Below are 55798 nucleotides of genomic sequence, written 5' to 3'. Positions count from 1 at the left end.
CAGTTCTTAGTATAGGATTAAAAAAAAAAAATCACAATCCTTTTGAGTTTTCTCCTGAGCTTTGAAAAAAAAAAAAAAGGCTTTCTACCTTGCTAAAGATCATCACAAATTCAGCCTGATAATCCAACTTACTACTGCATAACTTTAGCTCAGAAACTGTACGTCAAATTAGAGCTGAAACTCAATTTATCTTGCTCTGACTCACAGAGGAAGGAACCTGATCAAGAGTTTATTGGGAAGAGAAAAGATAAGCTTGATGAATTTCCTTTGTAGATTTTTCTGATCCTCTCCCAATCTTCAAAAAGGTCTATACCTAACACTTCACACTATTTGTTCATCACACAGAAATCTCTTTCAGTGAGGAAGAAATTAAAGAATCCTCTTCTTTCCCCCCACCCCAAGTTGCTAACATGGGATCTATTGGGAGCTCTGTGATCTCTGACAACAGCCTGTATGCAGGCAAAAAGTAGGGTAATGTCCCTGAGTAACAAACAACACAAAACACCACACCCAAAACGCCCAAAACCTAAATCCAAACTCGAAACACTCGACACACTCGACTTTCCAGGAAAAAAAGGATTCGTCGCATACCCTTCAGATGGAAGAACCTAGTAGACCCCAACCGCCTGGATAATTTGGCGTTTAAGAATGTGGAACTCTTAAGTTCTTCTTGCTAACTCGGAAGGAAAATCCCTTAAGCTATCTTCCCCCCTTTCACCCCCCCCAACAGATTCCTACACTACAATATTCTGAGATTGTGATGACACTGCCTGCCAATATTCCCCTTTTTGCTGATGTGTACTTTCATTTTGTGATGAAAAAAAAGTATAGCACTTAAATGTTTATATATAAAAAAGAATAAAAACTCCATTAAAAGTATTTAATATTCTGATTTTCTATGAGTTATTTAGCTATGCTCAATTAGAATTGCAGGCAAATAACAGGCCACTGACTAGGTTTTGGCATGAGATTCAGTTAACTGAACAAGATGTGGAAAACTACTGGACATGACATAAAAATATATCACTAGAAGTTACAAATAACACTATGAGATGGTGACAAAAGTTACAGATAATGCTGTGAGGGTGGCCAGGTCCCACAGGTGCTTAAGGGGGGCTTAGAGGAGAAATTGCCAGACATCAGAGATAATTGGAAGGGACTACTAGTCCCTAAAAGATCCCTAAAGTCGTGCAAGGCCAACAGCACCTAGGTAACCATCTCAGTAATACCATATAAGGCTGAGATTACCTAAGCAACAGTATCTAAGTAACCCAAATCTGAGTACGAATGTAGCAAAACTGGGACCAATGGTGCATAAGTAATTAGGGGCAGGTTGTTTATTTAGGAGGAGACTGGGATGGAAAAACAGAGGTGCAAGGACAACAAAAAGGGGGGGCCAAGAAAGGGCAAAAGGAATACAGTATGCAACTCATATTACTGGTGCTGCACAGAGGTACTTGTCAGGCAGCCCTGGGTTTCATCACCACAGCTGGGGCAGGGCAATAAGCCAAACCTGTTGTTCTGAACACACCATAAAACTCAAGCCTGCTTCCCTGGTCAGGAGAATTGGGGTAGGGGCAGGCAGGGTGCTTTTCCTGACCAGCAAGGGAACAGCTGGCTAGCACAAAAATCCTGGGGTTTGTGCCTTCTACACACCTGCCAGCACAGGCAGCTGCCTACTTCAAAACAGTTATTAAGTCTTAAAATTCTCTACAAGTTTCAGGTTCTTTGCTCTTTACTGGCTTGCTTGTTTTCTGTAGTTGAAGAGTTCTAGGAATCAGACAGAGAGTGAGCACAATACACAACCTGCTTTATCTGAAAGTTGATACCAAAAAGGTTCAAAGCAATGGTCATGTAGGCTCTGTAATTTTTTTAAAGTGTAACTGCATACCTCTTCAGGAGTATTTAAACAGAACACTTTTTAAAATTTGATTCTGTAGTACTAGATTTAAGCAGGAGTCAGCAATGCCTGCTCATATTTTCATGTTAAGACCATGTTAAACACAAAATAACTTGATAAAAATACCCCCCCTTCCTTCAAGTTTATGTCTTTTGCAGTAACGTGAACTGATCTTTCTGGTTCTCCAGTGATAAATGTAATCAATGCTTATTTGATTTCTAAGGAAGCATTATAAAATGCTCAATCTTAAAAAAAAAAAAATTTAATTGTTTCATATAAAGAATGCAAAAAGATCCAAAACAAGAACTGAATTTAAATTATCCCTTTTAGTGCCTGTGTAAGGCCAAGACAGTATTTCAAAGAGCTGAGAACTGTGCAGTCCATTTCAAAAAACAAACAAGCAAAACTTCACATAGCAACTGCTTTTCATCACATTGTGTGATAACAACAACATTAGAAACTAAACAAATAAGCTCATATCTGGAGGAGGAGGAAAATAATGAAAAAAGGAAAAAGACACACAAAGAAAACAAAGACATTGCACAAGTGTTAACAAGAAAGTGGGGGAGGACACAACATCTCAGCTGCGTGCCTATCACGTTCTGTCAATACAACTCACAAGTTGATGGTAAAAGCAGTATGCAGGAAGAGGAAACTTTACCTTGCAATTCATCTGCATTTTAGTTTAATAAAATGTAATCATTCAAGCTTGTGATTCTCTAGCTCCGCTTCAAAATAACATGTAAAGTTTCATCCCAGAGGAGTTTTCTTATATATTGTGTGGTTTGGTTCTATAAGACATAAAACAGGCCTGTATTAAGAGGGATGTTTTGGCAAGGGAGAAGAAAGCATACAAACATTGCTTCTAAACTGCCTCCTTAGCTTGGGCTCAAGCTGATATACCAAGTTCACCTACCATTCCTACTATCCATCGATCTGCTGGTTCTCTTTCTGGCTTGAGTTGCAAACAAAGCCGCTCAGCTCACAGAACAGGAAAGTCTGGGCTGAATCATATTTTTGGTGAACTTCATCCCTACAGGCATAGATATGAATGGCACCCTACTGGTTTGAGCTAGGTTACCTTCTCAGATCTTTAGATATTTTTTTTAAATACAAAGACATATGCAAATCCTAGTTTAAATACTGTTTATATCAATCCTTCTAATTCTGCTTAGCTCCTAAAATTATAAGCCTGACTTGTAGGGCAAAAAAGTGCTCTTCCACACACTCCTAATTTTTTCTTCCTACCTGACTGCCCACTAAGAAAAAAATCCTGCATGACAAAAAAAAAAATCTCCTCTAGAAACATATCAATCCGTAAGTAAGCACAATTCAAAACAGTCAAGCCATGTGTGCATGACAGACAGCTCTTAGAGCAGCTGAATTCAACCTTGCCAAAATAAAAGATGAAGCCAAGTAGTGCAGAACACAGGTAAAGCAAGTTGTGAAGCCTTATTGGCTTTAGCCATGCAGTTACCAAAGGCTGTACACACAGCCTCCAAAAATACCAGAAACATACCTCTCCTCATGAAGTTTTTTTTTAACTATCTTTCTGTACATCTCTCAACCAGACTAATAACTACAGTCCATGGGACTGTCTTCCCAATAGCTGTTCTTTGCCCTGCCACTGTTTTTCTCCCTCCAAAACTAGTCTCCATTTTCCTTTGAAGATCTTGACTGCTGCCACACCTGCAATACCAGAGGCAGATATTACCATCATCTACTGAATCAGATTATGCCAGACTGAATAAACACAACAATGGAATTTAGGGCTCCATAAACACAAGCTTAAGAAGGAGCAGAGAAGCCACCAGGAGAGTGCATTTCCCAATACAGCCATTGCAACCACAAGCTACTTCAAGGAACTAAAGATTTAGAGTCCCCCTACATAGAATGACAGAAGCCTTTAAGCACTCAGATCTGTGCTCCTCAGGCAAGGGGCCTATTTAAATTTTCTGCCCTGCAAATCTATGAATTGCTTTGAAGTACCTTTTCTGCACTCTCTCTTACATGCTAGATCATGAATCTGTTCCCAGCAGACTCTCCTCAGGGAGCCCCCTCTCCCATACAGCCTTAGGCTTACCTACAGAGAGGCCAAAAAATTATTTTTTTTTGTTTTCTGCCCTCACAGAGACCCCCTCCACCATCTTCTTCAGCCAGGCACCTGCCACAGCTTTTAGCACCTTCTGCAGCCCCTGCCTAATGAGGGGCTACTGACCAAGAGATCACACCTGAAGAAAGGCTGGGTAGCTGCTCTCCTGGCCAGACTGTAAGAGACAAGCCTCTAATTAAATACAACTGGGCTTTTTATTTGCCTGCTGAAAGTAGCGTCTAGCTGAGGCCTTCAGGCCTCTGCACCTCTCAAATATACTTTGCTCCTGAGTCGCTTTCAGCATAGCATAGCAACTAGTGCTTTTTTTAAGATCCCAGAAGTGGAGCAAAACACAGAAATAGAGCAGATGGGTACCAATGGTATTAATAACTACTGAAGCCTTAGCAATACAGCCCTGAAAAAAAATACATTGGTGCTTGAGGTTAGACAGCAGGTTGGTGCATGGGTGCCCTTTGGCCATAAACTTCAGTGACGTACTTCAGGAGCGAGGAGCAATCGCACCAGGCGGAGGGCGCCGGGGAAGCACGCACATAGGTCCTGGAATTTCAGGCTTTGAAATGACGAGGGAGAGCTGAGGATACTGGTTTCATCTGCAGTGCTCCTCTCTCTGCCGGGTCGCTGGTTCAAACCTTAGGAGGGCAGCCGGCCACTGCCCGCTGGGGGCAAAGAGCCGCCCGCCTCCGCGCCGCCCGCCCACTTCCCCCCCTTCCCTCACAGCCTCTTCCCGCCTCCCGGCCGCGGCGGTTGCGAACGGCGGCTCGAGCCCCCGGCCCCCCCACACTAGCGCCCCCTGCCGCGCTACGCTGGAACTGGGTCAGGCGCCCGAAGTGGGCCGAGGGGGCGGGGCTGCACCGCCGAAGGGTGAAGGGGGCGGGCGGGCTCCTCCCGCGTCGCGGCGTGGTGACGTAGGGTGGTGTGCGCGTGACGTTGCGGCGGCTTTCGTCCTGCTCCCGGTCTCGTCCTCGCCGCCCCTCGACCCGTTCCGGCCTGCGCCCGCCACCCGCTGCCGCTATGGCGAACGTGGCCGACACGAAGCTCTACGACATTCTGGGGGTGCCTCCCGGGGCCTCCGACAACGAGCTCAAAAAGGTGCGGGGGAGGGGCGGCGGCGGCCGGTGAGACCGGGCGGCAGCGCTGTCGGGGAGGGGGCGGGCTCGCTCGCCACCGGGCAGGGCCCTGCGGGGCGGCTGAGATGGGCGGCGGGCTGTCCCGGGGCCGGCGAGAGGCGAGGGGAGGGGAGGAGAGGGGAGGGGAGGAAAGGCGAGGGAAGGCCCCGGGCGCGGGGAGTACGGCCTGAAGGCGGCGGCGGCCTGCCTAGCCGCGCGCCTGGGGCCTGCGGGGGGGGAGGGTGCGGCGCCGGGTGAAGGCGCCCGGTGCCGCCTCAGCCCGCCGAGATAGGCCGCGCCCCGGTGCCGCTGGGGCCTGGCTCGCCGGCAGGCGCCGGCGGAGCGGGGTAGGCCGCGGGCAGGGCCCGGAGACGAGGGGGGAGGGGGGCCGGCGGGAGGAGGGAGCAGCGGGCCCGGCCGTGCTCCCCGTGTGCCTAGCCCAGCGCTGCCGGGCCCCGCGTCGGCTCCGGGCGCCGCCGGGACTCAGCTCGTCTCGCCCCCGCAGCGCCGTCCCTCCGGCGCGGCAGAGCGGTATTCGCAGCCAGTGAAGGGCTTTTTGGGTGTAAAAAGCCTCGCGGAGGACCGACAGATTCTAGCTGGTGCCATTGTCTCCCCCACGTGTAGGCCTCGGTGAGGTTTCGGTTTGCTCATATATTTTGATCCCTTTCAGGCCGAAAGTGCTAAGGCAAGGTAAACAAAGAAGCGAGGTGAAAGCTTGGAGCCAGGTCATCAGTACAACAATTCACAACGTCCATTTCGTTCTATAGTGTACAAACCACTTTTTTTTTTAAAAGGACTTAATGGTCATTTACACGTGAGGGAGGATAATTAAGTAGACAGTTTACTAGCAGTGACCTGCTTCCGCTGATGGGTGGTGCTGGTATTAACAACTATGTGTTACCCAGCATGCATGTGGTAGCCTAATTTGTGCAGGAATAGGCAACTGCAGTGTTGACATAGTGTTGGAGATGGAAGGCATGCTTTGAGAAGATAGTGCTGTATACTGAACACAGTCAAGTAGAATTTTGTTTTTCTTACTGAATTCTCTTAAAGGTATCTGTGTGAATGAAAAAGTGACAGCAGTTTCACTCGGATAACCTGTGCTGCTCAATATTAATTGCTATAGATTAGATTTGTTGTGGAGCATAAAGTTTCTAACTGCCTACAACAGTAAGAAATTCCTCTATATCTTATTGTAACTGAGAGGTCACATGGATGCTTTATTAATCTGATATTTTAACCTATATAACAGTATAGGAAAGTGAAAACAAATAGGTAATAGCTTAGTCGGAAGGGGCTGAGAGAACAGCCTTTAAGACTGATTAGTTAAATTAACTTTTATTGACATTATAATATGATGGCTGTGTAGACCTTGATTCTGGATCTGTTTCTGATTAAATCAATAGTGGTAGCTTGCTTTTGGGCCACGGGTAGTCTTAACGAATTGCTGTAAACTGGAATGCTGTTATCAGCAAAGACATGTGTTCTCTTTTTAAAGATCACCATGCAAGCTTCTTTTTTCCTGATTAGATAATGTTATGTAGGTTTTTAGTTTAGTGTTCTCTTTTTGTTTTATTAATTTGACTCCTTAAAAGATGTGGGGAAAATCCACTTTTATTACAGAATATGTAGATTTATGGAAGATCATGCTTTGTTACTGATGGGTAATTTGTCCTATAAGGCCTATGATTTTTGTTCTTTATGCCTACTGTGGTTTAGAATATTTGGCTTGTAATATCAGTGTTTTATTTGTTTCATTATTTCCTCTTCAAAATTTATTTCTTGATTGCATGCAGAAGTACAGAGTATTTCAAGATAATCAGTAAAGAGAAGTAACTGTGCAGATACAAAAAAGCAATCTTACTTGTTCCAGTACAAAATGGAAAGTGGTGATCTCTGTAAAGCCTTGTGTGTAAAGCTCTGAATGTTGTAGTTCTAAAGAGCTAGGTTAGATGCTCAGTTCTACAGAAGTAGAACTCTTGAAAAATCCACTTTTAAGAACCAGGTTTCAGTTGTTTGTAGTTGCATCACTGTAGCTTTTTTTTAATATGTATAACTAAAGATAAATGATTGTATACCATGTAATTTATTAATATCTGTCCCCTGATTGTTACTGGGGGATGTTGAGGAAGAGTGGGGAAAGAGTTGAGATCTTTACTGTAAAAAAAAAAAAAACAAACCCAAAAAACCCCACAACTCAATTTGTAGGAAAAGTCTCTGCCTGTCCTGTTCTTTGCTTTGATCCTCTAAAGTATAAGCAAAACAGATGAAGTACTGCTGTAGAAAAAGTGATGGTCCTGACAGTCAAAGTACTGGTCAGGGGAAAAAAAAGGCATTCTGAAAAATCTCTTGTGGAGATTTGGCTGTACTTCTTCCTTGTACTGTTTTAGAACAATGCAATTAAATAAAAGCAATGATTTGTATGTTTCTACACATGTAACTCATACACTTGGTTCAAAGTGAGATGAAATTTTCCATTATTGATAGGTAAAAAAGAATAAAATGATTGGTGTGAGGATTGACTGGTAGGGTTGAATGAGAAGCTGAGGCAGCCATTTTGTTGTTAATGTATTGCTGTGACTGAGGGGAAAGACAAATGGGTTCAAACTTAAATTGTCATATTGTAGGTTCTGAGGGTAAGTAATCTTACAGAAAGTCCAATGTAATTCTTCTTGTAAGTTAAGCAGGGAAACTAGTTCTAGCCGTTGTGTGCTTTAGTTGTGTTTAAATCCAGGTGTAGTTAATTTATGCATATAGCAATGTTAGAAATTTTTATGTGTCATTTCAATGTGTATGTGATTTCAAAACACTCATTTTCTCACTTTGCTTTATTAGGATTTTCTTTCTTCCTGAAGACAGTACTTGAGTTTATCAGAAAATAAGATTAATAAAAATTGAAACTAATTTTGTACCTCTTTCAACTAGGCATACAGAAAGCTGGCTAAGGAATACCATCCTGATAAGAATCCAAATGCAGGGGACAAAGTAAGACTCTTTTTTTTAAACTCCTGAGGTTTGCTATTACAATAACATCTAAGGGACCAAATGCAGGTGTTGGGGGCTTGCTGTTACAAGTTGTTCAAAAATAACAACTGTGAGAGGGAACTCTATCGTGTCTGCTTCCTCCCAATCTCAAAATCTACCAGTGTACCTCATGACAAAATGCAGCAGTTGGCTGAGCCAAGTTAGTTGAGAAGGTAATGCTGAGGGAAAAACTGCCTCTCCATCTGCCAAGATGATGTCAGCTGGCATTGCCATCTACATAGGTATTCGAAAAAGATAGAGAGTCAGTTTTCCAAGTTTTTCCAATGTGGAAAAATGTATGCATGGAGGTTCTTGAAACTGCTGCAGCATAAAACAAATTATGTCTGTGGGAAGGTTGAATTAGATTTGTTATGCTAATAGCAATTAAAAAAAGTCAATTAAGTTGACTCCACTGATTCTCTTTAACAGAACCAAAGTTCTAATGGTTGCTTAGAGGTGAGCAGAGTTGACTGTGAAAAGACATTAATCTGTTTTGAGGGCAAACATGTTAACGTACATTTTTAGTAAGTTGCTCAATTGTTAGCATATTTTAAGTGCCTGATGTGTCTTGAAGGTTTTAACATTAGTATGTAACTGGGTTTTTTGCCTATTGGCTACTGCAGTATTGCATACTTGGGGGCTTTCTTCTTTGGTTGGATTTTTTTGTTTGTTTGTAAGAAAACTGTCATGCTAGGCACAGTAAAGAATGAAGCTAACGAAGTTTTGCAATAAAATAGCATATTTTATGATAAAATAAGAGGTAACACAACTAAGCCCAAATCTGACTTAAGTCTTACATACTAGAATGAGGGTGGAAAATTGTTCTGTTCTGCACCTTCTTAATTGGGTGTTCATGCCGTGCAAAAAACAGTAGTAAAATGCTCCCTTAAGTTCTAATTTATCATGCACTGTTTTGACTCTGTTCCTCTTCTAGTTCAAAGAAATAAGCTTTGCCTATGAAGTATTGTCAAATCCAGAGAAACGTGAGTTATATGATAGATATGGAGAACAGGGTCTTCGAGAAGGTAGCGGTGGAAGCAGTGGAATGGACGATATTTTCTCCCATATTTTTGGTGGTGGATTGTTCAATTTCATGGGTGGTCAGAGTAGAAGTCGTAATGGTAGAAGAAGAGGAGAAGATATGATGCATCCACTCAAGTGAGTATCTTGATACTGCAATTTCTGCTTTCAAGCTTTCCTGATCAGTACCTGACTCTACTAGTTTTATGGTCTTGATATGCTTCTCAGTTGAGATATTTTGCAGTCTACACCTACTTTTAAGACCTGCATGTTGTGTGTAGCCCAGAAGGCAGTCGTCTTGAGTTAGTTTTCATGATTGGTTAATCTTATAGACTACCTAATGCTTTTGTTTTGCCAGGTTATTAGCCTGTATATACTTTGTTAGCATTATATTCCTTGGTTTTGCTCCTTAATTAGGTTTGGAAGTTCTAATCTGAAAAAGCATTCAACATCCAAGTATTACTTACTAGCTGGATGAGGAAGTGAAGCAGAGGTACTAAGGCTCTGGAAAGACTTAAGTTGATTTGCATTCATAGCATAACACTGACTGGAACTAAAGTTGAACTGCATAATTAATGGCAAAGTGTGTGTGGTGGATTTTTTTGGTTTTTTGTGATATTCAAACATATTTTTAAAAAGAAAAATCTAATTGGGTTTTTTAGATATCCGTTTGCAGTCACGACTGGCTTTTTGCCTGCTGAGCAGGTCCTTTCGAACTTCTTAAGTTAAACTGCATCTTTCCTGTGGTTGACAAACCGTGCCTAGTAAACTCTATTTACTTTTACATGCTTGCTTAGTTTAGTAGCTAGTACTGCGTGCTTTGGTCTTGTTGTTGTTTGTAAACACTGATGCCAGGCAACCTTTTCTCAATGCATTGAGTTGAAATTTCTATCCACTAATAAATACTTTTAGGAGAAACACTAAATGTGTTCATAAACTTCTGTCAATATATGAAGGTTAGTGGAGTTTGATAGTTTATTCAAGAGCTTCTAAAAATAATTGAAATATGAGCAAATGTAAAGAATTAAGTGGCCTTGGGAACATGCTAACCCCTCCCAACTAAACTATCTTGTTTGGAAAGCCCAATACAGTAGTAAGTATTCTGTATGTATTCTTGCTATAAATATTGTCAGGACTATCTAGAGAGGTTTGTTTATCACCTGCATCGTAGAAGTAAAAAAAAAAAATCAACTATGACTATATAATAAAATACAAATTGCTAGATCAACTTGTTTCCTATTGAGAAACACAAGTAATCCTATGTAGTTTCTTCTGATATTTTTTATTCTCAGAATCTATGTTCAAGATTACATCTGTGTATTCCTACGTATGGAATAGTTTTCAATGACTCCTTGTGAAAGTTAAAATTGTGCTTTAAAATCTTGTTTTAATAGCAGATTTAGTCTTTGTATGAAGATATATATTTTTTCTTTAATTTGTCCTAGGCAAGTATTTTAATTACATGGGGAAAGTAAGTTCTTAAATGATAACCCAGGGGAAATGCTTTATTTTGTAGAGTCTCTTTAGAAGATCTATATAATGGAAAGACAACTAAACTACAACTTAGCAAGAATGTCCTTTGTAGTGCATGTAATGGGTAAGTTTGTTGATATTTTTTGAGTTCTCTGGTTGCTTTGTTGGTGTATAGTGTAATGAAGCATCTCCTTTGTCAGATCTTTATCAGTATTTGACTTACTGGAGCCTGCTTTCAGACTAGAAAATTGTTGAACTTGAATGATGCTGTTGATGGCACTGGAGCTATTCAAGGGCTTTGTTTGGGGGAAAGAGGGTAGGGGGAGAGAACCTAATTATAATTGGCGGTGCAATTAGGCATGTTAACCTACTGATGTAGGGGGTTTTTTGTTGTATGTTTCTGAAATACTTATTTTTCATGCAACTGGTGCTTTCTATTCTAGGCAGGGAGGGAAGGCTGGAGCTGTTCAGAAATGTAATGCTTGCCGGGGTAGAGGTGTACGTATCATGATCAGACAGCTGGCTCCTGGAATGGTTCAGCAGATGCAGTCTGTATGCTCTGACTGCAATGGAGAAGGTAGGCCAAGCTATTCTGTTACTAAATGTATTTAGCTGGATTCGACCTCCTGGTTAAATCTCAGGGGGAACTTATCCAGGACAATTTTGTTCTCAGTTAGTCTGTTGGGTCTCAATCTGATCTCAACGTGGAGAAATCACGTTACTTGGAACAGCAGCAAGATTTAAAGTCTCTAATGTACTGAAAGGCAGCTGGGAAGCTTCAACAGTAGAGATTGAGATTATTTTTTTTTAAAACACTTAGATGTGAATATTACTTATTACTGTTACTCTTGTGTTAAAGTAAAAACCAAGATTTTGTTGTTTTAGGAGCTTTTTGTCTTTTTGCGGTTTCTTAATATCCAAGGACAGGTTTAGGTTAAAAATGAAACCTAAAGTTGGATTTTAACTTCAAATTTAGAAGATATCTTTTGCTGAATTGGTTGTATTTGGGGGAACAAGTTCAGCACGTGATCTGCACTTCATGTGATTCCTTTTTAGATTTTCTGCAGTTTGCAGAGTAGTAACATCACCTTGTGGATGATTTTACTCTTCATAATACTCAGAAGTAACAGTTATATTTTTTGACTAGTCAAAACATTTCATAAATGATGTTGTCTTTGAACATATTGTTTTCACAGTTTACATACCTAACCTACATATTTAGTAGTTTCAACTGCATCATAATGTTATGCGTTGTTTCACAGAAAGGTTGTTTAAAGCTGGCAAGTTTAATGTCGTAAGCCAAGTGCATTGTTTGTGGCACTTATTTCAGTACTTATTTCCAATACTGCTCTTGTACAGTGCATTTGGCCTAATATTTTGGTTACTCTGTACAAAGACAGTTTAATTGAAAAATAAAGATGAGGTAGAACAGAGGATTTAAGCTGTTTTGATAGTCATCCTTTAGTTTGCTGGAAGAAGTAATTGCCTTGCTGGAGGTCATGGACAATGTGAAAAACTATTCAGTGTCAGAATATTCAAGTGAAATCCCTTATGTGTCCAAAAATGTTAGATCCTTTCTGTGGGAAGACCTACATATTGCTCTTGCATGAAACTGTGATTTGACCAGCTATCTTCTGCCCACTTTGTATATAAGACTCTCTCGTTCTACTGGCTGTTTTTATATCATACTTTGGTGTGGTGGTATACTACAAAATATGGCTGTCAGTGAACAGAACCCAGTAATCCTTTTTTCACTGTTAACAGAAGAGGAACTAAGCTTCCTAAATTCATTGAAAATTGTATTCTGACTTTTAAGAGAGGGGAGACACTTCAGTTTGGTTTTAGCTTTATCCTTTCTCTTATAGCTGTCATCCTCCGGCATAACAAGGAATGGAAAAGTAGGCTTTTCTTTAAGAGTAGTAAATTGATTGGTGAGGATACTGGAGTCAGATTAAGATGTAAGGAACACCAGAAGTGATAAACAAAGCCTTGTTTTGCCTTTCTCTAATGCACTCTCACTTTTCAAAATCCTTGATAAGACAGCATGAAAGGTTATGTGTATCTTCGTATTTCCTCCTCTTCTTCCTGCCCCCCCCCCCTTTTTTTTTCTTTCCCCTCTCCCAGGTAGGGTAAACTGAACCTGGCTTTCCTCTTGTGAGGAATTCATAAAGCAACATCTAAATCACAGGCTGTGTTGCATGAATTCTTCAGCCTACTTTAAAATAGCTTTTCTTCAGAATCGGATGCAATTACGTGGAAATCTCTGAACTCAAAATTTGTTTGTCTTTAGGTGAAGTAATTAATGAAAAAGACCGCTGTAAAAAATGTGAAGGGAAGAAGGTGATCAAAGAGGTTAAAATACTTGAAGTCCATGTAGACAAAGGCATGAAACATGGGCAAAGAATTACATTCAGTGGAGAAGCAGATCAGGCTCCAGGTGTGGAACCAGGTGATATTGTCCTCTTACTCCAAGAAAAGGAGAATGAGGTAATGCTTTTGAGTTTATATTCTAAATGCCTTTTATACTGGTCTTTAATATTAAAGCAATATAGATGGCTGTTCATTTTAAAGTAATTAATATAGTTGCAGCTCTGGGAGAGATGGTGAATAGCTTTTAATAGATTTATAGCAAGTAATGTGGCTCTCATGGTGAACCAGAGCAAACTTTGCAAGTCTGTAGCCAGAGGACATGCAGATTCTGGTGCTTCCTATGCTAATAAAAGGTAGCTTTCTTGGGTAAGCTCGGGCTCACTTTGATACAGTGGATGCAGTGAAGAGCCACTCAAGATGTTAACTTCAGTCTGCTTTGCTTGTGACACTAACAAAATGCTAAGTATTGCTTTTATCATGTGTCTTGTGACATGACAGGGAACTCATATTAAAATCCCCAGATGGTGTGTTCTATCTCTGCTACTGTGGGTCTGGAAGCGTAACAGAATGGTGATGTTACTGATTCACTTCAAACAAACACAATTATTTTATACTAGTTCATTAAGGCTTGTGCTTACTGTAGTCTGGAGTATATACATTGCACTTTTGAATTAAATATTGCAATTTATGTTTTTCTGTGTTAAAAATCCCTTAGGGCAGAGTTGAGGTGACTCCTTTTTTGTAATGCTTTTGTTTACAAAGGCCAGGTATTACTAAGATAAGAAAAATAAGAAACAGTTTGTGTTACACTCTGGAAAAAAACGTTGACTGGAGTGGTGGTGGGAAATTCTTGTGACAAAGAATAGTGTTGGATATGAATTTAAATTTCAGTCACATATTAAGGATATAGTGTTGGTTATCTGAAAATTAGGTACTTTAAGTTTTTCAAAGCTGTGTCAAGGACTAATTGTCAATCAGTTTTGCATAGCTCTTTACACGTTCCCCTCTTCTTTCTTCTGTAATACTGGTTGCAATGTGGCATTGCAGTTGATTTTGACTATGATAAGGGAGAAATAGTCTGTGAGTATACAGAACAGTCAGATGTGCATGACAGCATTGAATTCCAGATGGTGGATGCCACTTCTATCTTAGTCTCCTAATGAACTACATCTAGTTTTACAGTATTAACAATTCTGAAAAATACTGTAGCTTTTGCCCTAGTGAGTAAAACTAGACAGACTTTTAGTGAAGCTTTTAATGGTTTTAAAATTTCCTTTGAGGTGGGAGTCATGGTTCTGCTGGTGGATAAAGCTTACATTTACTCTGATTAAGAATCCTGAGCGATATGGCTTAAAGATCACTTATGACAGCTGTGAACTAATTGATTGAAGCCCTGCTGTAGATAAAGTTAGCTGAAGCAGATATGCATGATGACTATTTAAATGTTGAGAAACAAAGATGTGTTTTGTGTACTCCTGTGCAGGGGACGTAGTGTCGAACTGTCATAAGTTGTTTATAGGTTGCTTGTGTGGAAGATCTTGGGTGTGAGAGAGCACTGCTGCTATACAGGCCTTCTTGTTTAATTTGAACCTCACCTCATAGCATATAGTGTTGCGTGCCTTACCTTGGATGCCACCTTCATCAGGCACAAACTTTCCCAAGCATGTTAAGCTATTTGAATTAACAGAATCAAGTTAAATTCGTAGAAAGGCTGTTGCTCTGACATTGAATTTTAAGAAGAAATAATAATGAATTCTAAATAACGAGTCTGGTGGAGATACGATTCTAGTACTAGAAAAGACATCTGGTTTTGTTTTCAGGTGTTCCAGCGGGATGGGAATGACTTGCATATGACGCACAAGATTGGACTTGTTGAAGCACTGTGTGGATTTCAGTTCACATTTAAGCACCTTGATGGACGTCAAATTGTGGTTAAATATCCTCCTGGAAAAGTAATTGAACCAGGTAGGCTTGACCTGATAAGGACTTCTTTGACTATGCTTTTGTGATTCTTTAACACCTAATACCATTTTTGTTGTCCTGTTAAATGAACCTAGGCTAGAAGAATGAGGAGAATTGTATAGAGAAAGATTTGTCCTGAAGTAGCACTCTTCAGCTTACTTCTCTTTGAATTACAGGTTGTGTTCGTGTAGTCAGAGGTGAAGGAATGCCACAGTATCGCAATCCTTTTGAGAAGGGGGATCTTTACATTAAATTTGATGTTCAGTTTCCTGAAAATAACTGGATTAGCCCAGAAAAGCTTTCAGTAAGTAGTTTTTCAAGCATAAACGTGGTGGTCTTTCTTGACAGCATGTGAAGTGTGTGTGTTGTACTTCATGTGCTTGCTTTCTGTGCTTAAATTTAGATGCAAGTACAATTGTTCTTTTAATGTTGTTCATGGGCAACATGTAACTTGAAAATACCTATTGGAATATGAATCCATGGAACCTGTATTTAAGAGCTGTGCAGATGTTAGGCAAATGTTAGGGCAGGAGGAAGAATCTTCCTGCTGCTGTGTGATAAGTTTCCAGAGTGCAACTGTATTTACTGATTGCACTTTTGGTTGATAATATGTGGAGCTGTTGGTTTTCTTTAAGTGGCATCTTCCATACAGATACTTTGGATACTTTTAAATGAGTATGCACTTAAGGGCTTACATCAGCTTAGACTTCTAAACCAAACCTGCTCTGAGACGGAGTCTTGAAGTTGTGGGATACTGGTCACTTTATTTAGCAGTTGTAGATGCAGTACTGAACGTACTTCTTCTTTTGGGGCAGGAACTTGAAGACCTTCTGCCAGCTAGACCAGAATTTCCCAATGTAATTGGTGATGCAGAAGAGGTAGATCTTCAGGAATTTGATACCACTCGTGGTTCAGGTGGTGGCCAGAGACGTGAAGCTTATAACGATAGTTCTGATGAAGAAAGCAGCCATCATGGACCTGGGGTACAGTGTGCCCATCAGTAAACATTTGTCTAAAAAGTTGCACAAGGATTTTCTTTCAAATTTTGCCTGACTTGTTTTCAACAATCCAGCTGGATTGTATAAGTAATCCAGATGAACCAATGGACATTTATTGCTGTATGTGTAACTTTTAAATTGGTCTATAGTATCTACAGAGTGTAATTTAAACTAACCACAAGCTTACATCTTCATTTTGACTGTGTAGCAGAATAAAGCACTTGAAAGGAAGACAAGACTCCTTTTCACATGGGTTTTAAGTTTGTCCTCGTACCTGTGCTTGATTTTTACCAGTTTTGTGTAGATTTTAAGTTTCATATTTTAAATTCAAATTCTACATTGTAAAGTTTGTGTACAATTTGTCCTGAGGCTTGGTATTTGGCTGCACCTGCATAAGCTGCTACAAGTAGAATAAAGAATTTCATAGCCTGTATCTATCATCTAGATGCATGGTAAATGGGCTTTGCACATAAAGGGTTTAGAGCTGACTGGGAACAATGGGAGGCTAAATTAGAAGTGGTTGTAAGTTTTTTCTACCATCTTGTGAACGGTTTCTGAAATTAAATAAAAGCAGTTGGTGTATAATATATTTCTTTTGCCTTGTAACTCTTACTTTTCAAGTGGCTTTGAATATGCTGTATATGACGAGACTATGTAGATGGTAGACATTTTATAAACACAGGGAGGCTGAGGCTGCTTTAAGACTAGGTTGCAGTTAGATAACAATTGTGTGCCACATATAAAAGCCTTTTCTTGAAAAGAGATATGACTAAATAGGCACAGGGAAGGTTCTAGCCATGTCTCCTTTGTATGAAGAAAACACAGGAATGTCCGAGTTCAGTCAGAAGATTACAAAACCTTTTAAATGAAGATGATTACATCCCAAAATAATGGTGTCTTTTCTTAGCCTTTGAATCCCATTCAAAGCCTGATTCAGCCTGACTTCCTAGAGAAATGTTTCCAATTTCAAAAACGTTTGTAAAAATGAACACTATGCCTGGCAACTTGTGGTTGCATTAACACAGTTTGCAAAGAGATTGAGATTAATATTGTACCTGACAAATTTTTGACCTGGAAACATACTAAATGCAGATGGTTCTGTTACTTTTCCAGTAGTTTGCGCTTTCTGTTTTAACTGTTAAGACATTAAGTTATCCAGCTTCAGTTCTGTTCCTTTTTATATGCTTTTAATTGGTAAAAATACCACAACAAAGCAAAAATGTGACCTTTAATTATCAGGTACAGTTAGCTATCTAGGTATTTTGTTACAGTGTTAAGGAACTGTGTGAGAACTTTGGTTGATGAGCTGCTTCTCTCTAGTGAGGTTTCTTTCCCTGTTGAAGTGAGCAAGTTGAAAAATGGCTCTACTTTTCTTTACAAATCTGAAGTGTGACTTGTTTAATTATTGCTCAGATAGTTGTTGATGCTTTATCAATGAGGTTAGAGGGACAAACTCCAAGGTTTTCCATGTGCTTGGGTAGGCATTGGCATTTGAGTGTTGCTGAACATCCTTGTGATAAACTCTAAAACTGAAGCAAGAATAAATACTTTGACCTGTATTTAAGTATTCATTTCTTATGCTGTGGCATTCTAGTCTAGTGAATCTTTATTTTCATTTATTAAAACTTCATGTTGGCTTTCATGGAGCCATGGTTACATACTGATCCCTTTTCCTGATTTGTTTCTCCCAGTCAGTCATCTTAACCTGTACTGCTTAAATAATTAAAATGCCTGCCTTCTGCTTTTATGTATTAGCTTTAGGATTTACCTCCTTGGAAAACAGAGTATGTACTCTAAACTTTTATCTCCTTACTTTCAAATTGGGGTTTTTTTGGGGGTGGGGGGGATAGAGGAAGGGATTCTTGCTAACTTTTTGGATAGTGTGCTAAAGTGAAGGGGGGGAGGAGAAATTGATCACTGTACATAGTGTGAATTAGTCTAGTTCTGTTTTAGCCCTGAGACTGAACTAATTTAGGCTCCTCACAGCAGCATCTTACAATGAGTGGTGACTACTACAGTTGCCCTTACATCCCTTTACAAATTTGTAGTGTAGAAAAAGTTGACAAATTCATAATTTACAGTGTCTTGGTTTTAAGTTCCAAATAATATAAGACTACAGTTACTAATGCTTTAGTAGTTTACTACTGAAGTTTAATGCTTAATGTAGCTATTTAACTTTATTCATAGGACAGTCACATGTGTCCTTTAACTGGGCCAATGTGACTGTCCTCTGAATAATGAAGTAAACTTTAGTTGAGTCTTCTCAGTAATAAACAGCTATAACTGAAGTACTTCAGTTGGAGATGGTACTATAAACAAGTGAGTATTCTGTATGTTGGGGAGGAAGGAAAAGTGATCACTATAATTGTGTAAGAACCATTTTCCAGTTGATGCTTTTATATCTTTAGTATTGGCATCAAGAAGCTGGACAGATAAGACTGCCTGAGTTTCTGTCCTCTCTCTTGAGTGTGTTCAATTTGCTGAGGTGTTTGCAGTACATATTTATTCCTGAGTTGCTGACAGTGGTGGGGTTCTTTTTCACATAAAAGATGAGGCTGTGTTCTTTTGAAAAATAGGTTTGCAAAGGCAACAGAAGTATTCAGGGGAAGAATGATTATTGCTGTTTGAAAAAATGAAACATCTCGAAGACTTACCTGTTAACATGCAGCAATTTCTCAGCCCTCTAAACAGGATGTAATGGGAAGTATTACATATTAACCCATAACCTTCCACTATAGCCTTAGGCTGATGTAAGTATGAAGTTCAAACAATCCATGTAAAGGAGGTGTGGGGCATTAAATTGTATGGCTCTTACCAAATTTAATGGAGTTCTAGAGGCTTCCTAGCTTGGTGACAAGTCATTATTATGCCTTCAGTTGATTGAAGAGTCCTTCATGACAATGTACTCCTCTGAATTTGCCCTTTGTGTCAGGGCCTAGAAACACTTTACCAGCTCTTAGTAGTAGCGTTTTAATCACAAAAGTGCTAATCTCTAAATTGCAACTCAGAAAATACTTTAACAAAAGCAGACTGGATTAAACACTAGCAGCTATTTTAATGACTACCACCATACCTAAACCCCAAGTGAGATCCAAAAAGGCATGCTTTGAAAGCTAGGCCACCATACCTAACACTCCAAAAGTTCAAAAAACTGCAAATACACATTTAGTGTATAGTATTGCATTGCAATTTTGGTTACCTTAGTGTAGTATGGGAATGAAAAATCATTCATGTTAAAAATGTCCATTTATCTGCAATAATCAAAAGCTGATATTGCATTGATGTCACATTCTTATCAATTTAAGGGAAGATAGATGTTAATTCAGGTTAAACTACTGAATTACAGCTCTAACTACTCATGAATGTTCTGTAAACTTCATGTATAATCTGAACAAGATGTTTATTCCTAGTTACCAGATGAGAGCACCTTATTTTAATGTAGGTTCAATAGTGCTAATTTCATGTTCTTTACCAGTTTTATTCTCCCCTGCCTTGGAAAGCTTTCTTTTTTTATGTTATTCGAAATTTGTGACCTTCATTTCCTTAAGTAAAACAAGGGTGGAAGCAGAACAGAAGAGAAATTTATCTAGATTTTATTCTTAAACTAACAGTTTAAAGAGTGTAGGAGTCTCTCATACCATCCTTTACAACAGTGAAAGCACTTTAATTGAAATCACCACTGGCAGAGTAAAATCCAAGTGCATCCTCCAGTTCTAAAAATACTAAAGCACCCACAGCAGAGTGACAGCTGGACTGGCATCTTTACCTGGAAAGGTATTAAAAGCTTTTCCTACAAGTTACCCAAAAGTACGTAAGTACTAGAAAAAATGGGTTGACACCATAAATTACAGGTAAGTCTAGGTTACTACCTGTCATCTTGCATGTTACCATCATGTCACAGCACAAGACTGGTAATACATTTTATTCCTGTGTCAAATTCATATATGCCACCACAGAACTGAAGTTACATGCCTTAAAATGCTATTCAAGAATTTAGAAACTTGCATTTCAGCTTAATTCCAGAGTTAGATTCAAAGAAATGGATACTGGGAAGACTAAACATGAGTACTAAACCAACACTACATGGAAGAATGACATTAAAGAGTTCTATAGTTACGTAAAAACCCCCCAGTCTATTTAGAATATCAGAGTTGATACTAATTTCCTACATACAACCTATTATTGTTCATTTTACTGTGAACTGAAGTTAGATGTTAACTAAGCCTTTTATAAAGCTGGAAAAGTAGAATTATTTTCTTATGCCTCTGTATCCTTCACAGAGATAACAGGTATTTAGTAATACACAGATCACACTGTAAGCTTTTATATAAAAAAATTTACTGGGCAGTATACAGCTTTATTAAGACATTATAGACATTCTAAATGCTTCAGAGGCAGCAAGCAAGGGTTGTCACAAATATTCTGTAATCACAAGGCAGTTCCATTAACTTGGTTTAGCAGTTGCCTTTCCACATAGTACAGTCAGCTCACTCTAACAGGAGGAAAAAATAATTTTATTTCAATCTACTCAATAGAAGTTGGAAAAATAAAGTCACTGTTGCTAAAGCAAGCAGCAAGCAATTCCCCCGTTCTCTACCTACAGAGGCAGGTCCATGTTGTAAAATACACAACAGCTTCCAGACCTTTAGCTTAACTCCTAGCTGCATTCAAGTCTAAATACCTGCAAGACTGTAAACTGATTAATATTTCTTATGTCTAGGTAGATGTCTAGTGCTGCACATTATTTCATCCAAAAGCCCAGGTAGCCTCATCTTTAGAAGATTCAGGCATTATGTGCTACAAAGTTCTATTCAACTTCATTCTGCTTCAAAACAATTTACCTCCCTGAACCAAAGTTAAGGCAGTTACTATTCAATTGCAGCAGAGAATTAACAGGAGTATAGTTCTTAGTCAGCAAGGGACACGATAACAGAGAGATTATAGCAAGAATTGAAACTTAGCTGTAGCTTTATGAGCCTTTGTGAATAAGAGGTAGAGAAGGGCAGTTTGCTCACATAGTAGGAGAGACACCAGAGCAATCTAGAAGGAAGAGTTTATGCTTCTGTTGTCCCCCCAGGCAATTACCAAACCACACATGCTTAATTAATGCATTCACTTTTACACATTATGTGCAGCAGTTCCCCCCTCCCTGGTTCTCCCTTGCCCTACTCCCCCTCCAACTTATACCAACCAATTTAAGCTTAACCTCAAAAGAGTTAAAGCACTTAGAATTTGCATCTGTGACAGTATTTCACATGAAAACGTGAGACTAGACGTCTAATAGTTATGCTTAAGTGTACTAGTTTAAGCTTACCACTAAGTTATGAATATGCTGCACTGTATCTTGATTTAGTAGTTGCACATCAATATTATGGAGGTCTCCACCAGCTGCACAGAGTGTCTAAACATGAAAAGAAACACTTCTAAGATAAAAACTACTTGAAAGTTTTTACTTGCATCACCCGCTTTTCTGAAAACCATCTTCCCTGCTGCGCTGCAACACTTTACTCACCATTTTTCCTTTTGTTTAGCAGCAACTCATTTAGGGATAGCAAAAGCTATCACTATCAGACTATTCACAGTTTATCAACTACTATAAGTAGGTTGTTTTTTGTTTGTTTTAAAAAAAGAAGTTTACCTGTCCATCAGCCAGGGGAATGTTTACAAACGGAATGGTTTTATCTTGGGGTACTGATTTACTTCTTAGTAACATGCCTTGAACTCTTCCACTGGTAGGTACAGTTCTTGAGACAGTCTGTTGTAGTCCAGCACTAGAATACAATAAAAATGTTACTCTTGAGGTTAACTTCCAATGCTGTGCAAGACATTTTCAAGCATGAAACAAATGCAAGTAGTAGCAAACATATCTAACAGAAGGGCAATCACGTCTAAATTTCTCCAGTTCTGCCAGAAGACTACGGGAAATCCAACCATCAGCATTTACTAGCACCACTAGGTAACATTTTATGACCCTGAACCACTGCAGCAACCCTCTAAGCCTGTGTACAGGCCAGCGAGCAAGCTGACATTTGGACCACTTGGTAACAAGAATATCCACTCTCCAAATATCAACAGTGAATGCTTACAGTTTTGGAAAGAGGAAACTTCATGCCTCAGGGCTAAAGATAAGACACACGCTGTATGTGTCTACTACAGAGGGAGATACCAAGAAATACTGAGGCTGCTAGCTCTCAGTGGTACAGGGCATGCCTTATGCCACGCAATTCCTAAGCTTCTTTCATGATGCAGTTGTTCTTATTCCACTTCAAAAACCATAAGATTTGGATATCTTCTGTGTCGAAACAAGCCGAAATTTATAGCAGGCCACAGTGAAACTAAGCCACATGCTGGTTTCGTGACCCATTTAAGTTTTTCACCCCCTCACTTCAGCTGATGACTTCTACCAAAACAAAACTCTGTGGTGTATGGAGAATGATAACAACTGAAAACTCTAACTGTTCAACATGCAAAGAACTGATTGTCAGTTTATTTGGTTTAGGGGTTTTTTTTTGGGGGGGGGGGGTGTTTTGGTTTTTGTTAGGGGTGGGTTTTTTTTTTTTTTAAACAGAGTAGTATTGGTGACATTTTAATCAAGTATGGGCTCTCAGAATTAGTTTAAGCTGTAAATTATACCTTTAAACAACGGTGGGTGGGAGCAGAATTTATACGCTAAATCTCTGGGTTTTTAAGCTGGCTCAGTTATGACATCAAATCCTGTATCTCTGTGAGAACATGTTAATACCCACACTCAAAGTAGGAGGTGTGATTGGCTCACATCCCCACTACCAAACTTAGTGGCAGACCATGAAGATCTATTAAATCTAGACTGATGATGATTATTAGTATCTAGATTGATATTAATGTAGATATATAGTGTCTTGGTATTTAACAAAATTATTTACTAAGAACAAGCCAAACCCCCCTTACCTCTTAGATACCTTTGGCGTGGCTTTGAAATTTGTGGCACTGCAATCAGAAGCAAGAGACTTAACGGCCTCAGTCACACTTGCAGAAGTGTGACCAGACCTTAAAAAATGTTTTTAAAAATTTTAATTTTAATTTTCATCTACTTCCACTGTAGAGTTTTAGGTAGGATGAAGATAAGACAGCTGGTGAATTAGAGAACATTGAAGTGCTCCATGACAGAGATCTAGTGTATATACACATGAAGAAACCCTCCTGAGGTAGACATGATATAGTGGGACCTAACACCACAGAGGAACGAAAGGATAGTTTATATAGTAGGTAGGGGAGGGCTGCAAAACCCAAGTTGGGTATAATTAAGGGAGCATCCACAGCTTTCTATTTGAATGTGCAAAAAGTTTCTTGGGAAGTTTCTTTTTCTGCAGGAATTCATTTTTCTGGATTAGTTCTCAGGATATTTGTCCTGTGTAGGGACCTGAATCCAGAGAACAATTTTTCCAGTTTTGGATTTTAACTCAGTTCACAGAAATCCTGATGTCAGAAATTGACCTCACTCTTTCCTCTTGTCTTTTCCTGCACACGTTTTTGAGATATTGTAAGGGCATGTGGTTTTGGCCCAGTGTTAGTGTACTTGAATAAAAGCAGCCTTCAAAGACTGAAAAGTTAGACTTCCCCAGGCAAAGTAGTCTTCTCTAGTTTGATTCTGTGGAGCCAAAAATTCTATAATCACAGTTCAAGAAAGTAATTAAACCTGGCTAAGATTTTTTAATTTCTTTTAGGCACATTAAACACTGATACATTATTTAAATTGCATTTCTCTGAAGACAGTTTGAATGTATCAGAATAAGTGCCAGTGGGTACAAGTATGCACACTGGAGCCACAGGCGTAACAGGAGCTTCTTAAAAAGAATTTTTCATGCTGATATCCACCAATTTCTTAATTCATTAGATCTTACAGTGATATTTGAATTTGGTCCATCATGACTGTAAGTAGCTCTAAGGTGTTTTTGCAAGTGTGTATTTTCCTGCTAATGACACCTCCCTTTCACCTATGTATGAGGGTACAATTATTACACAATTCATGAGTTCTAACAGAGCAAAGAGGATGTTTTCCTTACACGCTCTCTTCCATTAAGTATGGTTTGGAAATCTACACTGATTACATAGATTCAGAACTCTGCACTGTTCAGTGAGAGATACAGCTACATCCCTTCATCAGCTAGAGGTGTTTTTTTGTTCAGGGTTCACATCACTACAATGCATCTGATTCAGGTTATGGAAGACATCTTTATCAGATGAATTCCTATTGGGCTCACGTCTCACCTACTTTATTTGAAAAGAATTTTATTCAGCATTCACAAGTTCAGGTGAGTTAAATAAGCTATCAAGGGTCAGTCTTACCTAGAAAGAGGGTTCAGTTTGCTATTTAAACCAGAGGCCAGTGAAACCAACGACTTTGTTTTGGAAACCTGAAAATGTATATGTAAGACTGCAGTTAAAAGAAGTGGCATTTTAATGTACAATGACAGATACTTCCAGGGAAAAATAACTCTGAGAATTCCCTGTTGAAAAAACCCAAACAGTTAAGCCCCATAGCGCTGCCTTTTAAATAGTTCTACGTACACATAAAATGTTAAATAAGCATTCCAAACCAAGAGTTTCATAATGCCAAAATGTATTTGTTCATACTGAAGTTCTGTACAAACAACCACCTTTCTAGTATACACCCTTCAACTTGTAAGCCCTCTTATAATTAATGCCTGTAACTCCACATATAATCTTTGTCTTTATTGTCATCTTGCTACATACTTCAGTGTCTGGCTGACGCACTGCATTGCACAGACAGACTGAGATGGTAAAACTAATACACCTGTGCTACTTGGTTTAGAGATCAAGGTGGACAAGAATGCACAAGTCATTCAAATATAGAAAAGCATGTATTAAAACATGGAGTTGAGTTTTTTAAAAAAAAATTAACAAAAAATGGTTCCTCAAACCACCAAGACTTACTGGCAAGTCAAGAGAGAATGACTATGCCAATATTTGCAACTCTGTGTGAATCAGTTACCAGAAGTACAAATACAATATTTTATTATGAAATTAATTTACTATACAGTTTAGCCTTGCTTAACTTAAAATGTGTTGAATTTAAACCAACTGATTTTTTTTTTTAAACAAACAGCAGGCCACTGGCCTGCCCAGTCATGGATCTAGCAGGGTTCATAGCAGGTCAGAACTGATTAAACCCTCACATTGTTTGTTCAGAATAAACTTACCTTTTTAGATATTTTCTTTGCAGAGGTATGCTTGGCATCTTCATATTCAACAATTGTAGTTACCTTAACTAGAAAAATATTAGAAAGACAAGGAAAATAAAAATCTCATGAAGAACACAAAACACCACTTCATACTCATTTGGTTGAGGGCTATTTCCCCACTGACAGCTCTGAGGCAATTCTGTTATCCCATGGTCATTTGCCTGGGACAGAGTGCAAAGCAAACTGTGTGTGTTCGTCACAGACACTGTGACACACGGGACAGTTAAGAGACACTAGATAACCCTTTGACCCCCAGACAAAATAGAATTACATTGCAGTGGCAGTGACCTCCTTATTGCATATTTCAGAACATGAAGAGGAATGGAATTTTCCAGACAAACCTCAATGGGCAGGAGGTCAAAGGGGAACCTGTGAGAAAATAGGGGTGACTTTCCTAGCTCCTCTGTTATACTGTAAAACACTGACAAGTCATTTAAATCTTTTTGCCATTTTCAGTGATAAATCCAAAGGGTAGAAACTCTTATCTCACATTCTAAAGTACCTCAACAGTAGCATAGCTCATGATCCTTCACACTGAATGCTGAGGGACTTGTATGTTATACTTCTGGTTACACACCCTTCCCTCTTATATTCTTCAGGCTTAACATTCACTTTACAAATGCTCAGTTCAAACCAATAAACAAAGAAAATTTAAGAACCAAGCTATATATTAATGGATTGACTTGCCTTTTTTGCTGTTGGTCCTCACTAGTTTTGGGTTTGGTATGTCTTCTAGAGAGCAGTCAGTCTAAAAAAAAAATGTTTATCTGACAAGAGAAGGTCAACAGATTTTTCTCAGTAAATGCATATTATCCTATAAAAGGTAGTGAACTAAAAGGGCATAAAAAAGTGACAGAAGTGGGACTGGCTAAACACCAGTTTATTTTTTCAGAAACATCTGGATTTCTGCCTGCAGATGACCCTAAAGCTTTAGGTAATGTTTATAACTGCACCATGGCTGTCTGTCTAGCTTTTTCATATCATCTTCTATTTAAAAAGACAGCCAAACAAAATTATTTGTCTGAAATGTTTTCAGACATTCTCTCAGGGAGAGAAGACTTCTATTCTTTAAGCTGTGATAAAATTTGAAAACACGCACTTACCACCGCAGCAGCAAGAGCCACTTCCTCCCCTCCTTGCAAATCTGTAACTCAAGAAAGTATAGCTTGTTTATGTTACTATTACTTACATAATTATTACTGCAGGTTCTTATCTTATGGGCTATGAAGCTGAACAAGTAATTCAGGATTACAGTTGCTTAAGTAGTTAACCTTAGCTAGCTTATATGTCACATTTGAACAAGATTCAAGTCTTGTAGGATAGTCACTCCTACAAAACAACAATGAAAATCTTAGGCCATTTCAGTATGTTTAATCTTTGAAAGGATACTAAGTGTAGTCACACAGTATAGAACCTGAATTCAAAGAAATAACCCATACAGTGCACTGCTGAAAGCTAATGCTTTTAGGCAGAAGTTTTCAGGTAAGACATTGAAATACATACTCAGCAAAGGCTTACAGCAAACTCAAGTTCTTCAAGAGTCTTAGCTGTGATCTTTGTGCAGATTCCTGCAATTTCCAGCTGCCAGGTAGATTCCAAGAATGTCATTTCTTACCAGAATATACATCTGATGCTGACTGTACACCACAACTTAAACTGCTGCATAAATGTGAGGTTAAAATTAAACTTGTTTGCTCATCATCATAGGTAAATGACTAGATGAGAAAGGCTCAGTAGTAAAAGACTTCATATTAACAAAATCTCTGTGGCTAGGAAGAACAGATTCAGATGAAAAGAAGTCCTTAAGTTTTCATGCACAGAAAATACTAGAGGTGTAATTATTCCTTGTATCTTCAGGCTTTAAATAAGATGACTTAATAGCACACAAAAAAGAAGGCTCCAGACTCTATACACTGTTACCTACTAATTCTATACCCTGTGTTACACAGGTCAGTCTACTTGAACAAGAGCGCTTACTGAGCACCTGCAGCATAACACCACTGCTGATTACCTTACGACGGGCAGCAGAGAAAGCAAACTTTTTCATAAAAGCCACCAAGTTGACAGGTTCTCACACTAGTCAAGGGTCCATCACGCTGTAAGGATGCCTGCATCCCTCGCAAATGTAAGGCCCCACACACTTACTAAGCAAGTCTTTTCTTTTCATTTTCCTGATGGCAACGGGCATCTTCAGCAGCTCCACTGTAAACGCCTTCTCAGCTGTTTGCAAAAGCGAATCAAGCTCTTTCTTCATTTCCTGGATATTTTCCTTGGCTTTAAAACAAAACGGGCTTTTAGTGCCATACGTGTTACGTATTTCCAAGTATAAGCACTGGCAGACTGCCTAAAAAAGTTAACGCTTTATCCGGGGTAATCTGACTCGGGAGTCAGAGCGCCTGGAAGTCTCCACCAGCCAGACCCTCCTCCGGCTGAGGAGAAACACGGTGCGGGCACAGCTACGAGAGCTGCGGCCAAGCGGAGGAGGGGGCCGGGGCCGCGGGCCGCCGCCCGCCCGCGATCGAGGGGTCCCGCGGGCTCCGCCAGGCGGCGCCGGGCGCTAAGGCCCGCTCGCCCCCAGGCCGCTAGGGCGCCCCCTCCCGGAGCGGCGTCGCCCCAGAGCCGGCCCGCGCGCGGGCTCGGGTGCCTGGCGGCGCCCCTCAGGGGACAGAGCGAGCGGTTCCTCTCTCCTCGCCGCCCGCCTCCGTCGCGGAGGCTCTCCTCGCCAGGAGCCGTTGCTTCCTCCCGCCAGGCAGGGAAGCGCAGGCGGGCGGGCAACAGCGGTACCACCACGGTGCCCACTAGCGCGGTGCTTGGCCTCAGCGCGGTGCTTGGCAGCTCCAGCGTGCCGACCCGCGCCGGGAGCCGCCTCAACACCTGTGAGAGCCCCGAGGCCCTCGCCGCCGCCCCTACCCTGCTGGTCGAAGTCGCTGAGGAAGAGCGCAATGCGCTGATCCTTCTTCTCCTGGGAGAGGGCCCCGCGGTCGGGCTCCACGCCCGAGTCGGTGCTGCGCCGCTTGCTCGCGGGCTTCCTCAGGGGCATAGCTGCTACCCCGCGGGACAAACGCGCCGCTCCTCCCCCGGGAAGCTTTTGTAAGAGCGGGGGCTTCTCCCTCCCCTTCTCCTCCTCCCGCGGGCCCGGGCGGACACACCCTCTGGGGCGGTGGGAGCGGGCGGTCCCGGCCCCCCATGAGGGGCTGCGGGAGGGAGCGGCCCGGGAAGTGCTAGTCTGTGGGTGGGGAGCTACCGGGGAGGGGGGGAGGAGGATACCCCGGGGGTCCTCGGCCTCTCCTGTCAGAAGGGAAGGAAAGGGTGAGGGGAAGCGGTGAGGGTGGGAATCTTGGGGTCCCCAGTCTCGGTAGTGCCCCAGGGATGGGCTTGGGCACGGCCGGACAGGCACAAGGCCGGGGCCCTCGCGTTCTGACAGGAGCTGGGCAGACTTACGTACATGCACACGCACACTTGCTTTGTCCTGGTGGAACAAAATTAATCATGCTTTTCGTTAATTGCTTTGAAGCAGCCGCTGCTGACCTCCGCACATGAGGAGCTGCGGTAGGGCAGATGACCGATTTCATGCCGGGGGTGAGTAGTAACCAGCGCTGGAGGGGTCGAATGCAGGCCCAGGCCTTGGGCAGGCAGCGGTTGTGCTGCCAGGGCTTGGACAGGTACTGGGAAACCTTTTTACTGTATAGGAAGAACCCTGTTTCAGACCTGAGGTTTGGTTTTAGCTATTTTACTGCTGTTCAGTGCACAGAGTATGCAGTGCTTCAAAGCTAACAAAGTGAATAACCTGTTCTGCCTGATGCAAATGGTTACAGGTTGTGTAAATTCTAATCAGGTGAAGAGAGTATTTAATAAACATGTAATAATTTGGAGCATTAGAAAGGCATGACTTACACATATTACTGAATGTATAAAAATATTCAAAGCCATATCCTTAAAAGTAGAAATCCTTGCCGAAACTTACTATCTTACATGCATCCAAATAAAAAATCACACCAGAGGTATGAGTATCCTAGGTTTTGTACAAATGATCAAACCCATATTCTTTATTGACCAAGGAGCTGCATAAAAAGGAATTTAGATAATGTTTTAAAATACTGGTGGTTTTCACACATTGTAATTGATGTTGCAAGCTTTCTGAAGTTAGTAGCTTTTTCTGTATTATGCATGGGGCACAGTATCCTTATCTACTGATCCAGATGGGACAGCCTATGTCACTCAAAAAAAAAGCTGTAAAAATCTGACTGACAATACATAATATAACCATTTTATATCAGACTATGTTCTTGTTTGTAAAACAAGCAACCTAACCCCCAAAAAAACAGGTAAATGTTTCTGCTCCAGAAAACACTCAAATACCTGATACAAAGAAGAGAATAGCCTAGTTTTGCTGTTTTTTAGTGGTGCTGATATATACTTAGATATTTTGGTAAGCAGGACTAGCTTCCCTTTCCCTAAATTGCATTTTCTTTTGAGTTACCAAACAAACACCTCTAAAGTCATTCTGAGGTGTCACTGTGAAAAGACAAAATTGTGTTGCTCTGTAAGTTTAATCTTGTACAAGCTGTGTAAGAAGCCTTTTAAAAAGGAAACAACCGACAATACCAATCAAACCCTCCACCAAAGCTTTCAGGCCACTGTTGATCAGCCTTAAGTGACTGATTGATCCTCTCTATGAAGAAAGAAGTCTGGCTTGCTTAACTCCTGGTTACAACAGATATGATTAATTATGAGCATAAAACATCTCTATCTACAGTTCTGCGATGATAAGGACTAGTTTTGTGGTAAACAAAAAAAAAAGTTTGACAAATTTCAAGTCCATAAATTGGAATGATGCAAGAATTAATGATCTGGTACATGGATTAAAGTAAATACTAGTTTGAACATGAAGTTAAATGCCTCCTAGTGCAATCCAGCAAGTGTTGCTTCAGTGACATAGGAAATGAAGAACTATTGCCTTTTTTTTTTTAAATGTGTGCTTTATTATTTGGAAGTCTCATACATCTGAAGTACCATTATAAGGAGCACCTGTAGGAAAATCAAACCTAGAAGCATGCATTTGAAAGTAAGGATTGTCTGTTATTAATGAAATATTTCAAAGACATTGAAAATAAGCCTCTTTTCTTAGCTTTACAGGATTGTTCCACAAAAATGCACATTAACCTTATCACAGTACATACAAATATTGTGGATGGACAATAGAAATCACCACCCTTCCATATGAGATGCATCAAGAACAAATTGTTATCCCTTATAATGTCAGAAACATAAAAGGCACCATAATAGAATGTTTAGAAAAAACTCAGTTTATGCCATTATATTTTGATTTAAAAGTGTAAGAATTGCTGTCCTGACTTAAAACAAAAAGCCTTTCACACCTGTAAGTTATCATTAGAAACTTGTAAACCTTTACATTTTTTCCAGAAGTATCAGGTGCAAATGCAAGGCTAATATAAAATCTATTGACTTATTAGATTACAAATACTACCCCATGAAAAAGCTGTAGTTACAAAAATATAAAAAATACTCTAACTCCCATTGTTAGATCTTAGCTTCAATCTACACTGCATTACGAGTCCAAAGCCAGATCTGATCTGGACACATTCCTAGAATAGGAAAGTGCTGTTTGTCGTCTTTTTTCATCAATATTCTGTCCTCTTCCTACAGTTTTGCTTTCTAGATTTGTTTTATTAGTGCATATTAAGGATGCCAAGTGGAGAGTGCTAACAGATGAAAGGTTGTATTTATCAATGGATAGTAGCAACATAAGTGTTTTTTGTCTGCTGTCCTCCCAGAAGTCCATTTCTCTGAGGATAAAAGTATTAACTTTTTTTTTCTCCGAGCCTCATAGTAACTTTGTGTAGCAGCATGCCATTTTCATTTAGGAGCCTGTGACCACTGGCAGGTGATTGAGAAGTACTAAATTCTTCTTCACAGACTTCAGTAAGGAACTGTGAGAAGTACACCAACTGCTAATGCTATGTCATAGACTAGTAGCTGCTGTTGCAAGGACAATTACAGGCAACATCTCTTGTCTTCCACACATAACAGATTGGCACATGCTTTATCCGTATGGTGATTCTCTAGCCCTTGGCTTTAGTAACCTGGATCAGCATAGGATGTTGAACCAGCTACAAAGGCAGCCTAACAAAGTGCTAGTAGACAGTAAAATGAGTTTACTTCTAAATAATAACTTAAAATTAATGACTAGATTAAATGAGATATTCTTAATGAATAAACTTTGTAAATGCTGAGACTAAGCCTGACAAATGCTAATGCTTTCATGGCTGAATACTGGAAGCTATGTTCCTTCAGTCCTTTATCAGTACTAGCAGAAGGTGTCCAGCTTCCAACTCTAGAGAAACAGAAGCCTTCTTTCCTTGTGCAGGGAAACCGGCATAGATTAGTAGCATAATACAGCTGTACTCCTAGATAGCGACCTGGTTTAGCTGAGTTTTAATAAGCACTCAGGATCATTCAGCCAGCAGCATGACTATGGAAGATTTAAGAGTGAGCTGTACTGTTGTTATCTTTATGCTTGGTGCAAGACTTTTTTCCTTTAAATACCTTTTCCTTCATTAGAAACCACCCCCAGCATTTCTCCTGGTAACAACATTTGTTAGTCCTTGCCAGTTCAAGCTGGATTTTGGCCAGCTAACGGGTCTCTCAGTCATGTGGTTCCAAACAAATGTTCTCCATAGATAAAGTGATTCTGTAATAGTGTTATATTTTACCCTACTTGAAAGGATTGACACTACTCACATCTGCATTGAAACAGTAACTTACTATGTTCCATGTATATAAAAGATGTGAGTTAACAGGAGACTCATGGAGTTGTTGTTAGGAGAGGAAGTGTTCAGTGCTCTCATCTGGTGCTGGGATAACGTGTTGAATAGCATATGCATAAGAAGCTAATACTCCTCATTATGTTTCAGTTTCATAAAAATAGGGTTCGAGCAGACACCATGTTCACTCCTCTGATCAAAACTGTATATTCCATTCAGATTATGCTGTGATGGCAGGATTTTTTTTTAACAAAAGTTCAAAGGTATCTGCACACATCTGCCAAATATTTTTTTTTTAATAAGCACACTGTACCTACATGCTTAATCAGACTTGGAGAACACTTCATACTTAACAACAACAACAAAATAAACCGAACAATATCTATAATGTAGGCTTTTGAATTTTTGTTTTTGAATTTTAAGATGGGAAACATGTTCATAGCTAAACAATCGCTATTGGCATTTCTGTTTTGTAAAAAACACACACAACAATTTTAATGAGCAACTCCCTTCCTCAACCTATTGAGTCAAAAGTTCACGAATGTAACTTCCAATCAAGGCACAAAATCATTTACTGACTCTTTCTTCTCACTGCTGTCTTCACATTCTCCCCTTCCCCTTAAAAAAAAAGTTGGTGTAACAATGTCTTCTATTCCAGACATTAAATTTAATAGTCCAATAAGTTGTAGCAGTATCTGAGATTGTATCTATCTATTTTGAATTTAGTTAAATTAGATGAACAGCACATTCTCAGCACATCTTTGTTCATTTTCTGCGTTCGCCTTGAAGGGGAGAGGATGAGGGGAAAAAGCCACAGTAGTTTCATGCATATTTTTCAAGAAACTTTATGTGGAAGTCTTTCACTTTCTCTAGTAGGATCTTCAGCTTCTCTACTGGAGGAAGAATGGTCATTCTGAAAAATAATATTTAGAGGAAGAAAAAAAAAACACCCACATTATCTTCAAAACAAACTAAACTGTGATCTTTGCAGAGATATTGATTAATCTCTGGGCACAGCAAGTAATGTGTTAAGTTTAATATCAGTTTTGATGTGATTCTCTTATTTTGTGCATTTATGCTGTAATTGAACTATACTATTAAACTAGAGCAATTTGTTTCGATTGGTTCATACATAGGAATTCAAGAATTGTTACTTTCTGTTGAGTGATAAAGAAGGTCATCTGTAAGAAACAGCAGCAACTAGGTTTCCATTTTTGAGGCAGTCATGCCAAATTATATTCATTTTTTTGAGCTTTAGGGGCAGGCAGTTATGAGTAAGTGTACATTTCTTTTTTAATTGAAAACTTCATTCAGAAGCATTCAAACAATACAACATCCCACACTGCAGTTTTTAGTCCTTTTTTTCCTTCTTCTGTATAATCTGAAAATCATGTTGACTTATCAGACTGTATGCAAGAACTACAGAACAAAAGGTTTTTCCCACACTGGTACAGGAATGGAGTCACACTAGCTTTTTTCTGGAGCTGCATGCACCCAGCTATCTAACCCAGCTATCTGTGTTGCAGAACTAGCTTGGCTAAAAGTACCCTCTGTTATATTGCTTCAGACCAAACAAGACTAAATTCCATGATAAACTGTAGCTATCAGTGACTCAGCTGGAGTAAAGCGCTGTTTATTGGAAGCAAGAGCAATAGTGTTTATGTTCACAGTTTTGGTATTAGAAGATTTAGTCCAACCTCTTGTTTTGGTAAAGTGAGGAGTTATTCAGCGTGTTTAAGGAGCTGATTTGTAGGGAAGATACAGCATCTTTCACGCAGTTTCTCCATATGGAAATATTGTTTAATCCTCCCTTGCCCCAGAAGAAAGCAGGGCAATTTTTGTAATGCCTTAGCCAACTTTAAGATTACAGTATAAGCTATTATTATTGTTTGTATTCATGGAGAAGGCATTTAAAATGTCCATGTATAAAAATAGAATAAAACTATGTCAGCAAGCTGTGAAAACACCTGGAAAATGTGAATAGCTGATCTAGTAGATCAGGTCTTTGACCTAGCTGTCGGTCCACAGAAAATGTCCAGTAGAAAGTGAGACAGCATAAACCGAAATAAAAATCTTTATATATAATCAGAAGAAAAAGTACAGTTCATTTGATTTTAAAGAAACAGAAACTGTACCTGAAATGGTAGCTTCCTTCTCTTTGGCCAAATCCACTTCCAGGTACGACACATATTCCAGTCTCTTCCAGAAGTTTCATGCAATAGAACATATCAGGTGCCATTTTATGAGCCTAAGGGAACAGATGCTTTGGAATTACTGAAGTCAAAATATTCCAAATATATAGAATTTCATGATTGCTTTTCTTCCTGAAACCTTATCTTACATTATTAGTTTCTTATTCTATTTACTAGAGAAGATGAAGAACAATTGTTAATGGGACAGTTCACACTGTGAATTAAATAACAGTACTTCATGGAGGAGCAAGGCCTGCACAAAACACTCACTTCAAAAGAAAGGTTTTAGATATATTTATTTTTCTCCTTGACTTGCTTGTAACATTTTGTCAAAAGTCTCAAACTTGTACTCACAAAAGTCTAAGCCACTGACATTTGGCAAGGGGAAATTGAGAGCTGTGTGTTCCAGTTCCATTGACAGTTACTATTTTTTTCCCCTGAATTATGTGCTGGCTAGAAAGTCACCTGATTAATAACTATGGCAGTTCTTAAATACACACAGGTTACATGCCTAATCAAATAATCAGCTGAAAAACAGCCCTATTTTTGTCCTCAGCTGTGCTGATAAAATTCCCTTTAAAAATTGAATGTTACGCATTAGGTAATAGAGCTTAGTTAGGAACAAAAAGACTTGCCATGTAGTAATGTAGCTTACTGACCCAAATACAAAAAGGAATTGTACATAAATAAAATTTGTAAGGAAACCTCCCCCTCTCTTTCCCACACTTGCTGAATGGGGCTTCTTTTGCAGAGTCAGTAGCACTCTGCCATTCACAACCCATGCCACACGTGCTGGCCTACCTAACCCGGGCATGGGCAGCAATTTGGAATTTGAACAGGTCCAGCTACTTGCCTACCCTATGACTTAATCTATTTAAAACTGAAGTCCTTGGGTAACATACTCAACCTGGAAGCCTTACCAGTGTGATGAAATGCTCTGTTTTGTTTCCCTCTCTTAAAATAAAGGTCATGTTATATTTAAGATCATACGTAGTCAATGAAGTACTGCTTTTGTAACTACATGAGCTTACTCTATCTCTGGAATATTGGAAGTGGCAGGCACAAGTGTGTGAAGGTTAAAATGGATTTAGGTAGAAATGACTGACTGACCTTTGCTTCCTCAACAGCTTTGGAAGGAATAAAGATCCGTGGAAAGGCATACATAGCTCCTTGAAGTGGATTGCAGTGAATTCCTGGTACCTTGTTAAACATGTCTTCTGTTAATTTGGCTTTTTTGGCAAGATTGTTCAAAACAGACTCCTTCTCCTGTTTAAAAGGAAGGTGTTAAATTTGACATATTTGAAGTGGCAATAAAAACGTCAGAGAAAATTATGATGTTCAAGAAGCCTTCCCCAAATTAAGCACTTTTAGGGATTTGCTGAGCTATTAGAGCAAATGATGTTCCTAATTCCAGTCATACTCTTACAGACAGCAATGCAAAACGGCATTAGCAGGATACAACTACAAAGTGGTGTTGACAAACAGTAACCTGCAGAAATCTCTATCTGCATGCCGCCTTCTTACATTCTTCCTTCTGAGCATCCACTCTTGGCTATTTTTAGAGACCGTGTTAGCTGAACCTTTGATCTGACTCAGTACTGTAATTTCTTAAGCCAGATTCAGTTTCAGTTTTACAAGTGAGAAACTATATGTATATTTTAATACAGAATACCATGTTGTTGAGTATATAGAGGCATTGGATACCTAAGAACAAGGTTGATTTTATAACTGTATTGAATCTAAAAGCAAATCTTATTTAGTAATTCTTTTGTCATGCTAAACACAGGAGAAAAGTTGAATTTATCAGTAAGAAAATTGAGTTGGTAATGCTTTCTTAGCTTTTTTTGGCTCCTAAACAAAGGAACCACAAAAGGAATAGAAAATATTTTTAAAGGTAGTTAATTTAAAATACCTTGCATAGTTCCGTAAACTAGTGTTAGTACAGGATTGTCTGAGAAGAAAGAAGTCTGGTCTCTGGGCATATTTTGAGTTAACAATATTTACGATAGGTTTAGGAAGTGCACAAAAGAACAGGCATGTTATTGCTGACCTTTATGAACTGTGAATAAGATTCTTCTCCAGGTATTGGAGGATTCACTACAATATCCATTGCTGCTTGTCCTGAGACTGGAGGACAAAGGCGAACAGAAAGCAGCTTAACAAGCTGTCCTTTAATTTCTGGGTGCAAGTTAATGACCTCCATGTAACCTCCTCTGTAGCCACATCTGGGATTGAAGTGAACAGAAAAGATCAGTTAACCTTGTGTGTATAAATAGTGGAAAAGCAATGAAAATAACTGCAGAAGTGGAGAGACAATTAGTGAGGATCTTGCAATTTGTAACATACAGGTTGTTGCAACAGCTGCTATACTGATAATGTTTCAAGATGGAACTAAATAATATGCCATTATGCCCTAATATCCCATACAGAGAAATCTGTGTACATGCAGCTTCCCTGCTAGGCAAGGTAACGATTAACTTGGGTTATTTGCTCTTCAGAATAAGAGCATATGTCTGTAGCATATTAATTTAGCATTCATTTAATCAGAAAGTTCTTTTTCTTCCATCTCTTCCTCCCCAAAACAACCAAACCCAAACATTTGTAATATCAAACATCCCAGTGATTCTTGAGCTGTTCCCTTGAATGTCAGAGATCGTATTTTCCTTTATCACAGATCCAGTTTAGGACTGTAGAATTTCACCTTTGTGGAACTGAGGCATTAGGTGTCTGAAATAAATACACTTATTATTCGGTACTTTGAAAACCACTGAGCTATTCCATTACTCTGTGCTTTAAATGCTTGTTTTCCTTTTCTTAATAGTTTTTAGTTAAAATTAATAGAAGACAGTAGATTACCTTCAGGTCACTAACATGAAACGGCTGTCCAACCAGATTAATGAGGAAGGTGAGATGAAATAAAAAAAAACAAACAACTAAAGCAGACTTACTCGCCCATGTATCCCTTAGAGGTGGAGTGAAAAGAGGCCAGCTCAACATTGTTATAGTACTCGGGTCCCATCTCATACAGAATCTTTTTGAAAGAATGAAACTGGCATCCTTCAGAGTACACATTGTCCTGGTAAACCTGAACAGTCAGAAGACATTAATGTGCTCTGTTCCCCCAACTAAGGATAAAAGATGGCCTTTTAGATAGCCAGATCTGAACTGAAGAAACAGTGCTAATGCTCAAAGCTGTTAGAAGACACAAGATTCTTTGTGAAGTAATAGTTACTGTAATGATACATTTTAACTCATGTGGCCGTACTTACTAGTTTAGCCTTTGGAAGAACAGTGAGCTTCTTTGTATAACTCAACTTTTACTTCTATGTTTAAATTTATTTTCCTCCTGTTTCTTTCATTTGAAGTGGTCTGAGTATGACATAGGTTTTTACATCAGTTCCAGCAAAGTTCTTCCTTATGTCTCCTTGCTTGTCCCCCCTACACTTTCTCTCTAGTTCAAATCCAGATCAAGCCACCTCTCATGTTAATACTCTGATATTAAGAATCTTGCATGTTTGTTCATGTCTTAAGATAATAACAGAGAATCTGTTCCCTGTACTTAAAAAATACCAATACCACACATGGAACAAAATTACACCTCGCATACATACAGAGCTGTGCTTTTGAGAGAACGGAATATTCCATTACCTCATCAGCGAGAAGAAAAAGTTTCTCTTCCCAAGCAAAGTGTATCACATCTTCAATGCACTTTCTGTTCTGCACCTGTCCTATAGTTTGATTTTTAAAGTAAGAAGAAAGTTAGTGGAGCACATATATACAGTTTTCTTCACCCAGACCTAGTTAGACTACTAGCTTTTGAATAAGATATCCCTCTTTCTCAGAAAAGTGCTATTGAATCTTAGAATTCAATTCACTAAGTGTGAAATTAAAGAACATTTTTTTAGGAATTATGGTTCAAGGTAATTTAGTTCATCTCAAGCAAAGGAAGTGTGAGAGACAGTAATGCATCAATAACTTACTAAGTGTACTCTGTGTATAACTGGTCATTTGAAGTACATGCATGATGGTTAAGTGGGAGCTAGTTTCTCAATAATCAACCTCAACTACTCAAAAAACTAAATTCTTCTGAGGGAGGCAGTGGTTGTGACTGAGTTCAGAGTGTATCTGTAGTTATTGCCTCTTAAAGGTCATGTCAGAGACAAGATCTTTGATGAAGACCAAAAGTGACTGAAAGTCATTCCACAAGTCTGCGAAGTTCAGTGGAAGCAGTGGCTTCAAATGGGATCCAGTGAAGTGAACCTGCTCCCTCCTCTCTTCCCAAATCCTGGGAGTTCCATGATACTGAAAATAGGTTTCTAAAAGTATGACATACTGTCCTGCTTAGAACACTGATCTCTAGAATTCAGCTTTACATATTTGATATGTTTTTAGGGTTTGCCTGCAATGTCAAATGAATGAAAAGGGAAAAAAAATTGGTCTTAAAACCCGTCCATTAAACAAAATTACTATAGACCTGTGGGATTTCCAGGGTTGATGATGCAGAGGACTTTTGGATTGCAATATGCCTTAGCTTCATTCAAGGAACGGCGAAGTTCATTCACATCTAGAGCCCAGCAATTTTCTTCATCCAAATAGTAGTTCACCTGGATAGCATCTAGTTCAGATATGGCTGCTGAATATAAGGGATATTGTGGTATAGGGATCATCACTCCTGTTCGGGATTTTCCACCTCCTGAGACCAGGATCTTTAAAATTGTCTGGGGAAAAAATAGTAATTAAAAAAAAAAGAGTCACCCACCATAATTAATAGTATACTCTAGAATAAGTTACTGATCTTCCTTCTTAAAAAAAATCAGAGTTAAGATAGATTTCTATTCTAGAGGCATACAGTCATTTTCTCATATCAAAGGGCATTTATTTATTTCAAGGTGTTGCTGGCTGAGTGAGGATGGTCTAACTCAGCTTAATGGAATTCTTCTGCATGTCATGGCTTCTAAAGAAGATCATGTCTGATCAACTGCAAAATTTAGGAAAAACATTCTGAGCACAAGGCTAGAGGGAAAGTTGGAAATGGGAATATCAAGATCATGATTTTTCTACTGTGCCCAGTTGTAAGCAAAGAAGCCTCAGCTAGTTGTTGTTTTCCAGTCATTTTATCTCACTAAACAGAAGAGGCCAATAAGTAAAACCAGAAATTAGAACTGGGCCTGTGGAGGTTCTCCTTTGGAAGACAGTGCCCTGTTTTAGATTAGGAGCAATTGTGGCCAGGTGGGAACAAAGCTAGAGACTCACATTATGGTTTCATTTTCAAGTAATAGAAGACCAGAAGTCTGTATGTCTTGGGATGGAAATCTAATGTATCATATGTAGTTTATGCCCAGAAGATACAGACAGAAATGTAATACTTGTGCTAGGGTCAGTCCAGAGGATTTACCTGTGTCAAATGGCTATGCGTCTGTCTATGTGTAGGTTTTTAATGTGAATTAAATAAAAGAGTGCATTTGGTACAGTAAGTGGACAGATTTCTTGCCTTTATAATTAAGGGAGAACTCTGAAGTACAGGTGCAATCAAAGCAGGCATACTTATCAATTTGTAATCAATAGTGTAAAACCAACAATATCTCTTCAGATATAACAGCTGTGTCCTTTAAGTTTCTCATTGGTTCTAGAAGAAAATCTGCCTTTCTGTGTCTCTCATCACATACTAACTCAGCTGCTAGTCTAATGATTTATAATCAACATAATTTTGTACCCACCACTAGTTTAAAAATATCAGGCATCCAAAATGTATAATCAGGACCAAATGGAAATTTAAAACCTCTTTAACACCCTCTGTCCCCCATGTTATGAAACAATAGTTGTTTTATCATTGGAAGCGCCAAATAATGAGACTCATTGTACTGCTGACTTTTCATCACTGGTGAAATCAAATAAGCATGGTACAGATTTGATATGGTATGCTGCCATTCCTGACAAGCTGCCAGTATAATGCTTGGCACCATAAACTCTGGAAAGCCTATTCACTAAAGACATCTGGAGAACTGTTCATGTCAGAACATTGTCATTCTGAGCTCTGCCACTAGATGTCATTTAAAAAAAACCTTTTACAAACAAGCTATAAAAGGCTACCTTAATAATAGCAAAGAACTGCTGGTTGTTGTAATATAAGTAAATGTCTCTGTGTAAAGGAAAAATCTAATAGAGTCAGTTATTCCTGTCTTAACTGAGGACCATCTTTGAACCTTTGTTGAAGCCAAAACCGGAAGTTTTTCCCAAACAAGCTGGCTACTGAAATAGATCTTTGGGATTTTCACTGTCATTAATCTGCACTAGCAGAGAGTTTAGTAGGAAGAAGAGCTGCTGAGACTTCTCACATCCAAGGTCATTCCCTCTTCTCTCTGCCACTGATTCATACCTTCTAATCTTCAGTGCTTATGTATCTTATCCACTGAGGACACCATTATGTAGTCTGAATGGTCTGAATCTCCTAAATTTATATTTAGGCACCTACATAGTTTATACTACCTTTATGAAAGGTACAAGGTAATGTATATTAAAAGACTTTGTCTCCATGTGCCTGTTTCTTAGCTGGCACCTTACATCCACATAACTGGGTATATTGAATATCCACTTAATGTGACTTCAGTATCCGCTAGATCAAACTCACAGGAATTTGTGAGACCAGATGTTCAAGAGAGATCTGTATATCCAAAGGTAACTGATAAATTGTAGTTTATACCAAGAAAAGACAGGTTTAATTTTAACACTTACAGCAATACCATCACTTGCCCCAGTGGTAAGATATATGTTATCTGGATCTGCAGGAACCCCTCCATCTCTTCTTTCAATATATGAAGCAACATCTTCACGGATGCAATTTATACCTTGACTGGCACTGTAAGATCCTGCGAAAAATAAAGAATGAGATGAGAATTGAGTACAATGAACATCAGATTTTCTGTTTGCTAGCAAAACTCCTGAGCTAGTATTGTATGAAGTAGTTTGTATATATGATGGCTTTGGATCCCCAGGATTCGTGTGGTTTTATTTCAAGGAGTAGGAAAGGGAGTTGGTTTGTTCATAGAGGAAAAGAATTCATTTGCAATTAGACAGAGATAATAAGTATCCACTATAATATACTGGACTGCTAAGAAGTAGGATTTAAAGTCTGGGACAGCAATCCCATTTTAGCTATCTCACTATTGTTTTCTTCATGTTGAAAACCACTTCAGAATGTCAAACAACACCTATTTAAGTAATGGGAAGAAGGAACAGAGGTAGCATGTGCAATAGAAAGGAAAATAACTTCTTCAAATCCATGACAAAAATAACTTCTATTTGCAATATGAAAATAATATAATACCATTTTCTCCCACAATCTGAAACCCAAAAAATACTAAACCACTTCTCTGTCCCCCCACAGCATCTCCCACAACCGCTTTTCACTTACTTGTAGCAGAAACATCTAGGATCACCCCAGTCTATAAGCCTCATGTGCAGTTTACAGAGCACAACTAATAATCTTAAATAAAGTCAGATGTTAGATGCCTGTGTGCAACACTGCTGAGCATGTGCAACAAATATAGAGTAAAAATAAGCCTAAGCCAAGGTGAGGAATGGATTCAAGCTATGAAGCCTAAGACTGATGGACAATGAAGTGACAACTGTATATCTAATTTTGAACACTGTCATGAAGCTGCAGAATCTTCTTAGCTTGTTGGGTGGAGTGGAATAATTGTGCCTGACTTGACTCTCATCACTCAGTTATATGCTAGTAGTCTGCCTGATAATACTTCTGTGAAAGCATAATTTATAAAGACAAAGAACCTTTGCAAGTACTGCACAATTGCATTGGACAAAATGGTAGTTCAGGGCACAAAGTTCCCTGATGTCCTAAACATTTACTTTTACAGAACTAAAAGTTATATTGGATCTATACTTGGGTCTTTGACCACAGCTAAGAAGCTGCTGTTAAAGTGAGAGAACAAACCTAAGCTGTCGTTCTGTCTTGTGCTCCATTGAAGGCTGAGTCTTATGACTCAGTAAGGATATACAGAAGACCTGAATTCAATTTTCAGGTCTTCTACACTTGATTGTATTCAGCTGATAGCTTTGACTCGAATCCATCTGTTTGCACTGTGAGATGCAAAGAAATGAAAAATCAACCCCAACCCAAAAAAGCTGCATGTGCATATATTAGATATTTTTATATATAGGAGGGGGGTAAATTTCTCAACTGCCTGGAAAGATATGACAGTTATCCCACACGCAAAGTAAGTGATGCCAAAGGAATCCCAGAGTATTTGAACACAACAGAAGCTGAGGACATGTCTGAGCCTTCATACATACATGGTCTGGGAATAGCAAGACTCAATACTAAGAGTAAGGTTTTGCCAAATGAACGTACATTGGAAGTGAGGTTATTCTAGTTCATAACCAGAGGTTAAGACATTCATATTAACTTTGCAATTAATATATTTAAATAGGCCAGTATAGATGTGGGTACAATGCTTCAAATAGCTTAACCATATGTAGTAGTGCCACTTCTGTGTTGGATTGACAATGTTTTCGAAAATAAGGTTTTATTAGAACACAGCGCAGCACTTAAAGCTACATGGAGGGATCAGTTTTTGACCTGTAACACTACCTGCAGAGTACAAATTCTAGTGGCATTTCTCAGGTACAAGTAGGCAGCACAGTTGCTAGATGGAAAATAATTTGTCTCTTCCATTTCCTCTCTACTGAATATGCAAAATTTGTACTTATTTGTGTGTATATTATATGTATACTCTTGCAGGAGCAGTGGTTGAAGGACAGAGTTCTTTAGTTCTTTCAAGGGTTATTTTACCTTGCAGAAATCGGGCTTTGACATCTTCAGTTAAAACTATCACCGCTAAGTAAAAAGCTACTACCTTTCCCTTTGCAGATCATTATTGCCTTGATACCTGACTTTCTGATACCCCAATTCATAACCTGATAAACATACTGGGACTGATAGTTCAAAATTAAGATACAGGACTGTGAACTGGATCAGCTGAGATGGACATACATTGTTTGTTGATACCATCATTACAGGGACAGTAGACTCCTTGACAGAGAAACATCTAGAGATGATAAAATTATGAACAGCCTCACTTAGACATAGCAGGAGACATAGCTATCAGAGCCCAGGATTAACATATGTCATAAGAACAGTAACAAAGCTTCACTAGTACTCTCTGCCACATACTTTTCTAATACAAAATAGCTTAGCATTCGTCTAGATGTTATTGTGGTGAGGGCTCCATAACTGTGTAATCCTCATCTTCTCCTCTTCTGTGACAAGTCTCATCAAAAATTTGCACTATTAGTCACTGCTTATCAGAAGGCCGTATGGTGAACTCTCCCCTATCATTTTGCCCTAGGCCATCTCCCATTTGATTTGTAATCATATAAAACACAATTAAGAAATTTCAGCACTGCAGATATTGAAACTACCTTTGTTGATTCTAATACCAACAGGAGCAACTGAAACAGACACTTACCTAAGCTGTTTCCTCCACAACCCTGCAAGATCCGTCTGGCTCGCTTTTTGGCATCTTCTGGAAAACTTGGGCTGTCCAGCAGGTTTGGGTATGTACACAGTGCCACTACCTGGAGTGCCAAGAAAATGTAAATTGGCCACTTCTCAATGGTAATTTTAAGTTGGTAATATTACTGTTAACTTTCCTTGGAAATTAAGATGACAAATACAAGCTAATTTAAAACAGAGGTTATTGATTAAGAGCTTTCAGTTGTTTTTTTTTAAGGGTAGTGCTTACAGAAGTGAAGAAATCTTACTGGGTTCCAAGTTCTGCTGATAAAAACAGCTTAGAATTATTAACTATTTGTATTACGGACAGTGAAGATTGGTGTCCGAGTGAGCTATGCATCTAGGGAATCATTTATACTAATACAGACATCAGACAGATTTTAAGGCATTCTGGGTAATTAATAAAAAAATCAAGAATAATATTTTATAATATTCTTACCTGACGGAGGAAGGTGATTGGCCTCTGTCCCATTGCATGTGCATCTCCAATGTTGGCTTTAATTACTTCAGTAAAAGGTTTTTTGATTCCCTAAAGAGATAATTCACGATGTATTGTTAGGGCCAAAGTAGGTCCTCTTTTTTGGTATCTGTCATATAGCTGTAACTAAACAGTGCCTAATCTCAGAATAGGTAGAATGTTTAATGTAAAGCTGAATGCATTTCTTAAACAATACTACCAGTAAATCTTAAATGCTTTACAGAAATGATGCTGACTGTGACACATTTTTAAATGATAGGCTGGCTTTTTTTTCTGTTAGCTACAAGTAAGAGATTGACTTGCCTGGAAACTACGCATTGAAGTAGAAAAGATGAAAAAAGGCATTCTGAATTGTCAGTATTAGAGCAACTTGTTTGATATACCTAAGGGAGGGACGGATTGGTCAAGAAGCTAAAAACAGTTGAGGACATTTGAGAAATCCACCAACAAAAGAAAACTCGAGACCTTTAGTACTTTTTAAGAGTAAAAACAGTAAAGATACTGCTTGCTTATTTATTTTCTATTTAGATTAAATATTCATTGTGTGATGAGCCCACTTTTCCATATACAGATGTTTTACAAAGTATATCATAGTGAGGGTCTATGTGATAAACAGCAGAAGTGCTAAATACTCTCCATGAATATTTAAAAGCTTCCTAATCTCTGAAATCTGAACAGACAGCCATTTTTCCCGTGAGGAACTGAATACATCATGAGAACAGAAGGAAAACAGTTGATGAATGTTGATTAGCAATCATAGCTCCTTAAAAACCAAAATAAAATAAGGGAAAAAAGGCAAGGAACTGACTGGTAGGAAAAAAACCACCATTGATTTAAATAAAAAAGACTACCTGAAAGTAAAGGCCAACATTACAAGAAGAATAAGTGAGGCAAGAAAAAATGTATAGTTTTTCTAATATATATTTAAGTATGGCAGATAGTAGGGAGGCCTTCTAACAGTGACAGAATTTTCATGTGGACTAATGAACTGCAAAATTAGACTGATTAGTTTTCTGTACAAAATTACCTATAACAACCTGCTCTGGCTGTGGACTGAACTCACAAAGCCTCTTCCTGGCCCATGTATTTACAGCAATTTATTGGATTTGGATATAGAATATGTGGCTGGCAAGCCTTAGCTGATTTTTGCTTTTATACCATGGATTATGTCTTGCACTTCAGTGACAGACTGGAACCCAGATGTGCAAAGATAACAATGACTAAAATATTAGTAGTCACCAGGGACAGAAATTCCCAGGTATGCCAAGATTTGGAGGTTTACAGCTGCGTGATGTGGCTGAGAGGTTATGTGATAATGTGATTCAAATCCCCACTACAGATCCAGTCCATCATATAACTGATAGCATTTAGTTTTTTATTTTGAAATTAAATAAGTAGTTAGAAATGGCATTGAAACAAGACAACTTGACTTCTGTGAGCCTGACTCAAAATGGTGAATGTTATATGACCTTAAATTTAGCAGGAACTGAAAAAAAATATTCACTTAAAATAATTGAAAGTGACACACTGATTCCATCAAGTCATTTGCTTTTATGTTTGCTGATCTAAGTGAGTGCCTAAATAAGAGTTGTATTTCAACCTTAAATAAGGAATTAGGAATAAGGATTACAGGTATCTGAGGATAAGTTTAGCAATTTGTGAGTAATGCAAACAGCTAGAAATAGGTTCTCTTCAAACTATCTGGGGTCCACTGACAGCACAACATGTTTCATTCTAATTTACAAATAAGCAGGAAAAGAAAGATACATGTAGAAGGGCAACAAATTCAGATTGTGTGAAATTAAGAAAAAATCTCACAGATTTTGGCTGCATTTGGTCGTTTTTACAGCAAACTGAATCAGTCTCACTAGATTTGCACAGTAATACAAATTTGTTAAAGAATAAGGGATGATACTTTCTTTGCCTTAAGTCAGGCAATCTAAAAAACCATAGCAGTTCTTAGCTATAAGATGAAATAGAAATACCTTGTTTTCCAGATTAAAAACAGAACAAACCAACCCCTTAACAACATAAATACATGATGTTAGACAAATTAGATGGGTTTTGCACACAAATACTATTGTGATCTGTAAGAAAAAATAGTTGCTGCTTTGATTAGTGAAATACTTAAAGGTATCCGGTACCTTTGGAGTTTTTATAGTGGTAGAGCCTTTACAACAAATGTAACAGAGCTTTTTGGTGTCTGTGTCAGGTTTATTGTAAATAATGTCATAGCTTATTAGCATCGATACCATCCTGATCTCTGCTAGTGCCAAACTCAGTGTTCATGCCATCACTGCCTCTGGGCATCAACTGCAAGTTTATAATCCTCACCTACTCCATAAACCCCACACTAACTTTGCTTCTAAAATGATTGATCTGGAGAAAATATCAAAACATACGTAACAGTTATCTTACTGTAAAATCCTGGGAGAGAAGGAACAATTAGGTTTTCTCAGTTGTACACACTGTTCCTACATACCTGCCTAAAGGCCTGTGGTCCTCGTGACTAACTTGTATTTCTTGGTCTCAGCTACAAGAGCTGTTGCCCTTTTTGTCTTTTAAAAAAAGAGAGATGCTTTTAAATAACTGGGGCCTTTGCCTTCCCTGACAATGAGTTAATATCAACAAGTGTTTAGAATTATCTTCACGAGATTCACTGTATCTCCTCCCAGTGAAATCTAGAAAAAAATTGTTATGACTACTTGGGGTTTTTTCATCTTTTTCTCTTACTTGATTTCCAGTCTTTCTGTGGAAAGAAGGAATATCAGAAGTTGTTCAGATTTAGTTTTGATTCCTCCAGAACAAAAAGTCCCATCTTAACATTTCAGAAAGAAGGAACAGGAAGCAGTGACAGAGAAGAAAAAGTGTCGAATGCTAATGAGTCCAAGTTTCAAAGCAAGGATATCAGAAGCTGGCATCAAGAGAAGTCTAGACAGTACCTATGACTCTGCAGATGAGTTCAAGGTGGAATTCTACTCAAATCCTTAAGACAGAGTGGCATTAGTCACTGGTTACTTGTGTCAAGGTTTCTCCTATGGTGATGGCACTGGTTTGCATGGGTATTCAAGGGAAGATTAATGTCAAATACTTTTTGGAAGGTCTATGAAAAGATCTGTATGCAAGGAGGAAGTGTGAATGTGATGTTGATAACCTCAACATCAGGCTGTAGAACAGCAGGAAAAGTGCTGCAACAGGACATAGTTTGTTAGGGCAAGATTTATTTCGCTGCAGAAAGCTAAGCAGTCTTTGACCACGTCAGCAACATGCCTGTGCTGAGACAATTTAAGTCCCTGGCAAGCCAAGGAACATACGGGGGGGGCTGCAACTAGGCCATTGGAATTGTTTTGCTTTCTTCTAGTGATAGAGAGCTGCCCCCACAGCTTCTCTCCGCTTCTCTCATATTCTTTCTCTCTCTCATATTCTCATACTCTCTCATACTCTCTCATATTCTCTCTCTCTAAGTACAGGCAGGCTTTCGAGGTGTGTTCTAGAGGCAGTCTGACTGGATTGTAACTGGCCTCTGCCAGTAGGCAGAGAATTGGAAAAGTGAAGCTTGCAGAACAGGAGCTCTAATAACACACTCTGGAGCAGTAAGTACCAGATTGATATTCATGTCTACTGAAGAGGGTATGATCCACATCAAGGAGGAAAACCAATCCCCAGCCCTACAAAACAAGCACTGCTATAGCCTTCTTAAGCCTTTGGTGGCACCTCACACTGTCCTAACAACATGATCCATCTTCATCTTAGGAACAAAGCCAATCTTCTGTCATTCTTTTGAAATTGTTAGCAAAGGGACTAATTGTAGTAGCCATTTTTAAAGCTGAAGAAGCCACCTTGCACTTTCAAAGTCAGATGTAAAGCAGAAAATACAAAAATGTGTTCATTTTTTTCCCCAGTTGCTGTCTTCTTGATAATTAAAGGATTTTAATGGAATAAAGGAATCTTCCCAGATTTGAAATAAGCTTTTTGGAAATTAGCTCCTTCAGCAGTTACTTCTCCTCTACCTGGAGGAAATGCAGTCCTTTAAGACACAAGATGAAGAGCCTCTGAAACCTGAAGCAGGTCAGACAGGATTATTCTAACAACTGTATCAGTGTTCTAAGTATCACACAAAGTTGGGAGAAGGGATTTTCATATGTGAATCAGAGTTCATTGGTGCAGAGTTAATACAAATCTTTATGTAGTTAACCAGGTTTGGAGAAGCTTCCTCTTCCCCTAGATATCCCCATGGCCTCAAGAAATCCATCAGGTTAAGGAGCACAGTATGAAATGATGAGCTGTCTCTCAAGGAGAGAGTCACCATGCAAGAAGTGTTGGGAGAATTATTTGATCGAAGAAAGGATATGATGCCAGAACATACACTCTCCCAAAGAACTAACATGAAGGCAATGCACTGCCAGGAGCTGCTTTGTCTCTTAGGAGTTTTAGTATGCCTGGAGGTTCCCTTTACAATGGTGCCATCTAAGAATGCTGGGAAGTTGCAAGATAACACTGTGCCCAGAAAGAGTAAAGAAGGGTGCAAATTGACTTAAAGCTAAAATCTTCAGCAAATATCAAAGAAAAACCCTCAGTCTGTAGAGAGGCTTGTGTGATTTGGATTTGGTAATGGTGATAGGAAAGAACTGAAAAGACTTCCCTTGAGGAGGCCATGAAAACATGTGGTGCTTTTAATCCCAGAAGAATAACATAGTATTTCATCTATTTCTGAATTTCAGATTTTGTCCACTCTTGGCTGCTCCTCACTGTTTCATTTTCATAGCCATTGTTTTGTGCCTCCTCTTAATGGTTATCAGGCAATAACATCACACTGTGAAACATTGTGCTATTTCCTTAGCACAAGCCAAGTCTGGTTTTGCTGTGACTTGCACAAACAAGCTGTATAATAAGAGAGCTGGCAAAACCAAACATTTCAGCATAGTTGAGATCTACACTGTAGTAGCCAAGTTGCTTGCTTGCCTTTTTTTTTTTTTTTCCCTTTCGCAAAGGGCCAAGAAAGCACTACCCAGAGGCCCTTAACTAACAGGGACTTGAAGACCCGAATTAGCATTCCAATCTTTTTATTAAAACAGCTCGCAGCAGAAAAATAAACCTGACCTGCTTACCACAGACTAAGTCTTTGTGTTATGCATGTGTAATTCAAGCTGACATGAACTGTTGTTGGAAGGAAGGAGAAAGCAAATTCAGGATTTTGACTTGAAATGGCAGTAATGACTTGCATGCCCCCTAATATTAGATGAAAAAATCAGTGAGGCTGACCATTAATTGGCAGATCTGATTCAGGGATTACAGAACAGGAGTTGTCCTCAAGTTACTTTTGCCTTATACATTGTTCAAAGTGCATTTGCATTCAGAAATTTTGTCTGTATGAATAAAGCTCTAGATTTTAATGTGACTGTAAATGACAGAATTAAAATAATGCTCATTAGAAGGAGATTAGACATTAGGACCCACTTAACTTGAAGACCTATTGGAAAAGGGCTATTTTGCATAGATTTTGCTACTTTGCTTTCTTGCTTACAAGAAAAGATCAAATAAGTAGATCTTGTGGACTCTGTGCTTCTGATCATATGATGTTGGTAATCATACTTGTAAAATTTATTTTCTTTCATCTACATCTGTGGTAGTTTTCCCCCGTTAAAAAACATGGGTTTTACTACAGCTTCGCTTCTGTATGCAACATGTACAGGCAACTGAAGAACAACAGTTCAGTCTTAATGAGGTCAAATGCTCTTGCCTGGAAGATAGTTTCTTAGTGTGCACACAGTCACGTATTCAAAGCAGAAAATTATAGGATGGTAATTTAAGCTTAACATCTTTCATTACTGGGTGTACCAGTCAATCTTGTATCTTTTTCTTGGCATGTCAAATTATATTTTTGCATGTCATTGTCTAAACTCACAGGGACACAGTCAACTCACATGTACAATTAAGTCTGGATTCTAAGTCAGATTTTATTCTGTTCAATTTAAAAGACTGAAGAATTAGTAAAAAACCAAGAAGCTCTACAGTCTTCACCAAAATACTTTAGTAGAAGCCGCCTCAGAAGCTGAGATTATAGCTACATAAGTAAAAGGGATTTTGGTAGGTTTTTGATCTAAACAGAAATGTAGGGAGTGAACCAGTGACTTGAAGAATAAATATACAACAGGAACCTATTTGCAATAGCTATGCAAATGAAAAACATGGGCACATGAGTGTACAACCCTTTTGCTGTAAAAGTGAGTCAGACTCAGTGACTGTTCAGAAAAAAATGGACTTCATTGTGTAGAGACTGTATACGGCCATTAAAGGCACATAGTTCCAGACCCAGTGGTGGAATATGCAACCACCTGTGCTGATCTGAAGGAACTTTCTACATGCTGCCAATGTCTCTCTGCATACAATCCCTCTACCCCTTTCTGCTGGACAATTCTGTTTCAGTAACTTGAAAGTTTTGAACAGGGACCTAATGTTGTGTGACTTAGTCTAAGCCAGGCACAGTTTCCAATGTGAGATGAGTTGACTTGCAGATCCTAAAATGCTGTTTAATATGCATATGCTTTGCAAGTGTGTGTAAGCCAACTTAACCTGAGATAGAACTTGACATTATGTAAAACCTAAGCAGGATATAGGGGAAAAAGGAGAGTGTAAGTGGACAGAGAAATCAGAGTAACAGATATGAAGGGACTTTCCATAACAAGGTCAGTTAAAATTAGCATGAATGCAAAGTAATAAATCAGGTATATGTGCTGCCTATGTAAAGATAAAGCTAGCTTGTTATTACTGATTAAGTAAAGAGAAGGGCTCTGTCCAGAGATTACATTGTTCTTGCATTGAATTCATGTTCAGGCTAAAATTTCTAGTCTAAAATATCAAGTCAATGCTTGACATGGTGGCCATCTGTTAGCAAGTTTAAAAAAAAGGTGATAGAAAAAAGATCGTATTTGTTTGAGTTCTATTGGGGCTATAATAATTTATTAAAATATGCCTGTGCTCTAGTTTGCTTTAAAAAGTTTCCAGAAACACCAAGGAGAATGGCTGAAGTCAGTTCTTTCTCCATGTGTCACCTTAGTAAGCCAGAATCAGCTGATTATTAGATGAGCAAAGGGGAAGAGAAATCAGGTTTTCACTTTTGAAGCATGATGCAATTTCAAAATTATAAAAAAAAATATTCAGAGAAGTGATTCAAGTAAGTGATTCTACATAAAGTTTTCCAGCTGGAAAGACTTAATGTAGATCAAAACCTTGATTTTCCACCTAGATCAATATAGGTCACAGGCCAACAAAACCTAACGAATCCAGTACAACATGACCCATCAGTACTCCTGAGCAATCAATCTTATTTGGCTTTAATAGAGTATTCTAACTTGTCACTTACATTGGCTTAATCCTGAGCACATTAGCTGAAATTAATGCCTCATTTTTATTTACTTTTTTAAAGAACTATCCCTTAAATTGCCTAGTTGCAGACTTCTCAAGTAACATTTTAGTCCTTTTTTCTATGTGCACTGTGGAGTTACAGCTCCTGTTGTAATCATTTGCAGTTAATAGACAAAAGAAGCAAATGCCAGATAGAATAACAGAGGAACTGCTATTCAGAATCTGAGACAGCAGAACAAAACTCAAGGAAGACTAAAGCTTACACTGTGCAAACAGCTTCAAGTGGTTATTTTATAGTCTACATAACAAGCTGTAAAAGTTACACAAGTATGAAGTCTAACTGAATTGAACCAAGTTTAAACAGGAAGAGCCCCTATTGCATCTGATTAGACAATGACTGCATTTAAGATGGTTTTCGTTTAGAAACAAATGACCCAATGGCATCTTGGCAGAACAGGACAAATGCAGATTTACTAGTGGGTATACCATTGCTTCACCTCTGCCTGCTCTTGCTACCACCAGCCAGTGCAGCGCTTCCATGTCGTACCATAGAGTCCATGCTTTCATGCTTGTGCAAAGCTCCTGCATATGTAGTAGAGTTGCTATGGGGCAACCCTTTTGTTGTCAAGGGAGAGTAATCATGGATCTAGAGATGCAGTGGGGCATCACCTTTCTCTGACAACCGCTTCAGCATCTTTTTTTTAATCAGTTCACATTAATGCTGCTGGCGGTGGTTGATCTAACTCTGTGAGCTAAGGTTGAAGGGGATGAAAAAAGTAGTTGTCCAGTTTTAATTAAAAGTAAACAAAGAAGTGCCATTGACCTGTGATCATACAGAAGTCAATTTGAGACCAAAAAGTAGACATTTAGATAACCTGTAATATTTCAGTTATAAGGACCCTAGGTACTACTCAAGGCTTTACCAGACAGTTTGATTAAACAACAGCAGGAATAACAGTATTTTTATCAGAAAGGCAAAGAGGAATGAATAACTTGAGCACTGCGGAAGAAAAGAAAGTCTTTCAGCTGCTTCCTTAAGTTGATTAGTGTTCTCTGCAGGTACATTGTCTTAACTTTTGCAGTAGTACTGTACTCCTTCTCTGCCAACAGGGAGGTTTTTGTTTGCTTTAGTCATCTTAGAGCATAGTCACATGTCTCTAACTGCTGGTAGCCATTGATAATATTCCATGAGACTGGTTCAAGAAAAAAAACTTCTAAATGGAAAATGCCATGTAAGCGGGCACAAAACTGCCATAACAATCTTTTAATAAAGTGATTGGCAATGACTTGCTCTTGCATTTTTTAAAAAGTGCACAGAAGATGATTCTGTCTGCTGGTGACTCAGCTGGTAATTGAAGTAAGCAGGGGAGTTGGGAGGAGTTAGTGAAGATCATATTATGTTTGTTTTGCCAAGTAATATCTCCTGCCCTCTAACTTGAAAACAAACATACTCAGTGAGAACACTGGAAGATTTTATGCTCTGGAAAATGCACCCACTAGAGAACCTAGCTGCCAAAAGTCAGTGACACCTTTATAAACAAGCTGTAAGGCAAAAATCAAAACAAATGTTCCGAAATGAAATCTCCATCACCACTCTAAAGTTTTTAAGTAGAATTCTAAAAAAGGAGCTGTTTTTAATAATTACTGAGTTAGACATAAGTAATTGATGTATATAATACACAGTGAGCTGAAAACATGCTTCACCTTCTAAAACAAGGGGAAGCAAGTAACACAAAGACTAAAGAATTAAAATAATCTCTTCTCATTAGCATTGCTATGGCACTGTTTTTGTTCAAAGCACTTTACATATACTAATCAAATTTGTCTTGCAGTACCTGTAATAACGTATTAGCTAGACTTTCTAAAGCAGTAAAGCCAGGGAATAATATTTGAAAAGATAGAAAAGTAACTATGCCAGATGCTTTATTCAAAACAAAAGTGAGTCCTCATGCTGACAGGGGAAGCGGTGATGTGAATAGTACAAGCAAAAAGCCACACCTGAATTGCTAAGGGTTTTTTGCTTTTTCAATGGTACGTCTTAAGATAAGGAATAAGAAAAAAAATAAGAAGAACAAAACGTAAGCACTGACTGATTTGGATACTTTATTTAGTACATTTTGGCCCAGACCCATAGGAGTATTCTGTATCAGGCTTTATTGCCCGATCCTCCTAAAAGCGCTAACCACCTAAAACTCTGGGCAGCATCACCGAACGTTTGTGCTCTGAAGGCTTGTCCTCAGGCACCTCAACTTGTGCAAATAAAAAAAAAAGAGCAGCACACTATGGGTGGTCTCCTCAGAAAGCTTTAGTCTCTCCGGCTCTGGAACACCCAGAGGCAGAGGAGCGTTGGCTGAGCCTGCGGAGCAGTGACTGGGAAGAGCCGGGTCCAGCTCACGAGTTAGGAGATCGCGGTTTCAGAGGTGTCTCCCTGCCCCGGCGAAGGCAGTATCTCTAAAACCGTAATGGATGTTTTAAATGCTCTATCGGTATGATGAAAGCTGGTCAGTCACCCTTTTGTATAACACAAAGGACGTGGGATTGCAGCAAAGGGTCAAAGTGGCTGAAGAAATGTAAACACTACTTTATGGGGGTATACTGTATTTGCCTTACGCAATCAGTGACACGAGATAAACAGTAGCCGGAGGGCGGGTTTCTTTGTTTTGTGCCTCTCCCGCCTCCCGTGTGGAGGGGCGCAAGTGAGGGGGTGTCCCGCAGCGGAGAGGAGCGGGGCCGGGCAGGGCGGGGCCGGGAGGCGGCTGCGCGCCCTGGCCCGGTCCCGGCCGCTCCCGCGGCCCCCCGCGGGGACAGCGCGTCCGGCCAGCGCTTCGGACAGCAGCAGGGACGGGGGGAAAAGCTGCTCGTGGTCTGCCAGTTTTTAGCTTGGTACGAGGCATTGCACTGGCACTCGCGCCGCCGCCGACCCTGTGCCTCCCCCGGCCGCCCGCTTTCCCGAGACTTCTACGGGGTCGCGTCTCAGCCCCGCGGGGTGTCAGCGGTCCCGCCGGCTCCACCGCCTGCCACGTCGGCCCCACCGCCGGCCGCGGCCCTGCCGAGCCCCCCGACGCCCCAATCAGGAGCGGCGGCGGCGGAGGAGTGCCCCGGGGGCAGGGCCAGTGCGGGCGGCGGCGGGCACGCCGCGGGAGCGGGCAGCGCAGAGCGGGGCGGCGGGGAGTCCGCCCTGCCCTGCCCTGCCCCGCCCTGCCCCGGCCGCCCCTGCCTCACCTTCCGCAGCTCCTTCTCGATCTCGCCGGCTTTAAGGACGATGGGGCCCCGCACTGCATATTCCACCGCCTTCACTTGCGGGTTCATGGACTCCAGCGTCAGGATCTTCTCCCTGCTCGCCTTCTCGTTGATCTTCACCGCGGAGGCCTTGGCAGCGCTGCTCCAGCGCACCGTCCCTTCCCGCGCCGGCCGCTGGAGCCGGGGACACCGCGGCTGCCGCCCCGCCGCCAGCGAAGCGGCGCAGCGCAAAGCCATGTCTTTCCTTCCGCTTCGGCCGACCCCCGGCCCTTTGCAGCCCAGGCTTGCCGCAGTTTGCTTGGCAACCAAGACAAATCGATGCATGGTCTTCCAGGTAGTTCCCAAAGCAAGATTAAGGATACTAGTGCTGAGGATCGGTGTATTTTGCAGTCAGAACCGGGAGCTAGTAAGACACACGCGAGCAAGAGATGCAGTCAGAAGAAATGCCGAAGAGGTGGCACAGTTATACGTACGTGCTCGATCCTCTCATGTCCAGATCCTGCAAACTTAATTGCAATGGATACAGCTGATCTTGCAGTGTTGCGATGCCACCGGAGGAGCAATAGATCCCACCATTGCATCAGAATAGCGTTGCCTCTCCCCAGCAGAAGTGCCCGCGCTAGTGCTCCGGAAGAGTCCCGGGTAAAACCATCCTTCTTAAAGCCAGCGCCTGCAGCCGCCCCTGCCAGCGTTTACCCCGGCCCCGAGGCGTGCTAAGGTGTGGATTGCACCAGCGAGCCTGCCAGACGCGCTGCCTGGCGGGTTTTGTAGTTCCTGCAGCCCTCGGCTGCGCCTGCCCACAGCATCAGGTGATGGGCAGGGAACTACCGCACCCACAGGCCTCCCCGGTCCGGCCCGACCCTCCGTCCCGCATTGTCTGCCGCCGCCTGCGGGCGGGGGCGCGCTCCCGGTGCTGGAGATGCCGGGGGAACCGGGGAGGGGGCAAATCCGGGGCGTTTCCTAAGAGAACGGCAAAGCCGAGTCTTCTCAGTGCAAGC

At 39.8% G+C, this 55798-nt stretch overlaps 3 protein-coding genes across 5 annotated transcripts; 1 reads left to right on the top strand and 2 right to left on the bottom strand.

Annotated features, from left to right (window-relative positions):
• Window positions 1-4907: 4907 nt before the first annotated feature.
• Window positions 4908-16553, top strand: DNAJA2 (DnaJ heat shock protein family (Hsp40) member A2). The gene is made up of 9 exons (XM_054840679.1): window positions 4908-5102; window positions 8045-8104; window positions 9078-9301; window positions 10680-10760; window positions 11080-11213; window positions 12927-13123; window positions 14827-14971; window positions 15145-15272; window positions 15784-16553. The coding sequence occupies exons 1-9, from the start codon at window positions 5025-5027 to the stop codon at window positions 15970-15972; spliced, it is 1236 nt and encodes a 411-aa protein (XP_054696654.1). The 5' UTR covers window positions 4908-5024; the 3' UTR covers window positions 15973-16553.
• A 3017-nt stretch (window positions 16554-19570) lies between these two features.
• LOC129212201 (borealin-2-like) lies at window positions 19571-28289 on the bottom strand. Of its 3 annotated transcripts, none has more exons than XM_054840460.1 (10): window positions 28119-28289; window positions 27354-27482; window positions 26312-26358; window positions 25896-25956; window positions 25167-25234; window positions 24292-24359; window positions 22894-22932; window positions 21605-21737; window positions 21281-21367; window positions 19571-20458 (listed from the first exon to the last, which is right to left on the bottom strand). In XM_054840460.1, the coding sequence occupies exons 1-10, from the start codon at window positions 28246-28248 to the stop codon at window positions 20411-20413; spliced, it is 810 nt and encodes a 269-aa protein (XP_054696435.1). In that variant the 5' UTR covers window positions 28249-28289; the 3' UTR covers window positions 19571-20410. The 3 variants fall into 3 exon arrangements, with proteins under 3 accessions (XP_054696435.1, XP_054696436.1, XP_054696437.1); XM_054840461.1 differs by having other exon boundaries at window positions 26312-26352; window positions 28119-28287; XM_054840462.1 differs by lacking the exon at window positions 22894-22932 and having other exon boundaries at window positions 28119-28285.
• A 1877-nt stretch (window positions 28290-30166) lies between these two features.
• GPT2 (glutamic--pyruvic transaminase 2) lies at window positions 30167-55545 on the bottom strand. The gene is made up of 11 exons (XM_054840458.1): window positions 54783-55545; window positions 44157-44246; window positions 43671-43779; window positions 40918-41051; window positions 38660-38903; window positions 37834-37913; window positions 37134-37270; window positions 36236-36410; window positions 35296-35451; window positions 34129-34241; window positions 30167-32906 (listed from the first exon to the last, which is right to left on the bottom strand). The coding sequence occupies exons 1-11, from the start codon at window positions 55122-55124 to the stop codon at window positions 32816-32818; spliced, it is 1671 nt and encodes a 556-aa protein (XP_054696433.1). The 5' UTR covers window positions 55125-55545; the 3' UTR covers window positions 30167-32815.
• Window positions 55546-55798: the final 253 nt, after the last annotated feature.

The sequence above is a fragment of the Grus americana genome, chromosome 13 (genome assembly GCF_028858705.1).
Source record: "Grus americana isolate bGruAme1 chromosome 13, bGruAme1.mat, whole genome shotgun sequence".
Classification (NCBI taxonomy): domain Eukaryota; kingdom Metazoa; phylum Chordata; class Aves; order Gruiformes; family Gruidae; genus Grus; species Grus americana.
The sequence above is the reverse complement of the archived record's forward strand: the minus strand, read 5'-3'. Positions and strand labels throughout refer to the sequence as shown.

Excerpts from the sequence above, each read along its gene's own strand:
- GPT2 (XM_054840458.1), bottom strand. The coding sequence starts at position 55,124 with ATGCATCGATTTGTCTTGGTTGCCAAGCAAACTGCGGCAAGCCTGGGC. Across the intron at positions 44,247-54,782 it reads TCGAGAAGGAGCTGCGGAAG|GGAATCAAAAAACCTTTTAC; the intron begins GTGAGGCAGGGG and ends TTATCTCTTTAG. Across the intron at positions 35,452-36,235 it reads CTTATTCACAGTTCATAAAG|GAGAAGGAGTCTGTTTTGAA; the intron begins GTCAGCAATAAC and ends CCTTTTAAACAG.
- DNAJA2 (XM_054840679.1), top strand. The coding sequence starts at position 5,025 with ATGGCGAACGTGGCCGACACGAAGCTCTACGACATTCTGGGGGTGCCT. Across the intron at positions 13,124-14,826 it reads TCCAAGAAAAGGAGAATGAG|GTGTTCCAGCGGGATGGGAA; the intron begins GTAATGCTTTTG and ends TTTTGTTTTCAG. Across the intron at positions 14,972-15,144 it reads TGGAAAAGTAATTGAACCAG|GTTGTGTTCGTGTAGTCAGA; the intron begins GTAGGCTTGACC and ends TTTGAATTACAG.
- LOC129212201 (XM_054840460.1), bottom strand. The coding sequence starts at position 28,248 with ATGCCCCTGAGGAAGCCCGCGAGCAAGCGGCGCAGCACCGACTCGGGC. Across the intron at positions 27,483-28,118 it reads CAGCGACTTCGACCAGCAGG|CCAAGGAAAATATCCAGGAA; the intron begins GTAGGGGCGGCG and ends TTTGTTTTAAAG. Across the intron at positions 25,957-26,311 it reads TGGCTCTTGCTGCTGCGGTG|ACTGACTGCTCTCTAGAAGA; the intron begins GTAAGTGCGTGT and ends TTTTTTTTTTAG.